General features: G+C 36.0%; 2 protein-coding genes across 2 annotated transcripts; both read right to left on the reverse strand.

The window, feature by feature from the left end:
* Positions 1 to 33,509: 33,509 nt before the first annotated feature.
* On the reverse strand, positions 33,510 to 39,814 carry LOC131146448 (protein NEN1-like). The gene is made up of 6 exons (XM_058096070.1): positions 39,225 to 39,814; positions 38,929 to 39,086; positions 36,699 to 36,745; positions 36,488 to 36,551; positions 34,455 to 35,173; positions 33,510 to 33,964 (listed from the first exon to the last, which is right to left on the reverse strand). The coding sequence occupies exons 1-6, from the start codon at positions 39,502 to 39,504 to the stop codon at positions 33,730 to 33,732; spliced, it is 1,503 nt and encodes a 500-aa protein (XP_057952053.1). The 5' UTR covers positions 39,505 to 39,814; the 3' UTR covers positions 33,510 to 33,729.
* Positions 39,815 to 40,702: 888 nt separating this feature from the next.
* On the reverse strand, positions 40,703 to 42,856 carry LOC131146391 (pentatricopeptide repeat-containing protein At5g66520-like). The gene has a single exon (XM_058095976.1). It carries the CDS (start codon positions 42,806 to 42,808, stop codon positions 41,144 to 41,146), a length of 1,665 nt encoding a protein of 554 aa, XP_057951959.1. The 5' UTR covers positions 42,809 to 42,856; the 3' UTR covers positions 40,703 to 41,143.
* Between the last annotated feature and the right edge of the window lie 29,233 nt (positions 42,857 to 72,089).

The following is a 72,089-nucleotide window of genomic DNA, read 5'->3' on the forward strand; positions in this document are numbered from 1 at the left end:
CCATCACCTGAAATGGCATGTCCCACAAATGACACTTTCTCTAACTAAAATTCACATTTACTAAAATTAGCATACAATTTATTTTCCCTGAGCGTCTGAAGTACCAACCGTAAGTGCACTTCATGCTTCTCAAAATTCATTGAATAGACCAGTATATCATTAATGAAAACTATAACAAATTGGTCTAAATACCGATGAAATACTCTATTCATTAAGTCCATGAATACAGCAGGAGCATTCGTTAGACCAAATGACATAACGAGGAATTCATAATGCCCATATCTGGTCTTGAAAGCTGTCTTCGAGACGTCTTCTGCTTTTACTTTCACCTGATGGTAGCCTAATCTCAGGTCAATCTTGGAATAAACCCACGTACCCTGAAGTTGATCAAATAAATTGTCTATACGGGTAGAGAATACCTGTTCTTGATCGTCACCTTATTAATTTCCTTGTAATCTATACACATCCTCATAGACCCGTCCCTTTTCTTTACAAATAACACTGGAGCTCCCCACGGTGATACACTGAGCTGAATAAATCCTTTATTTAACAAGTCTTGCAACTGATCCTTTTACTCTCCTAACTCTACTGGAGCCATTTTGTAAGGAACTTTAGAAATTGGTGTCGTCCCGGGAAGTAGATCAATAGCGAAATTACCTCGCGGTCCGGAGATAACCCAGGTAGATCTTCTGGAAAAACGTCTGGAAATTCCTTAACCACTAGTGTATTGTCTAGCTTCGATTCATTTTTTGACACCTCCTTTACAAAAGCCATAAACCTCAACAACCATCCAGGAGTAATCTCCTCGCATGTAAAGCTGATACTAACTGTGGCGAGGATTGCACATGCGACCCTATAAACCTAAATTCTAGTCTTCCCGGAGGTCTGAATATTACTTCTTTCAAATGACAGTCTATGCTGGCATAATTGGCTACCAACCAGTCCATACCAAAAATTACATCGAACCCATGCATATCCAATACTATCAAATCAGCTGGCAAGATTTTTCCCTGAATATCAACTGGACAGCCTCGGAGCACTCTACCACACCTCACTACTGATTCTGTTGGTGTAGTTACTAATAGTTCGGTGTCTAACAACTGTGTTCCTGCCCCTCATAATCTAATTCACCCCATAGACACGAACGAATGTGTGGCTCCTGAATCAAACAATACAATAACTTTAAATGAAAACATGTTAATCATACCTATCACCACATCGCCGGTTGTCTCAACATCCCCAGGCGTCAAAGCATAGACCCTCGCTGGAGCTACATTCTTTTGCTGGCCACCATAAGGCACCTGATATCTTCCACTGTACGGTCTAGGAGCAGAAGCGGTATCTGATGGTGTAGGGAAATCTTACACCAGATGTCCCTACCTACCACAGTGACAACAAATAGCTCTCCCCACTTGACACTCTCCCAAGTGTCTCTTCTCACAAGTCTGATAGATAGGAAAATTATGCACCACCTGAACCTCACGACCTCCAGTTTCCTGCCTCTGTCCTCTGCTGTAGTTTCCTCTCCTCCACTAACCCTGCCTAGCTCCCTGTTAGAAGCTTGAAGGCATAAATCTCTTCTTTTTTCCCTACTTCTCTACATCTATGCGCTCACTAGCCTCAGCCAAGGCTGCTCTGTAACTAACTTAGCAAAGTCATGTATCTTCAGTAGTACCACCTACTTGTATATGCCTCGCCTCAATCGTCTTTCAAACTGTTTTGTTTGCTTTACTTTATTAGGAAAAATATATGGAGCAAAGCGAGAAAGCTCTATAAACCACACCACATACTGCTGGACCGACTGCTGTCCCTGCTTCAGATTCAGGAACTCTTCGACTTTAGCTTCCTTGACAGTGGCTGGGAAATATCTGTTAAAGAATAATTCTTTAAATTGGTCCCATTTCATAACTATCGACATCATCCTCTGCTGCTCTAGAAGTTTCACCGTAGTCCACCACCTCTCGGCCTCCCCTGTTAGTTTATAAGTGGCGAAGGGGACTCTCTACTCCTCCATATACTGTAATACTGCCAAAACTTTCTCAATCTCTTGCATCCAATTCTCAGCTACTACATGATCAACTCCTCATGAAAATTCTAGAGGATTCATCCTGGTAAATTTCTCTATCGTGCACCCATGGCCTGCAGACAGGCCTCCCTACTCTCTGGAGCTCTTAGCGATCTCAGCCATAAGCGGCCTAGGGTCATCACCCAAAATCCAAAAGTGGCCTAGGGTCACCATCCAAAATCCGTTGAACCCTAGAAATGACTTACCCTTCAGATAGGGTAGAATAGTCGAACTCTAACGCTGCAGAGCTCTATCCGCTCTTCTATTTGGGGCTCCGAAAATATTTATATAGTTGGGTGAGACACCTCTCGGTAAGGGAAATAAACTAATATCAGTGTGTGACAACATGAGCATTTTCGTGTTATACATATAACAGTGCAAAAATCATACTTGATAAAACTATCTGTATCATATTTGGGAAAAACATATTTTATCATAACATGGTATAACATACTAAATTTCTCTACATATAAATTATCTTATGTAAATGTATATAGAAAACACCCTAGATGGATAGCTGGCTGGTATTATGTCTTACCCCCACATAACTGGGTTGTGCGGTCTGAAGGTGGGACCTAGCAATGGTTGGCCAACCACGCTAGATCAACTTAAGTTTGTAAGTACGATGAGTCTACCCCTCCTAGTTCGGACACCAGAGGGACGCCTACACTACCATAAAATCACATAGACTGCCGATCTCCTACGACCCTTTATAGCAAGCAGTAACACTAACATATACATGATTATGATCATATAGCTATGGTACCGTCCTCCATGAAAGCCTAAACCATACCAATTAGGTTCTAATAACATATAATATGTTTCCAAATAATGATACATGGCTATTTCATAATAATATCTATCATGTTGATATTTTCATAAAGCTCTACATAACATATCATATAAAATTCACGGCCCTTACGCCGGCATTTTGTATCTTGTAAATCACGGCGCTTATGCTGGTATAGCATATCATAAAACCTTTGGCCCTTATGCCTGTATTTCATATAAAACCTCGGCCCTTATGCCGACATGTCACATAAAATCCTTAGTTCGAAAATCCCTGTATCATTTTAATATTTTCCTAAAAGCAGTAATAACATGCTTATGTTGAAAACATAATATTTCATTATCATAATTTTCATGTTAAATGTTACTCATGCCACACATAAGGGGTAATGCTCAGATCATAAAACCTGTTCTAAAATCATATTCATGATATTATACATGAAAATCATATTTCTGATCAATAACATAATTCCCAACATAATTATACAATATACATATTTACCTGAAATTAAATGCTGTAAAATAGTAAATACATTTTCATAAGAAACCTGACTTAGTCTATCCCCTTACCTGACTTTCTAGGAAGTCCACAAAATACCCAAAATCACCCTCGTGTGTTTCCCAGCTTAACACCTTGAAATTGATATTTTCCTAACAAAACTTCAGTATTATCTTACCCTACATATTCTTTTCAGTCCAGAAACACCAAAAACCTAATAAAACTGAAATTAACTAACTTACCCAAAATTTGGGATGGTTCCCAAGTAGGCCTAATCAATGATCCACTCCTGCAGAAATGAAGAGAAACTTCCCAAGAGTAGCGTGACAGCTTTGGATCATTGATCTGATGAAGATTCGGCCCAAAATTCTAGAGAGAACGGGTGGGGGATGAAGAAAGAGAAAGAGGAGGGTTTGCATGCTATTTTCCTTGCTGAAATCCAAATTTGGCATACTTATATACTAACCTTCGTCGACGAGACACGTCACTTGATCGATGAGGTCAATAAGGGATTTCGTCAACGAACTCATAACCTTCGTCGACGAATTTCAGGCCCTAAAATAGCCCTCTCGGTAACTCCTCGTCAACAAGACACGTGTCCCCATCGACGATCCCAGTAAGCCACTTTGTTGACGAACGCTTTGCATTTGTCGACAAGGATCTGCTGTGACCCCCTTTACAATTTATTTTTTCTCCTTCTTTTATTATTTAAATACCATAATTCTTTAGGTCCCTACAACTATAGCTTCCATCTCATAGAAAAGCAAGGAAGCTTGCCCTAGCCTCAATTTTCCAAAAAAAAAAACCCTTCCTTATCCTAAATGGATTTTTTGCAACAAGGATTAACTTTTCCAAGGATAGGAGCTTATCATAATCTAGTAAAACTCCTATATTAACTCAATTAAAGGTTAATTAAGCCTTAAAATTTCAAATAAACACTGAAATTAAAATTACACCAAGAAAGATCTAGGGCAAGAAGTAAGAGACTTCAATTATCCTCTTCTATTCTCCAATCAACTTCAATCCAGAAAGAATTAGATGTCTACAATACTCAACAAGTGTGAGACCATGAAATGGCTTTTTGTTTAAATTTTCCACAAATGGTGCCAAAATATTAATGCATTTTTTTTTGTGAGGCACATCAGTAGTTTAAGGACTTTGCTCACAAGATGTGCTAGTAGGTATGTGAGCTTCCTTGAGGTAAAAATTCCTATATAGAGGAGCATACTAGGTCATAATTAGAATGATGCACAAGGAAACCTATTAATCATCCCATCCCCAGGAGTATATAGTCTCGAGGGGGGTGAATAGACTCTTTTCGCAGAATGCGTATTTCTCTACAAAATAAAACCTCTTGGCAAGATACAATAAATTATATCAAAATATAAGTAAAAATAAATCATGCACAAGAAAAATAAAATGAAGAGAAGGGTAGAAAAAATTAACACTGGTATTTTTACGTGGTTCGGCACCAAACCTACGTCCACGCCTTGGGACCAACCCAAGGATTCCAAAATCCACTAATGAACTCCTTCACTGGCGGAGAAGCATTACAAATCGAGAAAAAAATCCCTACCACACTCACAAAGAGCCTTCACTCGGGAAAAAATCCCTACCCGCTTATAAAGTGCCTCTTCGATTCACAAAGAACCTTCACTAAACTGTTCACAAAGAACCTTTACAAGAAAATGATGGAAATACAATATGATGCTCCTTAAATGAACAAATATTAAATACAAAGAAAACCTCACACTATCTCTCAAGTAATGAACCAAACATTATTAAAGAGCAAGACAGAATGAGCACTTGTGAATGAAGAACTACAATGCAAAGTGCTAGGTGCTTAGGTTTTGGTATAAAAAGATGTTTTTCACTAAGAATTATCAAAAGCCTTGAAAACCATGTTAATACAAGTCTAATAGCTTGTATTGATATCCCAAGAGCCAAAAAAGCCATTAAATAGCCGCTAGGGGGAAGAAAAGATATTTTATTTGGTAAACTAGCCGTTTTCCACCCGTTGGAGTAGTTCTGCCCATTGGACTCGTCGACTGGTCCCTTGTTCTCATCGACTACTCACACACCCCTGCTACTTGTTGACTAATCCCTTGTGTTTATCGACAAGTGCTCTGAATCAGAAAAAGTCATCAACATAAAAGTTGTGGCATTTTGTCTTAACCTTCCAGAGACACCAAGATCATCCTTTTTAGACTTTTCTAGAAAAATTTATGCCACAAACACCGAAAGGTGTTTAGGAAATTTGATAGGTGCATAACATAGGTTTTAAGCCCAACAAAAAAGCCTTTTAATCACTTGAAAAGTTCTTGGACAAAAGAATATGAAAAATATTAAGTCTAATAAAGTTTAATACTTGTCCAAATGAGTTTCCCTTTAAATATAAGATATCTTGTTAATAAAAACACATTTAAAAAACCATTTTGATATCTTATATATTTGTATGTCCTTTATAGAAAATATACTTGACTTCTTTGAAGCTTTAGGACATAAGATTCGTTTTGATAAAACCGAGACTAAGTATGAAGATGTTCAAAATACCAAGATGTTTAAAAACTTATCCTATTAGAAAACGTATTTGAGTTTAGGATTCATTTAACAAACTCTTAAGTTTAACTTTGAAAATCATGAAAGTTGAGTTTGTGATTTTAGTGCAATCCTATAAACTCATGTGTCCTAGTATGCATATGCAATTTGCTCAACTCTTGCTTAGAAATTATGTATGAAACAAAACCTCAAGAGTTACGAGATATAATACCTTAAACACATACTCATTACATAAAATCCAACATTAAGCTCCCTTTGGTTGTGCTTGGGTTCTTCCGAGTATGTGTACATTTGATCTTTCTATTCGAACATCAACTCGGTCCGATCTTTACCTTTTGACCAATACTTTATGTATTCGACACTTGTACCTATACTAAGCATGATCTGCAAAGATAGAAAACACTTGAAACCACATATAGGTTAATGTCATCAAAACACATTAGCTATGATAGTGTAGCCACCAAGGCTAACATTCTCCCCCTTTTTGACAATGTCTAACCTATTAAGAATTTCCTTAATCTTTGTATTTATGATTATACTAACCATAGCTTAATATGCAAAGATAAGCTTACCTAGAATCACTAATGGGTTGTTATCAACAAAACAAGACAATTAAACTCATGTAGCCTCTAATGCTAACAATCTCCCCCTTTTTGACGATGAAAAACCATTGGTATTTTATATAGGGTATGATTTAAAGCTCTCTCTCAATTTATGCATATTCTTAAATAAGACTAAAATATGCTCCCCCTTACTATATGCATATCTAAAGTTTACTCTCCCTTACTTTATGCATATAAGACATAATAAAACATTTAACTAGATATTACATATCCATTGGATCTTCAACATTCAATTCATAAAATAGAAAGTTCATGCAAGATAAAACAAGTAATAAGCAAGATGAACTTTCATACTACCATATGCGTTCTACCGCACATGCGTTTCACTTCTCCCCCACACATAGCAACAAACATCTTGTTCCAAACATATAGGACACCAAGTTTCAAAAAAGCTTCTCCCCCTTTGATAATCATCAAAAAGAGAGGTGCTATTTAAAAAAAAAAAAAAAAAACTCCCCTTTAAGGTTAGTTTCATGGAGGTGAGGTGAGTATATGCTAGACACATATACCAAAATTTTGGGTACTAAACCATAATATTAGAAAAAGGCTAGATTGGCTTCCTTCCAAACCCATGAATAATTCAGAAGTTAAACCATTTGTTGTACATCAATCATTCAAGAATGGACATTTTCAAAATAAGCACCAAATATTCATGCTTGTAATTTAAGCATGGTAAATGTGTCCAAACAACTTGGTAAAGAGCATGTGTATAATTTAGAGTATTCTAGGAAAATTCTAAGGATTATTGAAAATTGTGCATGTTTTTCAATATAGCACACATTATTTAGGATTCAACATGCATCACTACCTATTAAATTATTCAACATGCATTATGAACATATTCATAAAGTTCAACCCACATGCAATGGATTTCAAGCCATGATCATTCAACATGCAAAGACTTATAATTACCATTGAATCGTCATGTGGTAGGCTCATCAAGGCTTGGGTCATTAACTACCAAAGATAAAATTTATATAACCTAACTAATCCCAAGTTTAGTAGAAAGTGGATAAGTCGGGTGTCGATCCAAGGAGACTTAAAGCGCAGTTATGAGACCTCTTCTAAATTAGTTTACTAAAGCCTTGTTATGAAAAGAAGTAAAAGATGAAATTTTTTAAGGTATTTTCTATCCAACCACTGGAAAGCAATTAAACGAAAGCATGTAAATCTAAATTAACTCTACTCCAACAAAGCAGTGTTTAGACATGAATATACTTTAGGATGTTGTTTTGTGTAGTCTAAGTTTAATGAGTTTACCGTACTAAACTGACCGGAACCTGGCTAAACAACCCAAGGAGTCATTCGATGGCATAGAGTAGCAAGGGTGCACCAGCCGTCCGGAGCACGACTGGGAACCGGAGTATACTCTATCACAAACGATAACAAGAACCTCTATGGGAGACAGTAGCCTAATATGTGTACTTGACTAAAGCAATAAAGGTGCTATTCTTGTTACTAAACATCATCACCATCCAAACAATAAATGAAAGCATTAAATGAAAGCAGTAAAGAAAAAGCATGTAAAAAGATCATCCCTTTGCATTCATCATGTCTGTCACTAATGTCAGGAAGTACAAAAAAAGATCCTGTAATATACACGGAAGCACAAGAACTTCGTTGGTTGTCACAAGCCGTCGGACACTTCATGCACAAACCAAAACAAGAATTGAAATCTACTCTACTCCTAATCTAAAGTGGCTCTCAATGACATCTTAAATCTTTCTCTAACCTAAAAGAGGCCAAAGAGGAATCGAGAGCTTGTTTTTGTAGCGAATAATTATAGGCTCTAGGGTTTACATGGTTTGTTTTACAAGTTAGGAAAGTTTGCAGCAAATCTCACGCAGGAGATTGTCGCTGCCGACCAAGTCGCCCCTATATCATTCTTGTGCACGCCCTGATCAAGACTTGTGGGAAATTAGGAATTCAAATCTTCAATTCCTTCAACTGCATCGTGCCTCAAAGTTTTTCTAGTCGAGTTGATGGTCCTGTAGGATCTTGATCTTCAGGAAATCTCAAGAACTTGACATGGTCGCCCCTTAAGGTTTCTTGGTCGAACACTTCATCGAAGCTCTCGATAATTCTATTCTTTCTTCAGTCACAGTATCTTGACGTGGTCGCCTTGGAGAGTCACTTGGTCGAGGACTTGGTCGAACCTTGCAGCATTTTGATCTCAGTATGAACCTTGGAGTCTGCGATGGGAGACTAAGTCGCCTCTGTGTGTTGCTAGTCGTGCCACATGGTCAAGCACCATCCTCTTTTCCCTTGATGATCTGAAGCTTCAAGAGCTTGGCTGAGCATCTAATTTGAGCTTCGAGTCCTCCAAATCCTCCTTGGCTTCTCGTAATACCTAACTCCATGGTTTTAACTTGTTTTTCCTAAAAAGATAATCAAACTTTGCATAGCTCTGAACAATAATAATTCTAGGTAAATACATAGTAAAATGAGGATAAACAAGGATAAATGAGGGTCTAAAATCATGCATTTTAGGGACTCATCACAACCCTCAACTTACACTTTGCTTATCCTCGAGCAAAGCAAAATCTAAGAAAACTACTAAATCCTACCTACATCCTCTTTTGTGGGAAACACAGGTGTATTTACCATATGCAACATGGCTTTAAACCCCTAGGTTGATCCTAGTGGATGAGTTCTAGTCTCGTGAGGGTTTCCAGGGCGATACCCACAAACACTAGTTCGGTGAACAAAAGGTGAGAACACATGCAGCAAAGTCATACCATTTCACATAGAGAGATATAACATTATTATATATAGGTTCGTTTATACATGACTCTACTATACACACACTCCGTAACAATTTAATCATGCAAATCTAAAAAATACATAGCCATCTCAAGACACAACTCATAAAGAATCAACCCATGATTATAATTCAGAGTTAATAGTAGCATGTAAATCGAGGTATGAATAGATTACTTCACAAGACATTTGTAAGGTATATGATTTGTCTCACTTAGAGTGCTCTGGAACACCTACAGAATAGTCATCTTGACTCAGTCTCACTAGTTTATTCCCTCAAAATTCACTCAATAAAATGGGTTCACTCTCATATGTGAGGAAGAGTGTAATGATCAAACATCCCACATATTTTAAGAACTAATGCTAAAAATGTGGAGTGGACTAGTCTTATAGGAAAGGAATCCAGCCCTTATTAAGGTGTCACATCCTTCACTCTAGCATCTTCTCACTTACTCGCCACATTCAATCAAGACCACCCTAGATGAACTTATTCCTGTAATAAACATGAATTCAGCAAGTGTATTGGTCAACAGAAGATTCTTCATACGTGTAGAATTGTGGTGTCGTGTCCTTAGCTCGACCTCTTTATACTTGTTTGGAGTAGATGTATGTTTTTGTTTTCATTTTTCTCTACTCAGGTTTTCTTCTTCTTCTTCTTTTTCATTTTCTTTCTTTGCATGGTCAGCTAAGACAATCATTACACTCCTATATTGTCTTCATATTTCCAATGGGAATGTAGCTCGAACAGGAGTCCATGGAAAAAAATTATGTCTCTAGGGGTGGCTTAACCTTCATTTCTTGAGTAAGTTACATGACCTAGATTTATATCTCCCCACTTGATGTCACCTCTATGCTAGCAAATGCAAGAAATGAAGACTAGTTAGCAAAGGAAATCTAGAAAAAAGAAGGAAGGTTGAGTTTTGTAAACTCAGAGTTTGACGTCAACAACTCAAGAATGAACAAACGACTCAACGGTACCTCACTAGGTGTCATAGTCGCCATGGATGTTCGCTCAGTGCTCTCAAAGAACCCTAAGTGCTACAAATCACGTGTAAGTGTGTTTTTAGCCCCTTGAAGTACCATGTAAATACAAGAGTTTACACATTATAGTATTAACCCAAAAAAATCACTAGTTAACCTTTCTAGAGTAATACCAAGATATTGGCCATGTTATGGGAATTTTACATAACTAATTCACAGCATTGTTAGTAAGCATAATGAAGTTGTGTAAATGAGAAGCCTATGCATTTGAGACTAGGTTATATAGGTGTATGTAGAAGGTACAATATATGTGTTAGCATGGTCTGGACAGATAGAGATCACTGTAAAATGTTCAAAAATTGAAAATTGTCATTTTGGTGCATGAATTGTGCTATGCAATGTGCCAAAACTGTGCCATGCAATGTGCCACCCCCTACCCCCAACTTAGAACTTTAGTGTCCTTACTGAAGTGTAGAAAGAAAGATAGGACCCGAGCATAGGAGATGACAATGCATGGTACCAGTAATAACAAACAGTGTACCTGCGATAAATAAATAGAATTCAGAAATAACATGCATAGAAGGGTACATTATAGCACAAAAGACATGTAGCAGCCAAAAGCACCATATATATTCATTCATATTTAAGGTAATACACTACATAGAAGTAGTTACAAGTACTAAGAGTGCTACAGAAGCATGGTAAGCAAGGACAAGAAAGGAAAGAAAAAAAAAAACAAAATTGTGCCACAGAGGCACAATATAAGACCTAATAGTGAATGACATGGCTACATTGAATTTAGTCAGACTCAGAATCAGAGGCTGAATCGGAAGAAAACATCAGTGGTTTGGCCAACGTTGCAACCTAGGTTGGTGTTGTTTCCCATAGATATTGAAGCCGGTGGGGAGAAAGTGGAGATTCATACTGACGTGGCTCGAGAACTTGGAGTGGCATTAGTTGGTTTGGCATAGTACTCGATTTTAGAGACTGGTACGATTGGAATGGATACGATAATGGTTGTACATTCTGCATGGTCTCTCGATGCCTTGTGGTGGGGTCATCAATGATTTCAAAGGGTGGAAAATATGGCATGGTGGGTCAGAATGTGTGGAATGGAAGTGGATAGGGAAACCGTACCACATGAAGTCCCGTGGAGAGGTGTTGGGGTTGTTCCACGGATGAAAGTGTTGCAAAGTGTGTTGGACACATCTACGAGCCTTCATTGGGTTCCCACGGCATCCTTACGGTTTGTTCCAAACTGCCTAATTGTGGAGCCAAACCCCATCGTGATATCTTCCATAGCTATCTACGTGGTGCTCTCACCACGTATGTAGTTTCACTGTGCATTCCCAAAATTGGCCTACCCATCAATGAGGAGCCCCATTGTGGAAGAACTCGAAGTCGTTGCCACTTGCTAGTAGGGGGAGATAATGCTCCTGATGATTCTGGCGATGAATTAGAAGGAGATGACATATTCAAAGGAGTGGAATGAAGTAATGACTTGATTCAATGGCAAAGGTGAAGAGAAGGCGACTAAGCTTGAGCAGGTGGTAATGAGAAAGCAGGAGGTGAAGAGTTGTGGATGAAACAGGTTTTAAATGAATTTTCTGTGTACTTGACGAGGGCGCATCCTAGCTTAGTGCTGGTCACAGACATAGTTGACCTTCTCGGTATATTCAAAATTCAGTAGAGTTCAGGGACTGGACCTAGTCGCCCGCATATATGATGGTCTCCCTCTTAGTTGCACCCCCAACATATCCTAAGGCATACTTGAGAGATGCTAAAACCCTACTTAACCTACCCTTACAACATGTGAACTCAAAAAGAAAAGAAAAATTATCGGGTTGCCTCCAAGAAGCGCAAAGTTTCCCATCTTTAACTAGATGCATTTTAGCTCATTTCGAACTTATGCTAGTTCGAAGGTGATTTTGGAATTCCCTTCTTTCTTGTCACACCTGATGTTACATACCCCCAACTTATTCTTAGGATGGAAGACCAAATCATGACTTGCAGAAGTGTGATCATCAAAGTCTCCTAGTTTAGTCATTGAGGGGTATTCAAGCTGAAGTGCCTTATCCAAAGGGTCCCTTCATAGAAGTGGGGGAACCTCTTCCCTGGCAATTATATCAATCAGGTCTCCATCCAAAGCTTGTACAATTTTAAGTGCGTTTTAGGGGGAGGTAAATGTGTTAAGCCTAAGTTGCATGTGATCCCATGAAATATCCATAATCCTTGTCCTACGTTGAATGCAAGCATTGGTTGTGGTTAGGAATGGCTGTCCTAGAAGGACAGGTATCAGATTTATGGAAGATTCCATATCTAAAATGATGAAATCGACAGGGTAATGGAATTCTTCCACCTTTACCATCCGGGAACCGGATGCAAGATGGCGTGGTGTATATATTAGGTACAAAGTAGTCCCTAAGAGGCCGAAGGGGTTGCCCTCCTACCACAGATAGGCAGGGAGCTTAGGGTTCTGAGATTTGTTCAGCGGGAACTGGTGGGTTATTTTCGGCCATGGCTTTCAGTTCAGATGACTCACCTTTCTCTAGATTAGAGATAGGTTTCCTAAGGGACCCACAAGATTTTTCAATCTCAAGATCAATGGGAATTATCTCAAGTTCCAAAGAATGCAGAAAAAAAAATACATACTCTTTAAGTACAATATTCAAACCTCAGAAATAGTAAACAAAATAAAAATTAACAAAGAAAGTGAAAATAAAAGGAGATCAAATCAAAGGAACAAGGCAACAATATCCTAAAGTAGAAGTTGGTTCATAACCGTAGCCAAGTCCCCGACCACGATGCCAAAATTTGGTAGGCTCGCCAAGGCTTGGGTCCTTAACTACCAAAGATAAAATTTATAGAACCTAACTAATCCTAAGTTTTTCTAGTCGAGTTGATCGTCGAGACTTGAAGGATCTCGATCTTCAGGAAATACCAAGAACTCAACATAGTCACCCCTTAAGGTCTCTTGGTTGAACACTTTTTTGAAGTTCTCGATAATTTTGTTCTCAGTTCAGTCTCAGTATCTCGACGTGGTCACCCTGGAGGATCACTTGGTTGAGGACTTGGTTGAACCTTGTAGCATTTTGATCTTAGTTTGAACCTTAGAGTCTGCGATGGGAGACTAAGTCGCCCGTGTGTGTTGCTAGTCGTGCCACATGGTCGAGCATCGTCTTCTTGTCCCTTGATGATTCGAAGCTTTAGGACCTTGGCTGAGCATCTAATTTGAGCTTTAAGTCCTCCAAATCCTCCTTTTCTTCTCGTAATACCTAACTCCATGGTTTTTACCTATTTTTCCTAAAAAGACAAACAAACCTTGCATAGCTCAGAACAATAATAACTCTGGGTAAATACATAGTAAGATAAGGATAAACAAGGATAAATGAGGGTCTAAACTCATGCATTTTAGGGACTCGTCATCATGCAAATGATCTTTTTATCATGCATCATTTATAAGTATTCATTAATGACAATGTGCATAAACCAGTCCAAGTCACCACTTAATGTTAAAACACTAAGTTCAACTTGGTCACTATACTGATACTACATAAGACTTTCAAAAGTATTTAGAGTTTAAAAATAAGTCTTATGAAGTCATTATTTTAGTTGACTAGCTAGCATGGATGAAAAAAAAAAATTCAATGAATTCAACATGCAAGACCCTAATCAACCAGCATGCAATACACAAATCTACATCAGCCAAGCAGATGGCATTCAAATCAGGCATGCAGTTGAGTATATCCAATCAATATAAATTATTCATCAAATAATATAACATTTAGAAAGTAATGGATAGTAAGCGTTCAGTTCACACAAAGCATCCAATATAAAAAAATAAGATATTTCTAAAATAAGCACAATACAATGAAGTATTTATTGGATGAACATTAGATTTTCTACTTATTCTTAATTATATAGCCCAAGCACTAAAATTTTATGATCTTCTGAATATATTAATCATTTAAGCTTCAAGATGAGTTTAGGACTATGTGATGCAAAGTCTATAATTAATTCTTTAAAGCTCAATTTTGTATGATGGACAAAATATGCTATATTTTAAGATATTCATACAAAAGTATATGTATATAGCATTTAAAAAATTATTTAACTAGTTAAGATCCTTTGTCTATTTAGGGGGTTTACTTAATTATGCAATAGCCAATATTATCATATAATAACTATTCATAATGATATATTGATATATATATATATATATATATATATATATATATATATATATGTTAAGTGAAATAGATTGGATGTGTCACTGAACTCATATTGGCTTGATTTTCCGAAGGTTCTTAGTATAATAATAATGTATACTAAAATTTAAAATTTTAAGCAGAAAACACTAAACCATTATTACCCCTTATATCCTAACAAGAATCTTATGAGGAAAAAAATTTTCTTTTAAGATATCTCGTAAGATAACATGCAAATATAACCCATGTTAACACAAGATGTAAATCATGAATCATTGCATGAGATAAAGTAGAAGGAGGAAGATATACCTTTTCAATTAACTTGGTTTTATTTGACAATGCTTTTAGAAAATAGGAGATATGTTCTCCTAATTTGCCACTAATGGGGAGATATTCCTCAAACATATGATATCACAAATAAATGCTTCATTTTAGAATGTCACTTGTTGTTATGATTATTTTTACTGAAATTCAATTCATGAATGCTATGTTTAGATATTCTACTATGTATTCAAATAAGAGCATATATCATCAAAACAAATTATGTGACTAAAAAATACATCTCTTTTCTATAAGAGATGGACTTACCTATCATTGCATGCCTTTGAACTTAAATTCAAAACCTTAGTAATTCATATGAGAAAAACAAGGTATTTCCATTTAATAAGCTTGGAGCACATGCTATTTCATCCCATAACTAACAGTCAATATTTAAAAAAAAAAACCAATCAAGTACATAATTAAAGCATCATATTGGTTTAATTTTGAACTTGTCAATATTGGTTTAATTTTCAAAAGTTCCTAGCATAGTGAACAAACAATTTAAAATGCATAAGCTAAGATTTTAAAACTTTAAGCATAATTAGGAAAGTGTTTCTAACATTTAACTTGGTCATATTTATAGTTTAGAGCCTCAAATAACTGTTGCCTGAAAATAGGGTGCGAGTCCTCCTTGTTTGCCTTGAGAACTAGCCGTTAACTGCGCATTATATCTTGCTACTTGAGGCCCCTTGTCGATGAGTCCATGGATTGGTCAATGAGTTACAAACATGCATCCGTCGACGAGTCCCCTGTATTCGTCGATGAATCCTCTCTGCAATCTCAGGGTGGTCTCGGTAAATACTAGTCGACGAATCTCCTGTGTTCGTCGATGAGCCACCTGTTATCCATTATGAAGAACCTCCAAAAACACTATTTCAAGCTAAGGACAAGTCCCAATGAGATGTGTTTATTATAATGATATAATGTGATTGTCCAAGTGAGGTTTAAGTGTGTCTCGTTTGGAAAACCCATTCTAAAGACTCGTTTGATATTTTAAGTGTAAAAAATGATCCGGTATACATGTGTGAACTTAGTTTAGATGAACTTATTTGGTCATCATATTCCCTTTTCTATTTTTACTTTTCACCTATGTAAAAATTTAACCTACCAAACACCTATTTCCTAATCCTAGGTTCTAAGGAATCAAAAATTAAAAAATCACGTGTTTTCTTTGGGTACCCATTCTTCCTTGGGTGCCAATGGGTTTTTCTTCACTACCCATTCTAACTTCTTTTGTTTGCCACTACCTCCTCTAAAAGGGCAAAAATATCTTATGTGACCATTTCTTTCATAATATAAATAAATTTTATTTTTGTGTGAGGGTCTTGACTTATTTCCATTATTTTTGCTTCTTGAGGCATAACCATGTGTGTTGATCTTATAGGTCATATCCCGTTTTCATTATGACAAATAGTTTGATATTTAATGGTTGATGATTTTGTGTGCAAGATCAATTGGAAGTGTCATATGGTGCACACATATGGACTTGAAGAAGATAAAGACCCAGAACATTTATTTATTGTAATTTAATTAATTTTTATTATGGTCTGTAATAGTAAATAGGAAATGGACTGTAATAATCAATGTAGTAGATATATGATAGGGTAGATAAGCTCAAAGGATTATTAAATGACCTTAGGGATGGTCGACCGACACCAGATTTTTGGTGTTAACTCACAAAGACCATAGATTGTCTTGAGGATCTTAAATATTGCATAAAAATTCCCCCATAGTCTTAAAAATAAACATCATATAATTAAGGAGAATTTAATAAAGGAAAAAAGATCGAAATTGTAACGCCCCGAACCCTTAAACTCGAGTCTGGCGTGTTATACCTGATAAAATCTCTGATAATCCATAATCAACATATACGCAACAAAAAATATAAGTATAATCTTCCAACAAATATAATACTAGAGTTTACTAATTCCTATCTATAATCCATAGTAATCATCCATCACCTGCATTTCCATTGATCTACATAACTCCCAAAACATTTCAATATTTTCACAATCATTCCTTACTCAACGGCCTTAAAACATAAAGACATAAAACATAAATATTTATACATCCTAAAATTAACATAAAAATATACCCTTTTCTTTTAATACTTCTCAAAAAGTCTAAAAAACCCTCGAGCTCCCTAAGCTCGATCTCGAGGAAATCCTAAAAAGGATAAATTCATATTCGGGCGGGATACATTTCAGTAAGGGAAGAAACAATATATTAAACACAGCGTGTGGCTAACATGAGGTATATAACAACATAATATTTAACACTTGAAAATCGTTAACAAAATTTTTGAAACCATTCTCTGATCCTAATCAAACACATGCAAAAGATTTAACCCACGAGATTCTCCGAGGATAGGGGTGATTACCCGCCCATACAAGTAGCACCCCTCTGCTCTAATATTTAGGTAACCCTAAGGTCACTAATAAAGCATACCAGGGCACTCACCTTACTCAGTAAGCTCTCAAGTATTAGATTGATCTCGTACTCACACCATTCAACAATAGTTTACCGTTAAAGGCCCTAAGGATAAGGAAATCAACCCGCCCATACAAGTAGGTTCCCTCTACCCTAGTACGTTATACAACTACTGCCACATCTGAAGCTACTAGTGCACTCATCTTACTCAGCAAGCCCTCAGGCGAAGAGTGCGCCCCGCCCAAATGTAACATGTTCTATATACATAAATACTTCTAATATCATGATACATTATTTTTTTTCTATAATTATTCAATCATACACATCCGTTCATGTTCATAGCTTAAACATTGCATTTCGTTTCACTTTAAGTGACTCTTTCCCATTTTACATTGTTCACATTTCACATTTCATTTCCATTCCATTCATTTCCCTTTTCATTTCATTTCATTTCATACCCAGCATCTTTCAACTGTTTTACCCAGCATCTTTCAGCTGTTTTACCCAACATCTTTTAGCTGTTTTACCCAACATTTTTCAGTTGTTACACATTTACCTAACATCTTTCAGCTGTTTTACTCAGCATTTTTCAGCTGTTTACCCAGCATTTTTTAGTTGTTTACATGGTTGTATTAACACACACAAGCAGCATAGTCCATATCATGATTTATTCACAATGCATTACTTACTTAACCTACATCTCATACATTTAACATATATTTGCACAGAATCTCATGTCACACAGTTTAGCAATAAAATTCATTCATTACCTGTAAAATACACCAACCAACGTTTAACATTTATATACTGAAAATATCTTTCATTCCTTGCATAATTACCTTGAAAATATTTTTCCACTTTCATCAATTCATTTTCGCATATACATATCTAATAAACAGCCCTAAACTCGAAAAAATATAATTTAAATGGTTGACATTTTAAACTCATACCGAAACATATACACGTATATATAACACAATTCATTTTTCATTAAATTCATAAAAATTTTGGTTTAATATATATTTTTTTCCTTACCTGATTTCTTGAACTACGCCAACAAGGACCCTAAAAGGATGCCTGCGGCGCTCACCCAGACCCTGAAATTAAAAATTCTAGTTCCATGTAATTAATCATGAATAAAATATTATTTTAATGTTTCCTAAACCCATAAATTCTAAATAAATAAATATATCCTTAAATTTAGCCAAATTACCAAATTTCCCAAATCCCACTCTCGCTTTGGAATGGGGCCTAAAAAACCCAAATTGGAACTTATGTCAAAATGACAACGATCACGACTAGGACACTGTGGTGGTGTCGGATCGTCAATTCAACAATAGATTTAACCAGAAATTGAGAAATTAGGGAAAATATACTTTTCCCTAGGAATGGTACCTATGCCGCTCTCACGATAAATCCGCTCCAGTAGAAATGTCGGTGGCGGAGTTAAGAACCCAATAGCACCTTCCATTTCCTGATCGGTCGAATATTCATCGAGAAATGAGGGGAGAAAGAGGTGGAGACGGAGAGTGGACAAAGAGCAGGAGAGAGCACAGAGAGATGCAAAGAGAGATCTTTGCGATTCAAGGAAGCTTCAGCTTCCTTCTTTTTTCTTTTTTTTTTTTCCTTTTACTTTAACTTAACCTATATATATATATATACCTTATTTCAATATGTTTTTTTTCCTTATCATACTATTTATTTTACTTATTATTTTAATTAATTAATTTAATAATATTTAATTAATTAATTAACTAATTAATAATTACTCTTAATTTTTTTTTCATACTATTTCTTTTTACTTGTTTATTTCATACATTAATTTAATAATGTTTAACTAATTAATTTATCAATAATTTTAATTTATTAATTAATAATTTTTTTTTCGTGTTATTACTGAAATGCCCAAGGATGGCATGTTCAGTCGATTGAACTCAGTTACACTGAGATCTTCGGTCGATTGAACCCCCATCGGATCAATAAGTTAGCCCTTCGGTCGACTGACTAGAAATATATAGGCAACGCCCTGGTTGGCCAAACCCCCACGTGGAAAATTTCAACCCCTTGGTCAACCGAACCCTTAAGTTCAAAATATCTCAGTCAACCGAAGTTCGACCAATTTGGTCAACCAAACTCACTTCGGTCGATCGAACCGTAAAGGTTCTAGAATCACCTTATGAATGGCTAACCGAACTTCTAGTTCAAATTTTCCCCAGTCGACCGAACTTGGCACTTCGGTTGACTGAACTCTCAAGACGATTGACCAACCCTCTCAAATTATCAAAATTTACCGAGGTTAAAAATGTTGTTATTTTTATTAACCTCACTTAAATTTTTACAAAAATGACTCATATGTCCCGAACATTTATAGTTTTGGGGAAGTCTATATATATCCCCTTATTTGCAAAAATTAGTGTAAGATTAGCAAACATAATTAGCAAATATCTGAATTTCAAAAAGCCTATTTCTCATACTCAAGCTTCATACTCCCATTCTTACTCATCTATATTGCAAATACCACTTAGTGAGAGTACTCTTGTGTTCATCTCACCAAGATTAAACTCTCACTTGTTCGTTTTGATTGAGATTAATTTTTCTTTGAGAGTAAGCTTCTAGTTTTTCTAGGGAGCTTCGTAAATAAGCCTTCCATAGGAAAACTTTTTATAGCTTCTGAGTTTTGCATATTCATTGCAATACTCAAGAGTTTATATTGTATTTTGTTTGTGAAATACTATTTTACAAATCGATTTCAAATATCTAGTATGGTTTATTTTGAGAAAAATATTTGTTGAAGGTATTTGAAGTGTGCTTGAAGATACATACTATTTTTCAAACCAATTTCAAATATCTTTTGTGATTTATTTTGAGAAAAATATTTGTTGAGGATATTTGAAGTGTGCTTGAGATCTTTGTTGCTGCATTGTGATTGATACTGTTATTTTGACACAAAGATCTTTTCACATACACTCTCATGAACTGATTGTCATATTTGCATTAATCTTTGAGAGTAGATATTAAGACTACACTGAACTTATCATATCTTATCATTTGGTAGTGTGTTGATTATATTGGTACATATCAACTTGTGTAAGAAGCATTTTTGTCTACGTAAATTTTATAATTTGTTGTATTCCAGGCGTGAGCCTGAAGAGGGATACTAACCCTATTAAATAGTCTTGGATTGGCTTAAACCCGATTAGGAAAGTTAGGTGCACCATCCTGGTAAGGTGTAGGTTGAGGTCAGACCCGCTAATTGACCTGATTGTAATCGGTGCCGCTCTACCCATTAAGTGAGCTTATATTGTAATCCTTGTGCGTGTGTACCAAGGCGGGGACATAGACAGTTTGCGAAACCTCTATAGCATTTCTGGTGTCATCTCTTTTACTGCTTTATTATGCATGTTTTGTTAAATTTCTATTGTAGTTTAAATTTTGTTATATATTTACATTGATTTATTTTATATGCACTAGATTGACCTTAGGCTTATGTAATACTACTGTTAGTAGATTGACCTAGGGGACAAAAAATTTATATACCAATTCTCCCCCCCCCCCCCTTCTTGAAATTATAGTAAAACCAACAATTGGTATCAGAGCCTTGTTACTTAGACTTAAGCGTTATTTTGTAAAAGATCATGATGGATCGAGTTGGTGTATCCCAATCGTGTGAGGGTAGGTTTTCTGCAAGGCTTCCAATGTTTTCTGGTGAAAATTTTTCTGATTGGAAACTTAGAATGACTATTTTTATAAAATCATTGAATTTGAGGACTTGGAAAGTTATTTCTCAAGGGGATATCCTGCCTATGAAAACTGTCAATAATGTTGATATTCCTAAATTTGAAATTAAGATGAATGAGAATGACATGAATTTATTGCAAATAAATTTTTTCGCCATAAATATTCTATTTTATGCCTTAGATACTAATATCTTTTGTTAAGTAAGGGCATGTAAAAACGCTAAAGAGATATGGGAGGAACTCGAAAAGAAATACGCAATCACTAAGTAAGAAAAGGTGATCACTCCTTGTGACTCAAGCTCTACAGATCTTGAAGGAGGTAAACCGTGCTTCATAGCTTTAACCGACGATGAGGTAATCTCATCTCCTTCTACGCTATTAGATAACCTTGGTAATGATTCATGTGATGATTTGAATGATGCATTTGATACTGAATCATGTGATAGTTCTGATAGTGAAAGCATGCCTACTTATGAAGATTTGCAAATTGAATATGTTAGAATTCAGAAGTCACTTGTTAAAGTTAACAAAAGATTTACTGCTTTGAAAAACAAGTATGAGGCATCTGTCAAAGAATGTGAGTCAAAAGTTCTTATTCAAAGGGAAAATGATTTCAAAATCAAAAAATTAATAAACAAGAATGAAAAGTTGGAAGAAGAGTTGAATGTAGTAATATCTCAAACTTCAAGTGATAATAAGAAAGATCTTCTCATTTCATAACTAAAATGTAAAGCAAACAATATGATTAAAGAATTTTTGAGATTATAGGATGTTTGCAAAGGGCTACAAAATTTAAAAATTCAAGATCTAGAAAAGAAAATAGAATACCAAACTAAGATCATCTACACTTTTACTAAAGGAAAAAATAACTTCAATAAGTTGTTAGGTTCACAAAAGATGACCTTAGATAAAAAACGTATATGTTATAATGGAATTGAAAACAAGAAAACAAAGAACCTATACATGGGGTACTTTGTTAGAGAGTCTAAACACTATGCTAGTACCTCCTTTAGTCCATATACTCACACCACCTGCATCTTGTGTAAAAAGAAGGGGCACATAAAATTTGATTGCCTGTTTAAGAAAAGGTGTGAAACCTAAAAGGGCCCGAAGAGTCAAAGAACCATATTATCCTAACACATCAAGAATCAAAGGTAGACAAATGGTATGGGTTGTCAAAAAGGGAAACTCCTTAGGACTTAAGGATGAACGGATTCAAATTGGAATTACATAAATGCTTTCATTAAGTTATAGGTTTTGGGGGAGTTATGTCTATCGGCCTACAAAGTGGTCTGTTCCTAAAATGTCAAATCTTACCATATTCATTCCACCTTTGGTATACTAAGATAATTTGAGAATCAAGCCAATTTGCAAATCCAAGTATATAACCAATTTGAACTTAATGCATATATTCATTGGTTGAAATATGAAATTATTGGCTGATTGAACAAAAAACTTCCAAATGGACAAGGCAATTGTGCCTGGCATATTATTCTTAATGCTTAATTCATACTTGAATATACAAATCTTAAGTTAAGCATATCTTGTCCGTTGTACATATTTGAGCTTTAGGGAATCCATCTTGATATATATTATTTAAACCTAAACTCATTTTTGAAAATAAAAGCCTTAACCATAGCTTAGTCATCACTCTAGGCTTAAGCACTAATGATCATTAGTCCCTATTCTAACTAGTGTTTACTTAAAGACATCCTTCCATAATCAAAAATAGAGGCAACCACTAAGGGATTCTAGTTTCACTGATTAACCAAAATATTCCCTTTTGTGCTTAAAATATAAAAATCATCTAATTTTGGTTCACCATATCCTCCACAGGAAATCCTTACCAAACCACAAACATATTCGGTAAGGTTTCACCCATTCCTTGGTTCGTATCCTTGCTCCTCCGTATTATCATACCTAAAGGATACTTTCCAATCACCAAATAGTAGTATTCCAAAATTCATACTCTTCTAGTTACTCCTTATCTAAATTGTTTGGACAGATTCACTATCATAAAACTATCTTAAAACTATCCACATGTGATCACTTCAAAATACTCTTCAGAACTTAATAAGTAATTAAAACTTTAAGAGTATTTATTCTAACTTGTCTCACAAGCTCTCAATCCTTCAAAGTCAAATCCTTAGAGCTTCATATATTTAGTAAAGTTGAATGGCTAAATTAATTACACTGGGTTTCAAATTTAGAGAAAAGCCATAGTCCAAATGAAACCTGCACACGAGCAGTTTAAATTGAAATCCATTCTAAACTCGTGCTGCTCACACGCATTAAAATTCATATCAATAGAGGCAATATTGGCTTAGCTCACTTAAAGAATATATATTGTGACTTTTTGGTCCTCTAAGCCTATTCATCCAAAGTCAAGCATATATCATTAAAAATCTAGATCTCTTGGCTATATGATTTGAAAAATAAGAAAAAGGCATTAAATGAGTCGAGTGCATAATTGAGGGGGAGCATTCATCTTTCATATCTATATATATTAAAATGCTCTCAATTTTTATTTATGCTTATATGTCTGTATGCTCTTGTGAGAACAATTCTGCATTGATCTCATAACTATCCATTGTTAGTTACTGTTCATGTCATCTGTTGGATAGTTCATTTCTTTTATGAGTTGTTGATTGAACTACTAGAAAGCATGCTTGTATTGAAAGCCTCCTGCATGGTGGATGCAGTGATATAATTTGCATGTTAGTTGTGAATATTAGGTTGTGGCTTGCTTTATATGATTTATCTGTTGAAAACAACTCACTCTCAGGTACAAGTTTTATGGGAAAACGTCCAATTTACAGACGGAATGCTATTGAAATTTCGGTAGATTTTTCCCAAAATAAAACCTTATACAAAGATGATTATGATGAAATAAATGACAAAATATTTTTGGGAAGGATGAGTGAAAATCAATTGATTAATTAAATTTCATCCTCATATAATCATCAAACTAATTAGGGGAGCTAAGCTCTATCCCTATGGAAAGATCATAAAAGGCTCACTTGCATCACTTTGCTTTGTGAATATTAAGGCTCTTCTGAAATCCCTAAACATTATATCTTGCTCTTAAAGCTTTATAATTTGATATGGAATGTTTATAGGTCATTCATTCTAAAGTATGCCTTAATATACATTCTCTGATGCATCTATGGCTTATAGGGACGACTATACTGATTAGAGATGAATATGGTTAATAATTATCCAGTGTAGTTGTTGAAGAATTGTTTGAGTGCTTGCTTATACTTTGGAATATCTAATGAAATCAATTCCTTGTAAAGTATAAGAAATTTATTTCATCTAAGCTATAATTCAAATCGACAAAGGGAGTATCCAAAATAAAATTCCATCTTGATATGCTCTCCAATTTTTGAGGCTTAGATCTAACTGTGGCATGTGCTTAAATGAAATGATCTTTGTGAAAATATTAAGTTGATATATATTGCTTTGCCACAAGTTGTCTGTGTTTCCCATATGATCTTACATGTGATTGTTAAATCTTTAGGATCATCATGGTTACGGTTTTCTGGTTATATTTTAGTTTGTGCGTTTAATTAACAAACCAAAAAAACGTTGCTTGCTTGCATGATCTTTAATTTTTTTTTTTTTTGGCAAGCAACCCTCAGTACTTTAAGCAAACATCATAAGGGGGATATATATTTATATATATACATATATATTTATTTATTTATTTACATAGTTTTTTATTTATGGCAAGAACTAATTTCAAAACTAAAACTCTTTTTCTCTTGCCTTATTATTATTATATACATATATGTTTTAGAGTTGCATAATTGGTTTGGTGGTTTCACATGAAAATGTATACAAACCTATTAGACTAATTTTGTTCGCAAATCCACTCTTTGTTATCATATGCCGCATGTTCTGAACTCCATTCTGTTTGCGGGTTTTATGTAGTACTGCTTGAACTGCAATGGTTTGTGAATAGTTCTAGTTTGACCTAGTTTGTTATGACATTTTGAATTCAAATGACTAGTCATTTCTATGTAGGTATTTTTGGGAAAAAATGTTATGTTTTCAAATGGCATGCTGCCGAAATTTCTAAAATTTTTCCTAACTATATCTTGTACTTAAATGATTCTCACTCCATGTCCTGCCTATGTATTTCAAATTTTTCATGACCCTTTTTTCTGTTGCCAATAGGGGGAGAAGAGGCAAAATTGGGTACTCAGGAAAATATTTGAACTTTTCAAATTTTTGCATTTCTCTTATGCATAGTTTCAGGGGGAGCCTTTCTTGGTTATACCCACTTTTCCATAAAGTATTTGTCATAATCAAAAAGGGAGAGATTGTTCACCTTATAGGTCATATCTCGTTTTGATTATGACAAATACTTTGATATTTAATGGTTAATAAGTTTTTGTATAGGATCAATTAGAAGTATCATATGGTGTACGCATATGGACTTGAAGAAGATAAAGACCCAGAACATTTATTTTTTGTAATTTAATTGAGTTTTATTTGGGTTTGTAATAGTAAATAGGAAATGATCTGTAATAATCAATGCATTACATGCATGATAGGGTAGATAAGCTCAAAGGATTATTGAATGACCTTAGGGATGGTCGACCAATGCTAGATTTTTGGGGTTAACTCACAAAGACCATAGATTGTCTTTAAGATCCTAAATATTGCATAAAAATGTCCCTCATAGTTTTGAAAATAAACATCATATAATTAGGGAGAATTTAATAAAGGGAAAAAGATCGAAATGCGCAAGGATTGCATGTTCGATCGACCGAACTCAATTACACTGAGATCTTTGGTCGACTGAACCCCCACCGGGTCAACAAGTTGACCCTTCGATCGACTGACCAGAAATATATAACAACACCCTGGTCGACAAAACCCCCACGTGGAAAATTCCAACCGTCTGGTCAACCGAACCCTTAAGTTCAAAATATCTTAGTCAACTGAAGTTCAACTAGTTCGGTCAACCGAACTCACTTCGATCAACGGAACTGCGGAAGTTCTAGAATCTCCTTATGAATGGCCGACTGAACTTCTAGTTCAAATTTTCCCTGGTCGACCGAACTTGGCACTTCAGTTGACTAAACTCTCAAGACGGTTGACCGACCCTCTCAGGTTGTCAAAATTTACCGAAGTTAAAAAAGTTGTTATTTTTATTAACCTCACTTAAACATTTGCAAAAATGACTCATATGTCTTGAACAGTTATTATTTTGGGGAAGTCTACATATACCTCCTCATTTGCTAAAAATAGTGAGACATTAGCAAACATAATTAGCAAATACCCTCTGAATGTCAAAAAGCCTATTTCTCATACTCAAGCTTCATACTCCCATTCTTACTCATCCATATTGCAAATACCACTTAGTAAGAGTGCTATTGTGTTCATCTCACTGAGCTAAAACTCTCCCTTGCTCATTTTGATTGAGATTAATTTTTCTTTGAGAGTAAGCTTCTAGTTTTTCTTGGGGATTTTATAAATAAGCCTTCCGTTGGAAAACTTCTTAAAGCTTCTAAGTTTTGCATATTCATTGCAATACTCAAGAGTTCATATTGTGTTTTGTTTGTGAAATACTATTTTAAAAACTGATTTCAAATATCTTGTGTGGTTTATTTTGAGAAAAATACTTGTTGAAGGTATTTGAAGTGTGCTTGAAGACAAATACTATTTTATAAACCAATTTCAAATATCTCTTATGATTTATTTTGAGAAAAATATTTGTTGAGGATATTTGAAGTGTACTTGAGATCTTTGTTGCTGCATTGTGATTGATACTATTATTTTGAATCAAAGATCTTTCCATATATACTCTCACGGACTGATTGTCATATTTGCATTAATCATTGATAGTAGATATTAAGAATACATTGAGCTTATCATATCTTATCATTTGGTAGTGTGTTGATTATATTGGTACATATAAGCTTGTGTAAGAAGCATTTCTGTATACATGAATTTTATTATTCATTGTATTCCAGGCGTGAGTCCGAAGAAGGAGACTAACCTTGTTGAATAGTCTCGGATTGACTTAGATCCGGTTAATAAAGCTGGGTGCACCTTCCTAGTAAGGTGTAGGTTGAGGTCAGCCCTACTAATTGACCTGGTTGTAACTGGTGCCGCTCCACTCGCTCAAAGAATTTTTTGGAGTTTTCTTTTCCTCTTGTAACTTTACCATGAACTTCATTTTTATTTTTCAAGAGAATATTTTCCTTCGAAATATTTTCAATTTGATTTTTCAAATTTCCTACTTCTTTTTGAAAAATTTCATGGTCTTTTTGAGCTTTTTTAATAAGCTCCTTATTTTCCCTTTTAAGGGAAGAATTTTCATCTTTCAAGGAGGAACAAAGAAAAGGTTCTTTTCCTTTACATTTTGACAATTTTTTCTCCAAGTTTTCTATCTCAACTTGCTCCTTTTGAGAAATTAAAACAAGCTCCTCATTATTCTTTTTAAAAGAATTATTTTCTTCTATCAATGAGGATTTCCTATGTTTTGACAAAGTAAGCTCTTTCTCGAAATTTTTGTTCTTTCTTTTTACTAAAACTAATTTATCACACAACTTAGAACAATTTTCAACTACTTCATCATATGAAGGAAGATATTCATCATTATTATCCGAACTAAATTCATCTTCTTGTTCATTAGTCATGAAGCAAGGATGTGCTTCTTTCTCATTTTCATCATTGGTGGCTAAACCATCGATTTCATCCCAAGTAGCACCATTTATGGCATTATGATTCACAATTAAAAAATTTCTTTCATTTGGATTTAGGGGGCAATTTATCATGTCATGCCTAGAGTTATTGCAATCACAACATTCAATGCATGACTCTTCTTTTTCTTTTTATTGTATTCTTTTACTTAAAAGTTTCTTAAGTTCACTTGTGAAGAATGCAACATCATTATCCTCATTTATTTCTTGGTGATTAGCGCAAGGTGTATCTAAGACAAGAACATTTTCTATCTTAGGTTTTCTAGATTTCTTGCATCTTCAATGGTCATAGATGACTCAGGTAAGGATCGGAGAATTTTTTGAATATAATCTTCTAATGAATAAAGTCTACCAAGTGTTTTCAAGTTGTTAATAAGGTGTATGAACCAAGTGAGCATGGAAGAAATTTCTTCACTATCATTTAATTTAAACATCTCAAATTATCTAACTAGCATGCATATTTTTGTTTGTTCATTTTGAGATGGGTTTCTATAGATGTTTTCAAGTACATCCCATATTTCTTTTGCGGTTTTACATTCGCAAATAAGACTATGTACAACATCATTTAAACCACAATAAATAATATGCATTGCTTTGAAATTGAGTTCAACTAACCTTTTTTCGCTTGGTGATTGTTCCCATAAAGCCTTTGAAATATTCTCATTTTTCTTTGTGATTGAGAAGTTTCCTTTGGAGATGATCTCCCATAAATTCAAGTTGTATGCTTGAATGAAGACGGTCATTTGATTTTTCCACGCATGGTAGTTGGAACCGTTGAACATCGGTGGTTGATATACGGATTGTCCATGTGAAGAGGTGCACACCGAATACTCCATTGATCATTTACACTCTAGATATTACTCTGAAAAATATAAGCACCTCGCTCTGATACATCTTATTAATCGTCCCAACCCCGGGAGAATATAGTATAGAGGGGGGTGAATAGACTCTTTTCACGGAATGCATATTTTTCTACAAAATAAAAACTCTTGTCAAGATACAATAAATTATATCACAATATAATAAATGTAAATCATGCGCAAGATAAATAAAATGAAGAGAAGGGTAGAGAAAATTAACACTAGTATTTTTATGTGGTTCGGCACTAGGCCTACATCCATGCCTTAGGACCAACCCAAGGATTCCACAATCCACTAAAGAACTCCTTCACTAATGGAAAAGCCTTACAACTCGGGAACAAATCCCTACCACGCTAACAAAGAGCCTTCACTCGAGAACAAATCCCTACTCGCTCACAAAGAGCCTCTTCAGTTCACAAAGAACTTTCACCAAATGGTTCACAAAGAACCCTTACAAGAAGATGATGGAAATACAATATGATACTCCTCAAATGAACAAATATTAAATACAAAACAAATCTCACACTATCTCTCAAGTAATGAATCAAACACTATTAAAAAGTAAGAGAGAATGAGCACTTGTGAATGAAGAACAACGATGCAAAGTGTTAGGTGCTTAAGTTTTGGTATAAAAAGATGTTTTTCACTAAGAATGATTCAAAGTCTTCAAAACCATGTTAATATAAGTCTAATAGCTTGTATTTATAGCCCAAAAGCCAAAGGAGACGTTAACTAATGGTTGGGGGGAAGAAAAGATATTTTATTTGGTAAACTAGCCGTTTTTTGCCCATTGGAGCAATTCTGCGCGTTGAATTTGTTGACTAGTCTCTTGCTCTCTTCGACTATTCACACATTCCTACTACTCGTCGACGAATCCCCTGTGTTTGTCAATGAGTGCCTTGAATCGAAAAAAGTCATCAACATGAAAGTTGTGGCATTTTGTCTTAACTTTCCAAGGACACCAAGATCGTCCTTTTTGGACTTTTCTAGAAAAAGTTATACTTGAAATACCAAAATATGTTCAGGAAATTTGATAAATGCATAACATAAGTTTTAAATCCAACCAAAAAACCTTTGAATCACTTGAAAAGTTCTTGGACAAAGGTGTATTAAAAATATTAAGTCAATAAAGTTAAATACTTGTCCAAATGAGTTTCCCATTGAATATAAGATATCTTGTTAATAAAAACACATTTAAAAAACCATTTTGATATCTTATATATATTTGTATGTCCTTTATAGAAAATATACTTGACTTCTTTGAAGCTTTAGGACATAAGATTCATTTTGATAAAATCGAGACTAAGTATGAAGATGTTTAAAATTCCAAAATGTTTGCAAACTTGTCCATTTGGAAAACATATTTGAGTTTAGGATTCATTTAACAAACTTTTAAGTTTAACTTTGAAAGCCATGAAAGTTGAGTTTGTGATTTTAGTGCAATCCTATAAACTCATGTATCCTACTATGCATATGCAATTTGCTCAACTTTTGCTCAGAAATTATGTATGAAACAAAACCGCAAGAGTTACAAGATATAATACCTCAAACACACACCCATTACATAAAATCCAACATTAAGCTCCCTTTGGTTGTGTTTGGGTTCTTTCGAGTACGTGTTCATTTGATCTTTCCATTTGAACATCAACTCAGTTAGATCTTTGCCTTTTGACTAATACTTTATGTATTTGACTCTTGTACCTGTACTAAGCATGATCTACAAAGATGGAAAACACTAAAAACCACATATAGGTTAATATCATCAAAATACATAAACCATGATAGTGTAGCCACCAAGGCTAACATTCTCCCCCCTTTTTGATGATGTCTAAACTATTAAAAATTTCCTTAATCTTTACATTTTTTATTATACTAACCATAACTTAATATGCAAAGATAAGCTCACCTAAAACCACTAATGAGTTGTTATCATCAAAATAAGACAATTAAACTCATGTAACCTCTAAGGCTAACAAAACCTTATAATGCTAAAGTTAGTATGGTTATTAGTGTGAGGAAAGGAGAGCATTACCATCAAGGTGTTAGAGTATACCTACTTTGGTATGTTTCCCTTTCCTTTCTTATATTGTAGGGTCACTAATTCCCTCCATGAGACAACTTAGATCTGACCTTAATTGTGACTTAATTAGGCTTTATAGTGAGGTAATAGGCATATCAGCACTTTCCTTATTCCCACTAGTCATAGTAACTTGCCCATAATTGCTCTTGTTAAGTCATGGTTACAAGTGACAAATACATAAAGATGGTCGATAGTCATGTCCGCCACTATATAGTTTTTCTTTTATATAGAGATGGTAAGTAATCATCCCAACCATTTTTATATCTTTTAGTTCAACGTAGACTCAAAATAAATAAATTGATAAGATACTATAAAGTAAGGCTCTAGTAGTATAAAAAGGATTTGCATCATAAGGCTCTAGTAGTATAAAAAGGATTTGCATCATATTAGATCTACAAAAATATATATTTATTGTATTGTGTCAGCCAAGAAAATAAATATTCCTTCTCTTCCAACTTTACTTTGAAGTTATGAAGAAATGCTATTAAGAACAGATGTTCTAAATAAATATCGAAAACAATAAAGTTTACTTTTCAAAAATACCATTAGCAAAAAAAAAGAGAGGGGGGGGGGGGGGGAAGGGGTTAAATTTTTTGAAACATTGAAACATGAATATGTTTTGTTTTATCGTTTACAACCAAATATAGAATTTTAAAAGATAAAATTATTAAGAATTTAATCATACCCTCCCTCGCGAATCATTGTTGATGGTGGGCAATGGCATTCTTTTTCCTTCACACAGAAATGGAAAATTGCCATCTCAGCCATAATATCATTTGTTGTTTCTTTTATATAGTGTTGGTAAGCAATAATCCTACTTATATGTTTTTTCCTTCATATAGAGATGGTAACTAGTTCATTGTGTCTTTGTTCCTTCTAATAGGGCTAAAATAATGAGGGTCCTTCATAAGGACTCCCACCACCATCCAGGAGAGATGATTCAAATGTACATAAAGGAAAATGAAGATATACTGGTTGGGATTACTGCTTAGCATCTTTTCATAAAAGGAAAAATAGAAAAAAATATATATATGTGAATATGCAGGGCGTGGAATGACAACCTACCATCTTTACATAAAGGAAAAAGAAAAGAGACAAAAACAAATTGCAATGCAATGGCTAGGACAACCACCTACCATCTAATGTAATGGCTCCAAGCAAAATGAATGGGGAGGTATTGAGAGGTAACATAAACACGTAATGCCCAAACAAAACCTAAGGAAATGACAAGGAATGGTTAAATAAGTCCACACAACTCAAATACAAGTAATGGAACAATATAATGAGCAAACAACCCCTAATTTGGATAATGAGAATGACACCACGTTAGTTTATCTTTTCCTATGTTTTATATAGCCTTATTAACATAACTTGCTATCATGTTGGTCATTATTGCATACTTTGACTTGGAGACTTGTGGTATTTATCATTCCTAGGCCAAAATTACCATGGTTTTGTCCCATGCAAGGTTTGGCAACATGCTCCTCATGGTTCAAATTTCTTTGACCATTTTTTGCCAATAGAGTTTTTATTTCCTACCTTGGAAAATTTATTTGGGCCTTGAGATATACCACATAAGCTGAAAAATACTGACACTTGTCTCTCACTAAGAGAGGCTTAAGATAAGGGCTTTTGTTCAACGGTATAGGAGGTACTTGCCAACAAGTTATTCCTTGAATTCACAATCACATTCTGAAAAAGTTGTCATAGATTTTACTTAGACGTTCTCACAACAATGGTAAATGATGACTCTAATTTTGATCTCAAAAGCTCGAAGGGATTAAGAAACCTTATTATGATACTTTGAACTGGGAAGTTATAAAAAAACACAACTATAAAGTGCTTTAGGAATGACCCTCTAACGTCAAAGTTAGTAAAAGGTGCAATAGTATCAATAGGAGTGTAACTCCGTCTCTTTTGTATATCTATAGGTAGGTTATACATCATCATATTTATGTTTGTGAGGGATTGAATCAAATATTGATCCTAGAAAAACATTCACTGCTACTTTCTTGTTCAATTGAATGACTGTGGCTAGTTAGCATTTACAGGTCGATGATTATGCAGCTAACATTATGGCTGCTATTATTGCATTTGTTACAAGAGTGTGGTCAGTGGTAGGCTACATATGCAACAATCCTTCACATGAACAATCGACTTGACGTAAGCAAAATGATTGACTTGACCCTTGACAGACTTGCTGATCCTCCTTGGGTCTACAAGAGCAGAAACTAGAGCACTAGATTGTTAGGGTAAGATAACAAGGTTATTGGACAAGAATTTACCCCAAGGCAATGGGCTCATTGGTCGTGGCACAGGTTTTGAGTCCTTCCAATGGGGGAGTATTAGGGAGGTGATAGGATTTGGGAGAATTAGCTGCCTGATCTTTTGCTTTGCATACAATCTATCCTGAACAATCAAATAGTACCTCATAGAATCAATGCTCAATAGTCGGAAAGCTAGCCCTTGTGTTTGTTGGCTAATTGATCTCTCAAGGAAACATCTAGACAGTCATCAATCAAAAAACTAGTAATTTCTATGCGAATGTGCTTCCTGTTTATTCATCAATCCTTGGTTGCCTCCTAGCATTCTGTAGATTTCCCTAACATGGCTTTGGGGCAGGGGGCAGGGGACAGCAAAAACAAACTGGAAAAAAAAAATTAAGGGAAAACAAAAAACAAGCAAACAAACAAAACAGCATTTTGGGTGAAATTGTTAAATAAGGAGAATTAAGGTGCACGGCAAAAGTCTCTTGCCAAATAGTATCCTGAGTATTTAAAATTGTATCTGGGGAAGTGTCTTCGCCTGCTCAAATGCACGAGAAGTCCACTTTTATGCTGGATTTCAACACCAAATGAAAGAGGAAAAGAAACACAGAAAATAGAAGAAATATGTCGTGCACTTAAATTTAAATCAACGTTCTGATAAAAATATTAACAGATAAAACAATACATGTATTCAAATTATCTATCATGATTCACTGCTTTACTGGTTTTTTTTTTTTTTTTTTCCTTTCAAATTTTGACAAAGAATGTTAAATTAGCAGCATGGTGTCCTACAAAGCATCTTGAGGAATTTGGGTATCTTTTGACCGGTTCCCATCACGTGGAGTTGATAACTAACTTTTTTGCTACCAGTCGAATGCCAGCATTTTGCTGATAGTCATATGGATCCAAGGTCAAGTATGCATCTATGAAAGTTCCTGGAACAAGGAAGGAATTGAGTTCTGCAGCATCAAACCTACTAAACACAAGCTTTTGCAAACACCCAGAAGATTCTTTCTGCAATATCTCTGTGCTGTAAGTAGCAGTATCCTGGTTGACCACAGTCGGTATGCTGTACAAAATGCAATCACGTTAGATTTCAAAGGAGAGGGTCTGGTAGGAATTAAATTTAACAGTTTATGTTCTCTTTCAGAACTAAAAAGTTTGAAATAGTGAAAATGTGCAAGACCTCATAATTTCCTTTCCATTCGGATCTCAGTAACCAAACAAAGCTTAAGAACACTGGAATGAACAAGTTCCATATGTAAACAGCAAAGGATAAAATGTAAATAGCACAAAAGGATAAAGCAAATTAAACCATGAGCTTTTGAGTCAATGAGCATGACCACCCTAACTTCTAAGGACAAGTCTCCTACTAATTACGTTCATTTCATAATGCTTCGCTCTAGAAAGAACAGAAACAAATCATACAATAGGCAGATACTGTTGCAGCACAGTAATTCAATAGGTGACCAAGCATGCCAACAAGATTAACATTTCATTCCATTCAAAAACTATTTCAGTTACCCTATCTCCTGTGAAAAGGATCAATAGAAACTTACACCAGTCTCACTGTAGGAGAGTTGAAGAAGCCATTTTTCCTCATCACTGTACGCCTCCATTCAGAGGTGCTACCAGAATCCACAGACATCTTCTGAGCAATATCATCGCATGCATCCAGAATCCTACATAAGTTTGGGCATGCTTCCACCCCAAATTTTAACTGTGGCCGGCCAGAATGATCAAGAAACTTCATGTTTATGCCAAACCTCACCTTCAGATGAGCACAAAAAAGCTGCAAGACGCAATCTTTGTGCACTATCTTTATTTTCTGGCTCCCATGGTAAAATGGGACAAGAAATGCACTAATTGAAGGAATAGAAATTTTATCAGGCTCTAAAAAGTCAGCATTGCAATCCACAGAGATAGCTATTGTGGACGACATCCCAGAAGAGTCTGCCACAGGTATTTCCACCATAGTGATTTCATTGCCAAGTATGCCCATGTCAAAAGGATCCAGTGAAGAAGTATTGGTTTCAGCCAAATTCTGAACTCCTTCCCCTGTGCCACTGGATGTGGGAGATGATAACATGCTATTTTCTTCAGTTCTTCGATTTGTAGGAGACAATGCAGCACAAGTTTCCAACTTGAGACTCCCTGTGGGGCTGTTCACTTTTAATCTCGTCCCCTTTGGAGATAACTTTTCATTGCTACGACTTCTTGTAGTAGCGTTTGGAGAAACCCAACTATTTTCTGTGAATATGTCTGGGAGGCTTGACTCCTGCAAGAATGACAAACAACTTTATAAACAATCCAAACCTGCAACCAACTCCACTTAATCTTCATTCAGGCATGAAGAAATATGCATTCTTGGCCTACCAGGCAATGAAGGATTCCAAGGTCTGATCTAAAATAAAGTCTATAAAGTATAGTTTCCAGCAATTAGCTTATGTTTGGTTTGTGGAATTTCTATTCCCTAGAATAGAATGGAAATATTATAGGGATTTTCAAGCTAATATAAGAAAAAGTGTTGTCATCACAAAGCAAATGACAATGCAAAAATCTTATTAATCCATAACATGTAATAAGTTATTCCCAAATTTAACCACAGGATTGTCTATTCTATCCTATTCCACATTGGATAGAATTACACAAACTTTTGGATGGTGACCTTATTGTAAATTATTATATCGCCTTACAACTCCTATTGTATTCTCACTTTATTCCATTCTATTCTTAGCAATAGACACCCTGCAAACCAAATGCAACCATAGCTTGCAGTCAAAAAGGCTTACCCACACAGTAATCATAAAATTTACACACCAAGAGAATTTAGTCATTTCAGAACCTGACTAATAGTGTAGGTTTAAAATTATTGACAAACACTAATTCTTTCCAGTGGTGCACACTCAATTCTAGGGTTCTGTGCCTACCGAAGAAATAAAAGCCATCAGTAATGGTAAATGAGGAACAAAAATAAATGAAAACCAAATTTCTTGCACAAATAATGATAGCAGGCATGCAAGAATCATCAAATGTGAACAATTTAAGCATATTGTTGACAGAATGCACCAGAACATGAAAAGTAATTAACTTTGGAAGCGCTAATAGCAGTGGGACAGATTTCTCGGGACAACTATCTGTCATCAAAGTTGAGAAAAGCTCATCTTCATTCCAAGGGCATGCAATATTGTGAAATCACTGTTTCATGTGGTTCAACAAAATAAACAGGGAATACTGAAATTGGCAATGCTAGGAAGAGTCATGAGTCATGACTGTACAGATTGTTCCATCTCAGGGGCCCATTTTAGTGGAGCCGTGTAAACTTTGCAGACCCCACAGCAATGAAGGGATGAGATGGGGCAGTTGCCACATGTGCGATAATCCCCAGCATCCCTCAGAGTGCAACAAAGCATGTTAGACTGGAAATTAGCAGTTTGATAAAATTAATGAAATACTTAAATAGAGCATCTCAAAGTGAGCAGATTGGTAAGTTGTCAAATCTAAGAAATAAAGTAATTATGATAACTGCAAATATAGTGTGGATCAATATTCAAGAAGCCAAAATTTTTAGGTTTTAAAATTATTTAATTACCAAGAACAAAACCGTTGCACAATATTTGAGCACCTCAAGATTCATCCGAACATCATCTAAGCTCCTGAGAAGTCATTGTGGTGGAACATTAGTTCAAGTAAACCAAAACATCCGGTTGATACCAAAGAATGAATTCATGAGATTATCTCTTTAGCTCATATTAAAGCATGAATTTGTGAGATTATTATCTCCTGCAAGCCTGCACAATTACCTATGTATCTGCCGTCCAAGACCAAAATAGGAAGCAAGACTAGCCATCTGCAGGAAGTATAAAGATATCAAGATTAAAAGGTTCACATCAGCTGCAAAACCACAATAGTACAATACTAAAAACTAAAGGTTTTTTTTCAAAAACAAAATAAAAAAAATCAATGCAATCTTTTTGTGCTCACTTAGCAAGGTCATTGGGTCTATTACATATTAAGTTTCCACCTGCAATATCTATTCAATTCGATGGTGCTTGAGGCAACTCAATCTTGCCAAGTTTTCACAGCTAAAATGTAACTTCGCCATATTTCAAAACCTTTTACAGTTGATTATACTATTTTTTTGCTATGAAGACATTTCTTTTGTTCAAATATGAAAGATCAATACCATAATGTGAAGAAAACTAATTATCTAATTGACTTTTCATATTCCTCTCCCATCTCACTTTTAGTACATAACCAGACATTAACAGCATTAGAAAGGCCAAAAATCAAACCAAAAGAAATTCTAGCACAACTGAAAGGCAGTCCCTTAAACAGTAAACCATAATCCACTGTGAATAGAGTAAGGCTGTCGCACCAAGCAAATGCACATTAACAGCTACCGATGGGAGGTTCAAAAAGACAGCAAAGCTGCAGGAAAATTTGAACTGACACAAAATTCAGTTAATACTGCAGATAGGAACCATCAAGACCATATGGTTTGGAAGTTGTGATAAACCAGTCAACATTGAAAAGCAGATTGGGTTCATGGTGCAAGTTCTAGGCATTTAATGATCTAAAAGGAGCACAAAGTCTATTGGTATAAAACCAAAATGAGGATGAGTGAAATGGAGGAAGCACTATATAACCTCCAAACGCCCAACCTTGTTAACAGAGATGCTTTAACAGTCACAGACTTCTTTTCGATAATAATAATAATAATAATAATAATAATAATAATAATAAGTCAGAGACATCTTTCTAATGAGCAAAAAATTCATTTAAGGCCACCAAAAGGGAGCCAAGTTCCAACCTGAGTACAATTGTACAAACAAAGAGAAAATAACATACATGATATGAAATCCAAAAAAATCTAAAGCAGCGCATAAATCCAGGAAGTATAATCCATAAAGCAGACAAATATGCTCAGACAATCTATCTTTCAGAATAAAGAACTTCCTAAAAGCTTTTCTATTTCTTTTCCCCCACGCAACCCAAAAGCTGGTGTGAGGGGTCAGGAATAAAGTTTTTCCCCTCACCACAGGTATTTACACCTCTCCAGGCTCAAAGTTCCTCCCTAACAGAACCACTTAATACCCTAGTGAAGCTAAGGGACAAAGCCAATTCCCACAAATTTCTAGTCCAAGAGCAGTGCAATAAAATTTTGTTCCTCTTTGTGAATTCTTCCGCAACAAAGTCTCTCACTGATTGGTAGCTGAAGAAAGAAAAAAATTGAAATTTTGAATGGTGTAAGCAATGAAAGGACCAACTCTCTCGCAGTTTGGTAGCATTTGAAAATTTGAATGGTGCAGACAATGAAAGGACCAATGGTTTGATTGGGTCATCAAAAGGCCGGGAAGATTGCTCAATAAATGACTACCCCTATTTAAGAAGGAAGGCATAAAAAGCAAGAGCAAATGTTTGAAAGTTAAGGCCATGAGAGGAAACAAGAAGCAAAATAAGGACCAAGAGAAAGGGAGAATGCAAGAAGCAGAATGCACAAGAAAAGACAATATATACGACAGAAAACATGAATCAATGAGCCGCCAAAAATAACTAAAGCAGCAAATTTTATCTAAAGAATATCACTGCCTACTGAAGGACTTAAAAAGATGCAGATAAGAAGATGAAACATGATGTGCATGGAAAATAACAGTAAGAACATCCACACCTACGTTATAATTTAAAAGGAAAAACCATAAAGGAGGTCTGAGAGAGAGAAAGATAGAGAGAGATAAGTTCAAATTTCTTTTGGCAAGTCGATGGCCAAATTTTATAGGGCAAAAATCTTTTAGGCTGTGTCTGATAGCATAGAAATTTTGAGTCTTGATAGAAATTCCAATTCCAGAGTCTAATTGTCATACATACCAATTGATTTTGCACTTGAATGGAATTCCATAAAATAAGAAGGCCAAACTGCATACAATTCCCCAAACCGGGCAGTTGGGGTCCTAAATTAGCCCAAAATTTCAAAATAGAAACAGTTTTGCATTTCCAAAGATGCAATTGTACATCTATTGATATAGTAACTACCTTCATATCGCCAGCTCTCCTTCCGAACTTCTGAGTCAACAGAGCTAAAGAGTCAATGGTGCCCTTGGGCTCCGGCGCCGGCAGCCCAATGTCCGCAAATGCCTCCCGTATCCGGGCACAATCAAACCTCAATATATTATGACCCGCCCAAATCCTCCCTGCTCAAAAGGCGGCTCACAACATTCAACCGATTCGCAAACGCAAACACATATACACAAACAAACCGCATAAATAAGAGAGAGAGAGAGAGAGAGAGAGAGAGAGAGAGAGAGAGAGAGAGAGAGAGAGAGAAGAACCGTGAAGAAGGTCATAAACCCTGGGGCCGATGTCGGTGAAGGTTGGGGCGGAAATGACGGCGTCTCGGGTAATGCCGTTGCAGCGAACGGACAAGGAGCTGAGGAGGGAGAGGTCGGAGGGCCGGACGAGGGTGGAGTAGCTCTCCAGCTCCACTAGCTTCCTAGGGCACACTAGGATTGATCCGAACTCCAAAATGGCAAAACGCTGTCCCGAGCGGGTGGGCACCGTCGTCTCCACATCGAAGAACACAATCTCTGATCGGTAATTTCCCGAGTCCATCGATTACCAGAAAGAGCGAGTCAGAAAGATGCGTCCTGGGGTTGAAGACGATGATGTTGGCGTGCTTGACACTATAAATAACGGGTAATAATGGTTTGGGTTTGCGTTTGCGTTTGCGTTTGCGTTCATGTTCGGGTTTGAGTTCGAGTTCGGGTTGCTTCGAGGCTGGGGCTTCCAAACAAGGGATCCAGGTGATCCATTTGGGGAGTAACAAGTAACTTTACTTATATTGAATATACTAATAATTATAACAATAAAATTAGGTTTAGTTAATTGAAGGAACAAATAAAACTACGATTTTTGAATGTATGAAGAAAATTAAAATATAATATGGCTTATTATTAGGTTGTTGAAGTACGATGAGAACATTTTTAGTGCTCTTGGAAAATTGGACATTAAGCGTTATATTATCTTTTTATGCCTCTTATCAAGAATCAAAATAAAAACAGTGGGGCCCAAAGGAGAATCTCAATCCCCAGCCACAAAGAAAAGCAACTACTGTACACTAGGTATTATTCCTTGCCTTCCCTCTCATGCCCTCCCAACAAAGCTTCGACCCAGTTTCACGTCTCCTTTCTCGTCTCGTTCAAACAAGCATTGCTTTCCTTTGACGACTAACTACCAAACTTCATGCCTATTTCAAACAGTGCTGGGTATTTTTGTTCAAATGCAGGGGAAGTATGCTTGAAAGCACCCTTGTGCTGCGTAGAAACTCTAAACCAATCTGCATTTATCCACGTACGATAGGATAGGTTTATTTTATGGGTATAGCACCCACCCTCACCTGTGTGAGACTGTGTCTTCTTAAGTTTTATGTTCTGCAATAATTTCAACATTACAGGATTTGAAATGAAACTTTTAAAGCATGAAGTATAATTTGATTTGAGTGTTTTTCCAAAAAATATGTATATATATCAATTATGTGTATTCTTCACTCGAGGGTCGTTAATTCAAATGTACAACATGGACATATAAATGTATGACTGAAGTGATACACCTATTGCCATGTATATTCACAATCAATTTCAGCTTCTCTGTTCTCTTTTGTTTGATGCTCCCTGCAAGCAGATAGGACATGACGTTATTGAACTCTCGTACTTTATAATCTGAAGGCTATCCGTGCACTTTGTGTTGTGCACAGCATGTATCTCAGAGAGAGAGAGAGAGGCATAGTCCATGGTCTATTATACTGCAAATGTAGTTGAAAGAACTATTTTGGTAATTAATTTAAAACAATTATAGTTTATTGGTACACAAAATTGGAGCCAACTAACTAGCCAAAACAAATACAGTCAAATAAAATAAATGAGCCAATCCTGGGCATGATTTTGTTCAACAAGCCTCCAAGAGCTAAGAATGCTTCCTAAGGATCTATGGATTTTACAGAATAAATCAATGAACATGATTAGGGAGATGGCACAAAAGAATACATTGGCTGCTAAGTGCAGATGATTACAAGCATGTGTTACTTTAGCCCTTCCCTGAGAGCGAGCTAATGCTAATACCGCCCAAAAAATAAAAACAAAATCTTGCAAGGTGTCTTGCAGGAATGACCCCAGCGGCCTTACTAATTAGAACAAGTTCCCTTGGGATGCTTATCAAGCCGAGAACACAAACCAACCACCTTTCACTGCCCAACTTATTGATCAACATCTAAAATTATCTCTGTAGTGTCTCTCTTACAACTTTCCTGTTTGACTTGCCTCAAGATCTCACCAAGCATATCATATATTGAAGACGCATGCTTGTGCGTCCTATCACCCGCCATGAAGTCATGAACAACTCCATTTATTTGTATCCAGCTTCGTCCTGGAGTCTTCCTCACACCCATTTCAACCATCTTCTGTCTCACACCAGCAACATCATTCCACCTTTTGGCAGATGCATATATATTTTTTAAGAGCACAAGATAGCCTGCAGCTTGGTCAGGGTTAAGTTCAACAGCCAAATTTTGAGCTACACGAGAGGCGAGCTCAGCATTCTTATAAATTCTGCAACCACCAAGAACAGCACCCCATACAGCATCATTAGGCCTCATGGGCATAGTCCCAATGAGTCTATGTGCCTCATCCAAGAAACCTGCACGGCTCAATAGATCTACCATGCATCCATAGTGCTCAATCCTTGGCTCAATACACCAATGTTGAATCATGTGCTGAAAATAATGATGACCCATGTCAACAAGCCCGGCATGGCTGCAGGCACAGAGAACCCCAATGAAGGTTATCTCATCGGGTCTCACTTGGTTTCCCCCTAGACTCTGCATCAGTTGAAATACATTGAGGGCTTCACCCGCACGACCCTGTTTTGCAAATCCAGTGATCATGCTCGTCCAAGAAACAGTGCTTCTCTGTGGCATCTTTTTAAATACATTATAAGCTTCTTCAATAACACCACAGCTTGCATACATATGTATAAGTGCATTTTGCAAAGACACCAGCAGTGGCTGCTTTTGAACTCGTAATGTTTCGTCAATGTATGAGTGAATCCACCTCCCCAATTTCAAGTCTCCTAATTCTGCACAGGCTGATAGAACTGCCACCAAGGCAACCTGGTCCAATGCCACACGGCCCCTCTGCATTTCACTGAACAAGGACAGTGCTTGTCTACATTTCCCATGTTGGGCACATCCTGAAACCATAGTTGTCCATGAGATGACATTCCTTTCCGGCATCTCATCAAAAGTTCTCCATGCCCCATCAATATCCCCACAGCGCATATATGCTGCAAGCAACGAATTCCAACTCACAATGCTTCTCTCGGTCATTTCATCAAACACACAACGAGCCTTCCCAAAACCAGTACCCCTTTCAGCTACCGCATACAAATTAACCAAATTCGTCTGAACAAACACATTGGCACATAACCCATTTGAGATAACCCTCCCGTGCACCTGTTGGCCTTCTCTCAACAACCCAGACTTCGCACAGGCACTGAGAACAAATGAGTAAGTAAACCCATCAGGCTCTGCTTCGGCCACTACCATCCGATTGTAGAGCTCAAAAGATCTACGCGGCGCCTCGCTGCTAGCGTGGCCTCTAATTATCTGATTCCAAACAGCGGTACATGGGTTTTTTGAATGTTCAAAAACTCTGCAGGCATGTAGGAGATTGCCAGAAGCTATATACAAAGATAAGAACTTGACAAGAATGAAACTTTTCTGGTAAAAGCCATTAACAACTATTTGGGTATGAATCTGAGCGAGCTTTTTGACGGAGTTGCAGCTCTGCAACAGTGAGAAGAGGCTTTGTTGCAGGGCTCTGGAGCTTGTTTGATTGGCGGGAAGGGCTTCTTCAATTAACATTCGAAAATTTGAGAGGAGCAAACCCCAAAGCAAGAACCAAATTACAAAAGTGACGGCAATCTATTTAATTATGGCTCATTTATAAAAGCTCCCCATTGTTGAACTTGAGGTTCCCATGAAAGTCTTCGATGGTGGGCTAATTTTAAATGATACATAAGTGTATGAGTTTAGTATGTAAAAGATATGATCTTTGAAAAATAAAGAATTTTTTACTAATCAAGTATGCTAATTTCTATTAATTTTTATAAATGAACTCATATATATAGAAAATGTCAAAATTATGATCGTTGGGGATACATAAGATATTATTAAATTTGTTTTAAAACTTAATTGCAGTTAAAAAAAAAATAGTCAACCTAAGAGTTTCGGGCGCCTGACCCATGGTTTAGTCGCCTGAACAAGCACAACAGAAAAAGTGATTTTTGAAGTTCGGGTGTCTAAATTTAAGTTCAGTTTGCTAATCAAAGGCGATTTCCATTCTTCCCGAAGTTTGGTCATTTGAATCAAAGTTCAACTTATCGAACGGCCATGTTCAGTCGCCCGAGGGTAAAATGAACTATAAGTTTGGGCGTTTGGGGACGATGGAAAAGTACAAGGTACAAGTTCGATTGACCGTGGATGCTTAAGTCATTTAAGTTCGGTCGCTCGAGTCCAAGTCAACTTTTTGACCGGTCCACGGTTCGATCGACCAGGGCAATTTGACTTGCCAAGTTTAGTCGCCCGAAGTCCTTATGAATTTATCCTAAGGTCCATTTCTTGATTTAAAAATACCCCTAATAATATGAGAACTATATTAGGGCTTTCTGCACTAAGTGTGGGAACCTAAGGTTTATCTAAGGCCATTCTGAGCATATTGTCCTACCATACATAATGCAGATTATTACAGGCCATATAGTGTTACAGTCTATAGTTAATTACAACCCAGAATGAAGAATATAAAAACACAAGTACAAATAGGGTACAATATTTTTCAATCTTCTATAATATAATCACACGCCATCATGATATAACATTCTTTTCAATTTCATGCATAACTTGCATGCAAGTCTCAGTGCAAACATCATTACTAAGTGAATTTGTCATTATCAAAATGGGATATGACCAACTATGCCAATAATCTCCTACTTTTTTATGATGACAAATGTTTTATGCAAAAGTGGGTACAGCCAAGAGAGGATCCCCCTAACAATATGCATAAAGAGATATAAAGCTCAATTGATGTTATTAATGTACCCAATTTTGCCTCGTCTCCCCCTTTTGGCAACAATAAAAAGGACCAAGAATAAAAAAATAATAAGTAATTTGGGCAAACAATGAGTAACAATCATTTAGATACAAGAAATAATTTGAAAATTTTTCTGAAAAAATTTGGCAGCATGCCATTGAAAATAGAGCATTTCCCAAACTAAATATGTTCCTAAGTGACCTATTTGAATTCAATAAAATAATGTTCAACAATTTACATCCAACAACTCAAACAATTCAGTATTGAACCACTCAAATCATCAAGTCAAAGAGATAGTATGATCATGCATCACAAGATGATTGAAGGATACCAATTGTTAAAGATTTATGTATTCCCACAAGATATATATATGATAACAATGATTGATGTGAAATTTAATATTTCGGAGTCGTATATTTCCAAGTGAAGTGGTTCCCCCTTAGATTGTGCATTCTCTTTAATCTTATAATGTGAGCATATGACCCAAGGTATTTAAAACTTAAAAATACACCGCATGACAAAAGATTATCTTTTGAGATTAGTTCATGCATATATGATGTGAATTACGATGTTATCCCAAGAGGGGGTGAATTGGGTATTTCAAAAATATTTAAGTTTATTTTACCACTTAATCCCTATTCAATATTTAACAAAATAATTGTAGGGGCTTGAAATTAATTTGTAAGAACCCAAACCGTGATATATGGGTTTAAATTAATAAGAGAGGGGCAAATTTGGAATTTAGCAAGATTTGTCGACGAAGTCAGAGTTTGTCGACAAAGTCCATGTATCTCTTGTCGACGAAGTTCAGAGGCTCGTCAACGAGGAGAAGTTGAGGGGTTTCGGAAAATCGGAGATCCCAGACTCGTCGACGAGGTCTTGGTCTCGTCGACGAGAATACCATAGAGCCTCATCGACTAGGATGCAATTCGTCGACGAGAAGTGGTCGAGTCAAAGGGTTATAAATAGAAGTTTCATTACTTCCAAGTTAAGAAAACTCAAATATCTTCTCTCTCTCTCTCTCTCCCTACTCTTCATCTCTCTAGATGTCTTCACTATTCATCCTGAGAAACATGAATTTGAAGTTACCACGAGCATCATGGAAGGATTCTCTACAAGTTCTATGGATCGGAATCACGTTTCGGATATTTTTGGGTTTTGACGTAAAATCGAGGTAAGGCTCGATTTTCAATTATGATCTGGTAGTTTTGTAGAGAACAGTGTTGTGAGTATCTTCTGTACTGTTGATTGTAGGTTTTGGAACTCGGTTCACTGTTTAGGGACCATAGAGTTCTGGATTTGCTATTTAGGGAAAGGTAAGGAGAATTATGTTTATATCGAATATTTTTGAAATCGAACTTAGTAAAACTGTGGTTCACGATCTTGTGTGTATTTTTGCTACTCATTTGAGGGGATCTTACAGGGAAAACTATGGGTTTTTCATGATTACAATTTTGGGAAAAAAGGGGGTGACAGGCTGCATCCCTAGTTTTGTTGAAAACCGAATGTATATGTTGATTTATACTGTGTTATAGGGATGGTCGTGCCTTGACTTGTTTAAAATGTATGTGTTTGGAAAACCATGATTTAGATTACCATATGAATGTGGTTTGTTTTATTATATGAGCATGCATGTGTGTGTGTATGATTGATTGAAATGCTAGTAGGAACGCGGTTTTGAATTGTTTCAGGTAGTGAGAGTGTCCGGCTCTATATCCGAGGGCGTATGAAATCTCTGGCCATAGATTGACAAGGTGTCTGACTCTATATCTGAGGGTGTGTGCCTATTTTGGTAGATCAGTCTGAAGGGTGTGGATCCACCAGTTTAGCACTGGTACGATGCCATGGAGTCGGGGACTAGCCATGTGTCAGTGACGCCGTGTTCGTGGGTTGGCTACGGGCTAATGTCGTATGTCACTAGCCGGCTTCGTGCTGATAGGTGTGACGACACCGAGATTGCTGATCATGTGTGTTTGTGCGTGTATGCACTGTTGTGAAATTAGTACTGGAACTGCATTTAACTGCGTGTATGTTGAATCATGATAACACTCAAATGCCACACACCGATATAACTTGTGTTCTTCCTTACTAAGAGGTGTCTCACCCCTACTGTACGTACATTTTTACAGGTCCTTCAACTAACCGGAACTAGCGTCCTGGTGTAGAGAGCGTAATGGCTGGTGTACTGCGGGTAGCGCTTGGGTAAGTGTTAGGACTTGTATTTTGTGAGTTGCCATTTTGAGATGTGTTGGGCACCCAGTTGTACGTTATTTGATGGAGCCTTGTTCTGTCCTTGTGTAGACTCTAGTATGGTACTGTTTGTATATAGCATGACCATATTTCAGTTGCGTATATTCTGTTATGTTTGGATATGTATAGGGTGCCTAGGAACCCTACAGGGTCGAACCCTTATTTGTTGCCCCGTATCTTGAATGTTTTGTATGATACAAGGACTGATTGGTTTACATTTTCACCCCTGGGTCCCATTTCTGGGTTCGAGGCATGACAGCTTGGTATCAGAGCTAACCTGGTTGTTAGGTCTTGTAGACTTTGTTAGGCTTAGCTGTGAGTACATACCAGAGTATAGGATGTTGTATATGGGTAGAGTTGGTTGAGGGTTGTTCGGTTGCTAGACCGGGATTTGTCGACAACATTCTATGTTATTCTTGGGATGACGATTCTAGTAAAAGCAGGGCAGATCATTGATAACTTTCGTGTTAGTGCAATATGACAGACCTAGACCTGGCAGGGAGTAGTTAACATGATTAGTATAGATCATTGTGTTAACTGTATGTGTTGTAGGGATACTGATAGATTCCTATTGTGCTGCAGAATGGAACCCAAGGATAATGACTTGGGAAGTGGTTCCGAGGAGACTGCGAGTGATAAGTCCCCTTCTGTGCCTCAAGGTTTGACGAGGCAGGTGTTACGGAAGATTGGCCGGAGTGTGAGGAGACGCGAGCACTCTCCTATTGCTGCGGGGTGCACCATTGAGAGGTTTGCACGCATGCATCCTCCGACGTTCTTTGGAGGACCTGACCCAACGATAGTAGAGGATTGGGTGGAGAAAACTGAGAGAATCTTGGAGGTCCTGCACTGCATGAATAGGCAGCGAGTCCTTTATGCCACCTTCCAGCTATCTGGGGAGACGGGTCGATGGTGGACTGCAGTGAGTCTACTGGAGAAGCAGAGAGCCAGTCCTGAGGAGATGATGTGGAGCCGTTTCAAGGAGGTGTTCTTTGATAGATACTTCTCGGATTCTTTACGTGATGTGAAGGAAGATGAGTTTTCTGCTCTAACTCAGGGGAGTTTGACGGTGCAGGGGTATATAGCTTGATACATAGAGTTGTCCCGCTTTGTGCAATGTTTGATCTCGAGTGAGTATGAGAAGACTCAGAGGTTTGAAAAGGGTCTGAGGAAAGATATTCATAGATTGGTGGGTATGCTTTAGATCCATGAGTTCTCGGTGTTGGTAGATAAAGCTATGGTGATTGAGACCGGTATCTAAGAGGACGAGGTGGATCAGGAATCGAGGAAGAGGACAGTACCTTCTGGTTCTCAGTCAGGGTCTCATCAGGGATTGTGGAAGAAGAGGAACAAGGGCTTGGGTTACCGCAAGAATACTGAGTGCCAGGATTCTTAGATAAGCCAGACTAGTGGTCATTGTACTAGATGCCACAGATGGCATGAGGGCGAGTGCCGGTCATTTGGGGGTAACTGTTACAACTATGGCCAGCTAGGTCACATGTTTGTGACTGTTGTGCACTGAAGTGAGATGTGTCTGTATCTAGTGTGAATTAAGGGGGTAACCAGATATCTTGAGGAACCGTTTAGATGAATACAGCTCTAGTTAGAGTATACTCTCTTACTCTAGCGGACATTGAGCATGTAGGGAATGTAGTGACAAGTACCTTATTATTGCTTTCAAATAAGACTTCCGTTTTGTTTGATTTAGGTGCAACCCATTTGTTTATATCTATGAATTTTGTGGGACGGTGTGGAGTTGAGATCCAAGACATGAATGGATTGTTATTTATTACTACGCCATCTGGGAGTGTATCTTTCTATGGAAAGATGTTGGTAGATTGCCTAGTGGTAATTCAGGGGAAGCTGCTACCGGTGAATCTTGTGGTATACGACATGTCGGGGTTCGATGTTATTCTAGGGATGAATTGGTTGTTCTCCAGTTATGTTGTGATCGACTATCGTAGGAAGGTAGTGGTGTTCAAACCTTTGGGGGAGTAAGAGTATGAATTTGTGGGATTATATGTGTGTCCAGTGCCACAGATTTTATCAACATTGTAGGCGAGGAGGCTACTCTTGGACGGATGTCAAGGGTACCTAGCTTGTGTGGAGGAACCACCATGGGATGAGTTGAGACTCGAGGATATTCAGGAAGTCAGCGAGTTCCTAGATGTGTTTCCAGATGCTTTACCCGGTTTACCTTCGGATTGTGAGGTGGAGTTTATGATAGAGTTGTTGCCTGGTAAGGCACCAATCTCTAAAGCTCCGTACCAGATGGCTCCAGCAGAACTTCGAGAGTTGAAGGAGCAGTTGCAGGAATTACTGGACAGGGGATTCATTCGACCTAGTGTTTCGCCCTGGGCAACTCCAATGTTGTTTGTGAAGAAGAAGGACAAGTTGATGCGGATGTGCATTGATTACCATGAGATTAACAAGGTAATTGTGAAGAATCATTATCCTTTACCTCATATCGATGATCTCTTTGACCAGTTGCAGGGGACGCGAGTCTTTTCAAAGATCGACTTGCGGTCAGGATATCATCAGGTGAGGGTTAGAGTTAAGGATGTAGAGAAGATGACTTTCTTAACTAAATATGACCACTATGAGTTCTTAGTCATGCCTTTTGGGTTGACGAATGCTCTGACAGTGTTTGTGGATTTGATGAACAGGGTTTTCCATGAGTACCTGGACTGGGTCGTGGTGGTGTTCATTGACGATATTTTGGTATACTTGAGGAGTTCGGAATAGCCTGAGGATCATTTGAGGTTAGTATTACAGATTCTATAGGAGAAGAAGTTGTATGCTAAACTAAAGAAGTGTGAATTCTGGTTGAGTCATATTGCATTCTTAGGCCATGTGGTTACTAGTGATGGTATATTAGTTGATCCTAGCAAGATTGAAGCTGTGGTTAACTAGGCGAGGCCAAAGAATATGCAAGAGGTTCGAAGTTTTCTAGGACTGGTAGGTTATTATCGTCGGTTCATAGAGGGGTTCTCTAAACTTTCTGGGCCTTTAACTCGATTGACCAGGAAGGAAGTGCAGTTTGAGTGGACCAGTGATTGCGAGCAGTGCTTTCAAGAGTTGAAGCACCAGCTGGTTAGTACTTCGGTTTTGACCATTCCTTCGGGGGATGATGGGTTTGTGATTTATAGGGACGCGTCTCTAAAAGGTCTGGGATGTGTTCTTATGCAGCAAGGTAAAGTAGTAGTGTATGCTTCTCGGCAATTGAAAGAATATGAGAAGAATTACCCTACGCATAATCTGGAATTGGCTGCTGTTGTATATGCACTGAAGATCTGGTGACACTATTTGTATGGTGTGTAGTGTTAGATCTTCACTGACCATAAGAGCCTCAGGTATTTCTTCACGCAGAAGGAGTTGAATATGAGGCAGAGGCGGTGGCTAGAGTCGATTAAGGACTACGGTTGCACGATCAGCTATCACTCGGGAAAAGCTAATGTGGTGGCTGATGCGTTGAGTCAGAAGTCAGGACTTGCGGTTGTATCTGCTGTTGTAACTCAGTGTCACATCAAATGGGATTTGGAGAGATCAGGTATAGATTTGGTATCCGAGGATCATCAGGCTTTCTTTGCTATTTTGGTGATCCAGCCGACTTTGTTTGAGCTTATAAAGGCCACGCAGGCTAGTGATGTAGAGTTGGCAGAGGTTATGGGAAAGGTATAGCAGGGACTAGCTACAAAGTTTAACATCTCTGACAGAGGTGTGTTGAGGTTTGAGACTAGGCTATATGTTCTAAACGATGATTAGATTAGAAGGACGATTCTGGAGGAAGTGCATCGTTCTTTGTATACGGTACATCTAGGTAGTAAAAAGATGTATCGAGACTTACGCGAGACCTTCTGGTGGTCTGGTATGAAGAGGCAGATTACTCAGTTCGTGGAGCAATGTCTAATGTGTCAGTAGGTGAAAGCTGAACATCAGAGGTCGGCAGGGCCATTGCAACCTTTGCCTATTCCAGTGTGGAAATGGAAGCATATTTCCATGAATTTTGTGACTGGATTGTCGCTAGCACTTCACGGGCAGAATGCTATCTGGGTGATCGTAGATAGATTGACGAAATCTGCTCATTTCATACCAATGAAGGTTGATTATCCTTTGAATAGGTTAGCTGATATGTATGTGCATGAGATTGTGAGAATGCATGGAGTATCGGTATCCATTGTGTCAGATCGAGACCCGAGATTTACTTCTCAGTCTTGGACAAGCTTGTAGGAGGCATTGGGGATGAAGCTTACTTTTAGTATAGCGTTCCACCCCCAGACTAATGGATAGTCGGAGAGGACTATATAGATCTTGGAAGATATGTTGCGAGCTTGTGTGTTAGACTTTGGTGGTAGCTGGATACAGTTTATACCACTCATAGAGTTCACTTATAACAACAGCTTTCAGGCTAGTATCGGGATGGCACCATTCAGGGCTTTGTATGGTCGAAGGTGTCGATCTCCTTTGTGTTGGGATGAGGTTGGTGAACGTCAGGTGTTAGGAACAGAACTTGTGTAGCAGGCGTCGGAGAAGGTGGGTTTGATCCGAGAGAGGATTAGATCGGCTTAGAGTTGGCAGAAGAGTTATGCAGATGTTCGCCGCCGTGAGTTAGAGTTCGAGGTGGGGGATAAGGTATTTCTGCATATCGCTCCGATGAAAGGGGTGATGAGATTTGGAAGGAAGGGCAAGCTGAGCCCGAGGTATATCAAACCATTCTAGATTCTTAAGCGAATGGGTCCGGTAGCCTACAGGATTGCACTTCTCCCAACACTCTCGAGGGTCTATGATGTGTTTCACGTATCTAAGTTGAGGAGGTACATGCTAGATCCATCACATGTTATCAGCTATAATGAGTTGGAAATTGGGGATACTTTAGCATATGAGAAGATACCTGTTTAGGTTCTGGACCATAAAATTCAGAAGCTTCGCACTAAAGAGATACTGTTAGTGAAGGTATTGTGGCGAAACCACGAGATTGAGGAAGCTTCTTGGGAACTGGAAACGAAAATACGCCAGAAGTATCCATAGTTGTTTTGAGCACTTGTATGTTATCCTACTTTAGATTGGGATAGGTTGTTAGTTGTCGGGAGTGTGTGTATTGTGAACTCTTGAGACAGTTGTATATGTAACCATGGTATTCCTCCGTCATAAGTAAGGGTGTATATGTATGCGTATGATGGGGCTGTGTTGTTGTAGTTGCTAGTTTTCTTCCTAGAGTTGCGTCTATGTATTCAATTGTATGTACAAGTTTGTGGATGAGAGATGGCAAATTTCGAGGACAAAATTTTTGTAAGGAGGGGAGATTGTAAGAACCCGAATCGTGATATATGGGTTTAAATTAATAAAAGAGGGGCAAATTGGGAATTTATCAAGATTCGTTGACGACGCCAGATTTTGTTGACGAAGTGCATGTATCTCTCGTCGATGAAATTTTGAGGCTCGTCAATAAGGAGAAGCCGAGGGATTTTGAAAAACCAGAGATCCCAGACTCATTGACGAGGTCTTGGTCTCGTCGACGAGAAGACCATAGAGCCTCATCGACGAGAAGTGGCCAGGTCAAAGGGCTATAAATAGAAGTTTCATTACTTCCAAGCTAAGAAAACTAAAATATCTTCTCTCTCTCTCTCTAGAACTCTCCCTACTCTTCATCTCTTTAGATTTCTTTGCTATTCGTTGCAAGAATCGTGAATCTGAAGTTACCACGAGGATCATGGAAGGATTCTCTACAAGTTCTAAGGATCGGAATCCCGTTTAAGAGATTTTTGGGTTTTTACGTAAAATTGGGGAAAGGCTCGATTTTTAATTCTGATCCAGTAGTTTTGTAGAAAACAATGTTGTGAGCATCTTCTGTACTGTTGATTGTAGGTTTTGGAACTCAGTTCACTATTTAGGGAAGAGTTTGGGATTTACTATTTGGGGAAAGGTAAGGGGAATTGTGTTTATATCGGTTATTTTTGAAATCGGACTCGGTAGAACTGTGATTCATGGTCTGTGTGTGTTTTGGCAACTCATTTGGGGGGATCTAATGGGGAAAACTATAAGTTTTTCATGAATACAGTTTTGGGAAAAAGGGGGCGACGGGCTGCATCCCTGGTTTTGTTGAAAACCGAACGTATATGTTGATTTATACTTTGTTATAGGGATGGTCGTGCCTTGACTTGTTTAAACTATATGTGTTTAGAAAACCATGATTTAGATTACCAAATGGGTGTGGTTTGTTTGGTTATATGAGCATGCATGTGTGTGTGTAATTGGTTGAAATGCTAGTAGGAATGCAGTTCCGAATTGTTCTAGGTACTGAGAGTGTTTGGCACTATATCCGAGGGTGTATAAAATCGTTGTCCATGGATTGGTAGAGTGTCCGACTCTATATCCAAGGGTGTGAGCCTATTTTGGCAGATCAGGCCAAAGGGTGTGGATCCACCAGTTTAGCACTGTTACGATGCCATGGGAGTTGGGGACTAGCCATGTGCCAGTGGCGCCGTGTTCGCGGGTTGGCTACTCGCCAACGTCGTATGTCGCAGGCCCGCTTCGGGCTAATGGGTGTGACGACACCGGGATTGCTAATCATGTGTGTGTGTGCGTGTATGCATTGTTGTGAAATTAGTACTATAACTGCATTTAACTGCGTGTATTTTGAATCATGATAACACTCAAATGCCACACACCAATATAACTAGTGTTCTTCCTTACTGAGAGGTGTCTCACCCTTACTGTACGTACATTTTTACAGATCCTTCGAGTAATCAGAACTAGAGTCTTAGTGTAGGGAGCGTAGTGGCCGGTGTACTGCGGGTAGCGCTTGTCTAAGTGCTAGGACTTGTATTTTGTGGGTTGCCATTTTGAGATGTGTTGGGCACCCAATTGTACGTTATTTGATGGAACCTTGATTCTGTCCTTGTGTAGACTCTGGTATGGTACTGTATGTATATAGCATGACCGTATTTCCACTGCGTATATTTTGTTATGTTTGGAAGTGTATAGGGTGCCTAGGAACCCCACAGGGTCGGACCCTCATCCGTTGCTCTGTATCTTGGATGTTTTGTATGATACAGGGACAAATTAGTTTACATTTTCACTCTTGGGTCCTATTTCCAGGTTTGGGGCTAATTCAAATTATTATTTCAATAAATTCAATTATACCCAATTAATTATCAAGTGCATGTAATATTAATCAACATACAAACATGCAAAAACTGATAATGAAATGCAAGCATAAATTAAAAAGTTAAGGGAAGAGAGAAGGAAAACACGATTTTACGAGGTTCATCCAACCTGACCTACGTCCTCGCCTTGAGCAACGCACTCAAAGATTCCACTAAATCCCTACTCTTTTAACCAGGACGGAACTTCCCTTATAATCCGCTGCTTAGAAGAGGCACAACTTCCTCCTACTTCGTTGCTTACAAGAGGCACAACTTCCTCCTCACCTGGTTCACAACCCGAATCGTGATTACAATATGGAATTTCAATTCCGCAAAACTCAATGTTGCTTCTAAGTAAGCTAGTGAGTACAATGGAAATCCTAACATATATTCATATGATAAAACTTGAAGCTCAATATGAATGTAACGATGAAATCGTTATATGAATGATATGCTTCACAAATCTTTCATTTAAATCGATATCTCCCAAAAATGATTTTATAAATAAATACTTTGGAGAAACGTAAGGTTTGATTTCAGAATGCTTTATGCAAGATTAGAAAATAAGATCCTTTCAAAAATCATCTTTGGTAATGCGCTAATCTATATTCTTGCTATCAATAATCTGAAAAGTTGAATCTTTGAATAAATATATGACGTTAAATATTGTAAAGATTTAAACACTATGATTTCTAGAAATAATATCCTTCAAGAATATGTACTTAGAGGCTCTTAAGATTTACAATCAAATACTTCTTACACTAATCAAATAGCAAATCTTTGAATGAAGATATATTTAAAACTTTCTTCAAGATTTTAGTTTTAAACAAAAACTTTTCTCAAGTAGTGATCTTTCACAAAATGTATATATAAATAATAACTCAAGATCAATTTCTCAAAATGAATATTCAAGAATAAGTTTGTGAGATGAAAAAATCTTTGAGAAGAAGCAAACAATTAGTTTGATCACTAAACCTCAATACCCAAGTTGTGTGCACAATATTTAATGGAACTTCTTTTGATAATCAGCGTAGTCCAAGCTTAGATATGTAGTAAATGCTTTGAAATCACAGACAAGAGCTTAGCAATGAGTTCAACGATTTTCATAATTGTGTATATGTTCAAAGCTCCCAATCATATGCCAAAAGTGAGGCACTAGGGTTTAAAGGTTGTTTATATAAGTAATATCGACATTAGGATAAGTCCTAACCATTGGATCAATTTGATTAAGTGAATAACTTGCATTTTTCTTGCTAAAATTCAGATTTTTAAAGTTTCCGTAGGTTCATACTACTGAGCAGTCGGGTTTAGAAGCCTGTTGTTCCTTAAAGCACTGAAAATTATAGTCTAGACACAGGGTCAGACGACTGAACTATGGGTTTAGTCTTTTGAAGTCTTAGCTCAGATGACTAAACTGAGGGTTCGAACATTTGAAGGTGTTCTACCCGTTCTGTATTTCAGTAATTAAATCTTCAGATGACTAAACTAATTATTCAGTCTTCTAAGAAAATTCTTCAGACGTCTGAAGTAAAACTTCAGTCGTCTGAGGTTGCATCTTCAGACTTTTGAGGGTACTCCTCAGTCGTCTGGGCAGACCAACTTTAGAATTTTCGGTTTAGTTTTCAACATCATTTGAGCTCTCTTGCTTTAATATCTTATGAAACATTTTTCAAGGGTTCAAAATAAGTTCTCTAAGTCCATGTTTAACCCTAGAAGGTTTTCATAAGATGCATGCGTAGGGTAAATTTTGAGTTTCTAGCTATATCATATAAAATATGCACATACATCAATTCTAAATACCCATTCCCATGACGATCTTGAACTTGACGCTTGCATCTTCATTCTTCTACTCTTTTAGTTTCATGGATTATGCTAGGTTATGTATGCTTCAATCCTTGTGGCTTCTATGATTTCATCACCTTCCGTGCATGCTAAGTGATGTTCCTGCTCACATTCTCAATGCACAGATCAAATATCAAGTGAATTGTCATTATCAAAGTAGGATTGGACTCATAGAGTCAACAATCTCCCACTTTTTGATGATGACAAATACACAAACAAAAATAGAAAATAGGTTACGCCTAACAAGACTCCTCGTCAAATAATGCACAATATAAAATTCAGCACAATGCAAAATAGGCAATAGTTTTGCACGTATAACTCATGTACTTATGTACTTTTCTCCCATTGCATTAAAAAAAAAAAAAACTTTTGTAAGCTAATTTTCAAATTTTGCTAACTATTTTTGCTCTAACCTTATATTCTTCTCCCCCTTTTGACATCAAGAAAAAAGTATATAACAAAAATGTTCTGACATAATTATATCTCATCTTTAAAAAATATGTAACTTGTTGACCTTATAGTTGACACCCAGTTTTGATAATGACAAATACTCTAGTATTTGATAGCTTTCAAGTTTGTGTGCAGGTTTCTATTAGCAAATCAATTGATGACACTTGAAGCAAAACATGAAGACGCTGAAGATTTTAATTCATATTGTAAATTCAGTTAATGTAATATAGGTCTGTAATAGTAACCAGGGATATGGTCTGTATTAATTACCTGCATATCATGCATATAGGATATATGGTAAGCTCAGTAAAACCCTAGTATGACTCTAGGTCTTAACACACATGCACATATATCTTACAAAATATAGGAGTGCTAAAATGCACTTAATTGAATATTTTTAGGGAATTTAAGAGAGCTCGAGCGACCGAACCCCAGGAGTTCAAAACTCATTGAGCGCCTGAACTATTGCGAAGTCAATAGTTGACTTAGGCTCTCAGGTGACTGAACAAATTTGTGTACACCTTCCGCGGGTGCCTGAACCATCTGAAAAGGATCTCTCACCAACTCGAGCTACCAAGGAATTTAGTTCGAATTAAGCCCTAGGCGACCGAACACATGAGTTCGGGCTACTGAATCTATGACCAGGCACCCGAAAATCCGAAGAAATGTTTATGACTTTGGTTTGGGCCATCGAATGAGAACTCGAGCTGTTGAACTGATTTAAAGACCTTTTATTATTGTGTCTGTTCGGGCGACTTCAGCCACCCGAACCTCGCCGGGTTAAAAATATTTTAACTGAGGTAAATACGGGTTAATATGGGTTAATTGTGTTTAAACATTTTAGAACTTTTCTAAGAATACCCAACAAGTCCCAAACGGTTATAATTTTACCCTAACCTATAAATATGAGTTCATTTGTAAGGATTAGCATGAGATCAACCAAAATTATTAGCAAAAATCCTCTCTGTCTCAAAATCTCATTTTGCCTAAAATATTCCCAAATATTCATTCCCTTGATACATCTTGATGTTGTGAGAGTTTATTAATTATCCTTGTGTTTATTAGATAGTGCTAATACTCTCATTTGTTTAGTTGATTGTTTGATATTATTTTTGGGGAGTTAAGTAAGAGTTTTTTAATAAATTTTTATTTGATAAATCTAGTGTTGGGAAAATCTCATTTGTTTAAGGATCTTTGCATTGTCATTGCAAAGATTCCTATATCTTGATTTTGTTGTGCAAAAACATTTTTCTACAAGCTATATTATTCTTTCAAACAACTCTTGAGCATATTACATTGAAGAAAATATTTTGAGTTGTTCTGAATATTTGCAACATCTTTGAAAACCTGGTTTATTATTGAGATTTTATATATACTGTTTCAAAAAAATAGTTTGATTAGAACACTCTTGAGCATATTAGTGATAATACCTTGTTGAGTGTTGCTTGCACAAAATCACATCACTGAGCTTACATTTTCCTATATTGTTGATGTGTGGTTGATTAATTATACTGTGCGTATTATAGTACATAGTCTGCTTAGTTGAGAAGCACATTTTCGTGTACGTTAATTCATATTGATTGTATTCCAGACGCGGACCTAAAGAGGGAGACTAGCCCTGTTGGATAGTCCTAGACTAATTTAGACCCGGTTAGGAAAGCTAGGTGTGCCATCCTAGTAAGGCGTGTTGGTTGAGGTCAACTCCTTGAATTGACCTGGTTGTAATCGGTGCTGCTCCACCCGTTAAATGAGTCATAGTGGAATCCTTGTGCTGGTGTAGCCAAGGCGGGGACATAGGCGTAGTTGGCCAAACCTCGATAACATATTGTGCGTGTTCTTTACACTTACGCAATTTATTTACTACATTAGTATGTTTTATTGTGAATGATTGGGTTTATTTCTACATAGACAGACCTTAGGTTATGTAATACTGTTGATCTAGTTTAACATAATCAAAAGTTTTTAAATACCCAATTCACCCCCCCTCTTGGGAATACACCAAAGCTAACAATTGGTATCAGAGCCTCGTTGCATTAGACTTAAATGTTTTTGCAAAAAAAGCGCAATGGCTTGATTTGGTGTATCCCTATTTGGAGAGGGACAGTCACCTACTAGCCCTCCATTATTTTGTGGTGTTGATTACACCACTTGGAAAATTAGAATGATTGTATTTATAAAATCTATGAGTTGGAGGGCCTGGTAGGTGATTATTAAAAGAATTTGTATGCTTGTGAATGAAAGTGATATTATTTTGATGCATGCAAATTCATATGTCATGGATTTATTGTACTGTGATTTAGATACTGATATTTTTCATGAGATTATGGCATGTAGTAGTGCACAGGAGATCTGGGTTGAATTGGAAAAAATATATGGAGAGATCCAAGAAAATGAGATTGCCACTCTAAAAGCTCCAAGATCAGATGATCTGGTAGTGGCGAATCATGAGCTAGCAACGAGGAGGTATATGATTCACCTTTTGTTTTAGTTTGTTATGCAGTTGGTGATTCTTATGTTGATTGTTGCAAATTTCATGTGGAGAATCATCTATTAATCTTTGTGAAAATACTATTGTTGTTGCATGCAATGATTCATGTAATAATTATGATATATCTTATGATGAATCATGTATTGAATTTACCGTTGAAAGCATGCCTTCCTCCGTAAAACTAGAAAAGACCTTATTTAAAATGCACAAATTTCTAGTTAGGGTGTCTAATCAGAAGACATTCTTGAAAAAAGGAAAACAAAAGGTTGGCTAAACAACTAGGAGATTTAAAAGAATAATATGTCATCCTAGAAAAGAGAAAAATTAGGAAGGTCCTGAAAATCACTTGCTTAGAAGAAAAAATGGAAAATGATTTTGAATCAACATCCAAGGTTGCAAGTGAGAAGATTAGTTCAATTAAACCCATAGGAGTCAAAATAAATAAATTTTTCAAAAAGGGTTCATATCATAAGTCCCACAGTCATAAGTTGTCAAATAAAAATAAAACAAGTAAGCATAATCTGTCACATACATATAAATTTTACTTATCTTGTAAAATGAAAGGGCATCTCCGACTTAGAAATTATAGAAGTATAGACAAAGAAATGATGTGATTTATCATGAAGGAAAACCCTGCGAGACGTAAGGAAAAATGGATTCCAACTGGAATTACATAATCACTTAATTCATCCTTGGTTCCTAGGTTTAGGGGTTGTGATGGTTGTAAGCTTAGGGAGTGGTTCGGGGTTAAAATATACAAACCTAGTGTCTACATCCACTTCCAAATGGACTAGGCATAATTGCTAAGTAAATATTTCCAAATGCTTAACCCATGCTTAAATATAATACTTTAAGTTAAGCCACTTTTGTCCATTGCACAAAATTGAGTGTTAGTGTTCCATCTTATATCATATATCACTACATCCTAAATTCACTTTTGAATATGAAAAGCCTAAATCAAAATTGAGTCATCACTCTAGGTATAAGCACTGATCTTCATAGATTCCTATTCTACCCAATGCTTAATTTAGAAGACATTTTTCATAATCAAAATTATAGGCAACCACTAAGGGATTCAAGTTTCACTATTAAATCAAAATGATCCCTTTGAAGCCTTAAATATAAAATTCTCTAACTTTGATTCATGCAAATGCCTTTATCCTCCTAGGAACTTTTTACCACACCACGATTATATCTGGTAAAGGCTTTCCAATTCCTTGGTTTGTATTCTTGTTCCAAATCATAATCATATCTTAAGGATACTCTCCAATCACCAAAGAGAACTGTTCAAGAAAGATCATATATCTCATGATGCTCTTTGCCTAAGCAGTTGAACATATTCACTTGCACGAAAATATTTTGTATATTGTCCTACTTATCTAAATACTCTTTTGAAATAAAAATAATTTAATTGTTAAGAGTATTTACTCTTTCTCACTTCATAAGCTCTCAAAATGTTAAGTCATATCCTTTAGAGCTTCATATCCTTAGAAATAAGTTAAATGGCTAATGTGATGGCCATAGGCTTCAACATATATGAAAACACAATAACTAAAAAACTTATGCATGGATGTTAAGAAAGAAAAGCCATTTGGACTTGGGCCTCTATCATATATTGAAATTCATAAGTAAAGAGGCATACGTTGGCCTATGACCCTAAAGAAGTATTGTATGTGAATTTTTGGTCTTCTAAGCCTAAGCATGTTTAGCCAAGATTAAATCATGAAAAATCTAAACACTTGGCTAAGTAATTAGAAAATGAAAAGGGCATAAAATGAATAACTCTACAACCCACTATCCATTGTTTGTCTAATGCTTATATCATTGTTGGATAGCATATATTTGAACTATTGGATTGCATGCTTGTGTTGAAAGCCTCTTGCATGGAAGATGCAGTTGATGAGAATTGCATGCTGGTCGTAGATTATAGGTTCTCGCATGCTTAAACTGAATTATTTTGAATTGATTGCTTGAATCTATTAGGATTTGGTGCATGAAAATTTGGGAAATGTCCGATTTACAGAGGACATGGTGCTGAAATTTCTATAGGATTTTTTCCAAACCAAAACCTTGTGTTAAAGATGATTATGATAAAATTAACATTAAAATATTTTTGAAAGGATGAGTGAAAAATATTTGAAAATTAAGTTTCATCCTTGCATAATCATCGGGTAGTTAGGAGAGCTGAGCACCTTTCCTATAGAAAGAACTTGTAGGACTCACATGCATCACTATCATTTATTGAAATATTGAAACTCTTCTGATATCCTTGAACATTATATCCTACACGTAAAGTTCTATGATTTGTTATGAAATGTTCTTGGGTCATGAATTGCATAGAATGCCTTAATATTTATTTCTGATGCAATTGTTGTCTATAGGGATGACTATATTGATTAAAGATAAATATTGTTAATAAATATTCAGTATAGTTGATTTTAAAGATTTGGATTGATGACTTATACTACTGAGCAAAATGAAATTAATCTTTGGTTAATATAAGTAGTTAAAGAATCTAAGCACATACTCAAATTGATAGGGGCGGGGGGGGGGGGGGGGGGGGGCATCTAAAATTAAAATGCCTATCATATTATGCTGACAAACTTTTTAGCTTAGATATGTTGTTGAATCAAATGTGGCATATGCTTGAATAAAATGATCATAATGAAAATTTTAAAGTTGAAATATGTTGTTTTGCCACAGTCAGTTGTGTAGCCATACGATCCTTGTTTTGAATTGCCTGATATCTTTAGGATCTTTATGGTTGATTTTTCTAGTTATATTCTTGTATGTGCTTAATTGACAAACTAGAAAATGTTGCTTACTTGTTTTAAAGGTTTCTTTTTCAGCAAGCACCCCTAACACTTTTTGCAAATATCAAGGGGGATATATACTTATATCACTACAAAAAATAAGGTTATTAGTGTCGGTTTTCAATTAGTCGCCATGTCAGCCGTTCCTAATACTTATTAGTGACGAATTTTTCAAATTGTTACTAATAATAGAGTATTAGTGACGGATTAAAACCGTCACAAAAAACCTAAGCCCGTCACTATAGATTCTACGCTGGATTGACCAAAAAATCATCACTAAAGCCATAGTATTAGTGACGATTTAAAACCGTCACTAATGCTCTATTATTAGTGATGGTTTAAAAATCGTCACTAATGCTCTATTATTAGTGATGGTTTTAAAACCGTCACTATTGCTCTATTATTAGTGACGGTTTTAAAACCATCATTAATACTTTATTATTAGTGACGGTTTTAGAACCTTCACTATTGCTCTGCAAAACTGTCACTAATATTATGGATTTAGTGATGATTTTAAAACTGTCACTAAATCCATAATATTAGTGACGGTTCTGCAGAACAAAACCGTCACTAAAGCCATAGTATTAGTGACGATTTGAGAACCTTCACTAAAACTTTTTAAAAAGGCTATTAATGACGATTTTGAAATCGTCACTAATACTTAAATTGGACAATTAGTAGTAAAGTTATTTTTTTTCCAATTATTAATTCCTGTAAAAATCTATAATTAAATTATATTTTCTTATACATAACATTAAATCATAATTGTAATAAAATTCATAAATTATTTAAAATTCTAATTCAAATTTAAATACAAATATATTATACAAATTCAAATTCAAATACAAATATATTATATAAATTCAAATTTAAATACAAATACATTATACAAATTCACATTCAAATACATTTCGTCTGTTCAGATAATAAAAAAAGTGAAAAGCTACATCTGTAGTGCATGACATCGTTCTGACGTTGTCATAGTTGCAAACCCTACAAATTAAGAAAGTTTAAAAAATTAGTATATGTTTTTTGAAAAATTTTGGTAGCATTTCTCCTGTAAATATGACATTTTCCATAGAGATATGCTCCAAACTTGGGTATTTACAATAAACAGTTCACAATAATCCAACTAGTAATGAATTTTGCGACTGCACAAAAGCTTCATATAATAAGCATTAAAAAATGTAACGTGTTCATGCATCCCATAAAACACATATATTAGAATTTAGTGGATTATCCCATAAACAACATATTTCATAGAGTAGACACAGTTGGTATGAGATTCACTATAAAATGAAAATTCCAAGACAGAGAGCTCCTCTCCAAAGAAAAGAAAGAGATGATACTTGCATTGTGAAGAGTGGAAATCTTAAAAAGATGAAGCATCATCTACTCCAACGACTGTAACCAGGCCAAGCATCCTCCCAAAATCAAACCCTATTGCCATTAGCTACTCTAAAATGAGTGGGAGGAAGGAATAAACAAGCAAAATGGGAAACAAATTTCTACAGACTTACATGGGAAACAATGCCACTTCCTCTAGTGTTCCATCCATTCTGATGGACCCTATATTACTTTTAATCTCTTTTTTTGGCAATTAACAATTAATTTTTGGTTGCACATAAATTAAACTTAAACCTTCAAACATAAATAACAGACTCCAACCAAAATTGGCATAACCACCAAGCAAGCAAAAAATCAAAGAAAAATTATATCACATAGTATAAAATTGGTCTCTTTTGAATTTTTATTTCCTTTCCCTAAAATTTTCAACAAAATGCTGTCTATAAATGAAACATTTCCCAAACCTGTAAATCACAAAAGCATGCAATTCACAATATTTTTGCATCATACAAATGTCATTTAGATTAAGACATGCAACAACCTAAAAGTATCTACCACCAGGCAATACACATCACTGCATTAGCTATGCAGGTGGCGTTCTAATCAAGCATGTAGTCCTAATGTCCACCACCAGCATGCAGTTCACAAGATATATCAATCCAAACATTTAATCCAGAAGTTAAATCATTTATTCAATTGAAGTTCGAACTTTATGACTTAATATATAATTTTCCTATATAAGACAAGCTCGATCTAATATTACATGCAGCTGATTCCCAAGTTTTGTTTAACCACCCACACAGAAAAAAAGGATTTAAAATTAAGAGACTCAATAAGAAGAAAAATAGTTTGATTCACTCATTCTCTTGTCAATTATCATCAAAGAAAGTGAATTGAGTAAGTATTCTATTTCTAACTTTGATTTAAAAAAAGAAAAAAAAAAGCTTGTTGGATACGGGATTTTGACAATATTATGGATTTGGTTCTTTTTCTCAGATTCATGGATTTCCAATCATAGGAGTTTTCAAAATTTTCATTACTTGTAAGTATTTCTTGTTTTTTTATTTATTTATATTCTTTTGCTTCTGTGTAAAACAACAGCCCAATAACTTTACCAATGCAATGAATGTGGCCACAGGGAAAGTCATTTTTGTTTCTGAATTCGATTCAACAGATCTAGTCACTTGGCAGTCTAGATCAAGGGGAAAATCACATCTTTTTATCAATGATAAACTCGATCAACCCAGTGTAAACCAAATCAATAAGAAGAATAAGAAGAAGCAGTAGCAACTTACCATGGAAGAAAAGAGAGGAGAGGCGGTTGTGCGTAGACGCTATGGGCGGTGGCGAAAGGCAGAAACGCTCTCCACTATGGGCGACGGCTTGAGGAGCGAGAAGGGAGGGGCAGGAGTGAGGAGTAAGGAGAGAGGAGGAGGGAGGGGCAGGAAGGAGGAGGGATTATGAAATTTGGAGATTTTAGATTTTGAGCTAAATAAAAGGACAATTAGTGACATTTTTAAAAACCGTCACTAATAAAGGGCTAGTAGTGATGAAAATAAAAAACCGTCACTACTACTCTGCTCTAATTTTTTTTTTTAAATAAAAAGACTATTGGTGACGGCTCTGAAAACCGTCACTAATAAGGACCCATTAGTGATGAAAATAAAAAACTGTCACTACTACTCTGAATTTTTTTTGTTTATTTTTTTAAATAAAAAAGACTATTGGTGACGGTTCTAAAAACCGTCACTACTAAGGACCATTAGTGACGAAAATACAAAACCATCACTACTACTCTGATTTTTTTTTTTTTCAAATAAACAACTTTTGGTGACGGCTCTGAAAATCGTCACTAATAAGGACCCATTAGTGACGAAAATACAAAATCGTCACTAGTACTTGAAAATTATTTTTTCTTCATATAAAAGACTATTAGTGATGGTTCTAAAAACCACCACTAATAAGGAACCTGTAGTGACGAAAATAAAAACCGTCACTAATAGTATGAAATAATACTTTTTTTATTTTTTTAATAAGATGACCAATAGTGACAGTGGCAAAACCGTCACTAATACACCCTTAGTAGTGATGAATTTTCCAAACTATCACTAATACCCTTAAATAAATTTTAGTAGTGACGGTTAGTTAATCGTCACTAATAAGCCACTTTAGTGATGAATTTAAACCGTGACTAATACCCTAGAATCATCGCTAATATTTTCCTGGAAAAATTTTCCCGTAAAAATTGTTTACCACGCACTTTTAGTGACGAAAGTATTAGTGACGATTTGAAAACCGTCACTAATAGTGTTGTATTAGTGACGACTGCTAAAACCGTCACTAATTTTGACACTACTACCAACTTTTAGTGACAAAATTGAATTCGTCACTAATACTTTTGTCACTAAAAACCAGTTTTTTTGTAGTGTATATATACACATATCTATTTACATATAATTTTTGGCAAGATTAACTTTCAAAACTGAACTCTTTATTTCTTACCTTATCATCATTATGCATATATATATAGTAATTGCATAACTAGTTTGATAACTTCACATAAAAATGCATGCGAACTAGTTAGACTATGTTTATGCTCAAACCTTCTTTTTGGTATAATATGTAGTGTGATTTTAACTTAAATATTCCATGGGTCTTATGATATGTTTCAATTGTAATATTTTGTGTATGCTTATGGTCTAAACTTGTTTTCATGTCATTTAAATCATTTAAATGACCAGTTATATTGTTTGTGTGCTTAATTGCCGAGACTATCTTTGTCATTCTTTTTGCATTGTATGACTATTATATTTCTTGAATGACTGAAAGTTATACCTCTGTTTTATATGTTGAGAATACTGGACTGTTTGAGTAAGTAGTTATGGATATATTGTCTATATATTACTTAATTAGGTCGCTTGTATACAGGTATTTTTAGGATATGTTCTGCTTTCAAACGGCATCCTGCCGAAATTTTAAAAAAAATTCCCAAACTTATCTTGTATACAAATGATTCATACCCATTGCCTAAGGCTATTACTTTTATAGCCCTTTTTGTTGTTACCAAAAGGGGGAGATGAATAAGGGGCAAAAATTGGGATGCACTTAAGGAAAATACTTTTATATTATGCATATTGTCAGGGGGAGCCTTTCAAGGCTATACCCACTTTTTGCATGGTGTATTTGTCATCATAAAAAAGGGGGAGAATGTTGACCTTATAGGTCACACCCAGTTTTGATAATGACAAATACTCTAGTATTTGATAGCTTTCAAGTTTGTGTGAAGATTTATATTAACAAATCAATTGATGACACTTGAAGCAAGACATGAAGACCCTGAAGATTTTAATTCATATTGTAAATTCAATTAATGTAATATGGGTCTGTAATAGTAACTAGGGATATTGTCTGTATTAATTACTTGCATATCATGCATATACGATATATGGTAAGCTCAGTAAGGCCCTAGTATGACTCTAGGTCCCAACTTATGCACATATATCATACAAAATACATGAGTGTTAAAAATGCACTTAATTGAATATTTTTAGGGAATTTGAGAGAGCTCGGGCAACTAAACCCCAGGAGTTCAAAACTCCTCGAGCGCCCAAACTGTTGAGAAGTCAACATTTGACTTAGGCTCTTGGGCGACCGAAGAAATTTGCGCACACCTTCCACGAGCGCCTGAACCACCTGGAAAGGACCTCTCACTTACTCGGACTACCGAGGGATTTAGTTCAAATTAAGCCCCGGGTGACCGAACACATGAGTTCAGGCTACCGAACCTATGACCAGGCACCCAAAAATTCGAAGAAATGTTTCTAACTTTGGTTTGGGCCACCAAACGGGAACTCGAGCTGCCGAACTGATTTAAAAACCTTTTATCATTATGTCTGTTCGGGCAACCGAACCAAGATTCAGCCACTCGAATCTCGCCAGGTTAAAAATATTTTAACTGAGGTAAATACGGGTTAATATGGGTTAATTGTGTTTAAACATTTTAAAACTTTTCTAAGAATACCCAACAAGTCCCAAATGGTTATAATTTACCCTAGCCTATAAGTATGGGTTCATTTGTGAGGATTAGCATGAGATTAGCCAAAATCATTAGCAAAAAACTTCTCTATCTAAAAATCTCATTTTGCCCAAAATACTCTCAAATATTCATTCCCTTGATACATTTTGATATTGTGAGAGTTTATTGATTGTCCTTGTGTTTATTAGATAGTGCTAATACTCCCATTTTTTTAATTGATTGTTTGATATTATTTTTGGGGAGTCAAGCAAGAGTTTTCCCACAAATTTTTATTTGATAAATCTAGTGTTGGGAAAATCTCATTAGTTTAAGTATCTTTGCATTGTCATTGCAAATATTCCTATAGCTTGATTTTTTTTTTTTTTTGTGCAAAAACATTTTTCTACAAGCTATATTATTCTTTCAAACAACTCTTAAGATAACATTGAAGAAAATATTTTGAGTTGTTCTGAATATTTGCAGCATCTTTGAAATCCTGGTTTATTATTGAGATTTGATATATATATATAGTTTCAAAGAAATAGCTTGAATAGAACACTCTTGAGCATATTAGTGATAATACCTTATTGAGTGTTGCTTGCACAAAATCACATCACGAAGCTTACATTTCCTATATTGTTGATGTGTGGTTGATTGGTTATACTATACGTATTGTAGTACATAGTCTGCTTAGTTGAGAAGCACATTTCCGTGTATGTAAATTCATATTGATTGTATTCCAAGTGCAGGCCTGAAGAGGGATACTAGCCCTATTGAATAGTCTCGAACTGACTTAGACCCAGTTAGGAAAGCTAGGTGTATTATCCTAGTAAGGCGTGTTGGTTGAGGTCAACCCTTTGAATTGACTTGGTTGTAATCGGTGCCGCTCCACTCATCAAGTGAGCCGTAGTGAAATCCTTGTGCTGGTGTAGCAAAGGCGGGGATGTAGGCATAATTGGCCGAACCCCAATAATATATCGTACGTGTTCTTTACACTTTTGCAATTTATTTACTACACGTGTATGTTTTATTATGAATGATTGGATTTATTTTTGCATAGACAGACCCTAGGTTACGCAATACTATTGATTTGGTTTAACCTAGGCAAAAGTTTTTAAATACCAAATTCACCCCCCTCTTGGGAATACACCAAAGCTAACATAACCTTTAGATTTCAAAATTGTACCTTGAAATTTGTCTCCCTGTGTTATTCAATTTACTTCTCCCCCTTGCTAATGTAAAACTGTGTTGTGGAATTAAATTTCAATGTGAACATACAAAATGTGTCAATTTACATAGACATGGATAAGCAAAGCAGTCATTAAAGTTCAGGGGTTTATATGAGGATCAACATGTGTCATTTAACATGCAATCATCATGCTATGAGTTTAATACCAAATGTGAACAAATGAGCCAAATTTGAAAATTTTAACCAATTGTGAATATTAAGTGATGTCGCTCCCCCTAAATTATGTAATATAATATAATTCTAGGCAACTTGTTAACTATGCATTGGGCCTAATTCACATCTAATTTGGATAAACCGATCCTTCGCAAGTGGTTTTATGAATATGTCTGCCTATTGTTCATCTATGCATACAAACTGAAGTGTCACATCTCCTTTTTGCACAGGATCACGAAGAAAATAATGTCTAATTTCTATATATTTAGTTCGTGAATGTGATATAGGATTCTTTGAGGTGTTTATTGCACTAGTATTGTCGCACCTTATAGGAACTGTATCATAACTTAATCTAAAATCCATAAGTTGTTGCTTCATGTATAGCGTTTGAGCACAACAACTTCCAGTCGCTATGTATTTAGCCTCGGTTGTGTATAGAGCAACTGAATTTTGCTTCTTTGAACACCAAGATACTAACGAATGTCCTAGGAAATGACATGTGCCGCTAGTATTTTTTCTATCTACTTTACTTCTGGCAAAATTAGCATTTGAATAACTAACAATCTCAAAGGATATATACTTACAATACCATAATCCAAGTTCGATTGTTCCTATCAGGTATCTAAGTATTCGTTTGACAACTAATAAATGTGACTCTTTAGGTGCAGCCTGAAATCTTGTGCACAAGCATACACTAAACATTATATCAGGCCTGCTGGTAGTCAAATATAGTAAACTACCAATCATCCCACAATAGAGCTTAACATCTATTGGTATACCTTATTCGTCTTTGTCTAATTTCAAAGAAGTGCTCATAGGTGTTCCTAGTATTTTTCCATCTTCCATATTAAACCTTTTGAAGAAGTATCTAATGTACTTCGATTGATTTATAAAAATTCCATGTTTTGTTTGTTTTATTTGAAGTCTAAGGAAGAAATTTAGTTCACCTATCATGCTCATCTCAAATTCATTTTGCATAGTACTTGCAAACTCATTGCACAATTCTTCATTTGTTGCTCCATCATCTACATATAATTGAACTACGAGCATGTTTTTATTCTTCGATTTTATGAATAGTGTTGTGTCTATCTTTCCTTTGGTAAATCCATTATCCAGTAGAAAATTGCTTAGCCTTTCATACCAAGTTGTAGGAGCTTGCTTTAAACCGTATAAGGCTTTAATTAGTCTATAAACATGTTTTGGATACTTAGGGTTTTCAAAATATGGAGGTTGTTCTACATATACCTCTTCACTTATGTAGCCATTTAAAAATGCGCTTTTGACATCCATTTGATATAGTTTGAAGTCCTTAAAGCAACATAAGCTAACAACATACGAATGACTTCCATTCTAGCTACAAGTGCAAAGGTTTCCTCAAAGTCTATACCTTCTTCCTGGTTATATCCCTGAGCTACTAGTTTTACCTTATTTCTAACAACTATCCCATGTTCATCTTTCTTGTTCTTATATTTCCATTTTGTTACAATAACTGTCTTATCCTCAAGTCTAGGAACTAATGTTCATACTTTAATTCTCTCAAACTGGTTTAACTCTTCTTGCATGGACATCACTCAAGATTTATCCTCAATTGCTTCACTCACATTCTTAGGTCCTTCTTAAGATAGAAATGCACAATTCAATCGTATTTATAAGTGAGGATCGTGTGGCTACTCCACCAGATGGTTCACCTATTATTTAATCAACGAGGTGATTCTTTATGTACTTCCATTATTTAGGTTGTTCATTAACTTCACTTTCAAATTGATTATTTTCAATAGATGGTTCCTTAATTTCATTTCTCTTATCTGAATCATTTTCAATAGACAATTTTTCAAATTCCTTTTTAATCTGAATTTCATCCTCATCACTCTTTTGAGTAGATGGATTGGATTCATCGAATACAACATGAATGGATTCTACAACCGTTAATGTTCGTTTATTATATACCCGATAGACTTTACTATCTAAGGTATATCTTAGAAAAATACCTTCATTTGATTTCACATCAAACATTCTTAAGTGTTCATTGTCTCTAATCACAAAGCATTTACAGTAAAAGACATGAAAATACGAGATGTTTGGTCTATGACCATTCCATAATTCATATGGAATCTTATTTAGAGATGGTCTAATCAAAACTCTATTTAGAACATAGCATGCAGTATTCACTGCCTCAACCCAAAAGTACTTAGGTAACTTATGTTCATTAAGCATAGTTTTGGCCATTTCTTGTATAGACCTATTCTTTCTTTCAACTACTTCATTTTGTTGGGGTGTTCTAGGAGCTGAAAAGTTATGAGATATTCCTAATGAATCACAATATTCTTCCATATCTTGATTTTAAAATTCTCTACCCCTATCACTCCGGATATTTTTTATTGAATATCCTTTTGCATTTTGATTTTTCTTGCATAGTTTAATGAATTGTTCACACGTTTCATCATTGTGACCTAAAAATAACACCCATGTATATCTAGAATAATCATCAACTATAACGAATGTGTATGATTTTCCTCCAAAACTCTGAATTGGGTTTGGACCAAATAAATCTAAATGTAACATTTGAAGTGGCCTAGTAGTTGAGATTACTTTCTTCTTCATAAACCTGGATCTTGCTTGTTTTCCTAGTTGACATGCATCACAAATTTTGCCTTTCACGAATTTTGTCTTAAGCAATCCCTTAACTAAGTCTTCCTTAACTAGTTTAGATATTAAGTCCATGCTTGTGTGTCCTAGTCTCCTATGCCAAATCCAACTAATCCCATTCATAGTAGAAAAACAAGTTATGTGTTGAGAAGTAAGATTGTCAAAGCTAGTGGTAAACAGTGAATAGAATTTTTTTATCAGTATTATGTTCAACAATGCACTTGTCTTGCTCAAAAGATACTTTATAACTTTTTTCGCATAATTGGCTTATACTTAATAAATTATGTTTTAAACCATCAACTAGTAAAACATCTTCTATAATAAGTGATGAATCATTACCAACTTTACCTACACCTGTGATCATTCCTTTTACATTGTCCCTAAAAGTGCCAAATCCTCCATCCTTTGGAGTGATGGATGCGAATTTAGCTTTATCCTCAGTCATATGAAGTGAACATACGCTGTCCATATACCATCTATCTTTCGAAGTGGACAGTCTCAAGCACATCTGCAAGACATAATCAAATAACTACTTTTGGTACCAAATTTTCTTGGGTCCACAGGGGCTAGTGCTTGACTCTCCTTTAACTCTCCATACCTTTTTCATCTTAACATCACTGTTCTTAAAAGGATAATCAAATTTTATATGAATCATCCTTTTACATTTAAAGCATGTGATATATTTATAAGAATCTTTTTATGGAACATAAGTCTTTGATTCTTTTACAAAATAACCTATGTAAAGATGTTTTTGTTTCAAATTTTCTTTTTCCATTAAAATCAAGTCTTTCTTTATCTATGGAATTTCTTTGAGCTACAAGGAGTTTTTCAAAATTAGTTTGACCTTCTGTAAATTTATAGATAATCTTAGATTTATCTTTTAAATTCTTTTCTAATTCCTCAATTTTCAAATCCTTATCTCTCATTAAGGATGCATGAGATTCATTTTGACTTTCTACTGACTTTGAAAGTTCCTTCAATTTTAACTTCAAAGCAGAATTTTTCTTATTCATTTTCTTAAGCATTTTAAGTGTATATAAATATTCCTGTTGTAGTTTATCATAAGAGAGCATGCCATTTTCATTTTCTGAATTGCAAGAATAATAAGATGAAGCAGAACAAAAGGATTGTACCCCATTGTCTTCTTGAGCCATCAGACACATATTTGCAATCTCGTCATCATTGGATTCTAATTCTGAACTACTGGTACTATGAATATCCCAACCAACTTTTAGTGCATTCTTCTTCTTCTTAGATGCTTTCTTCAGCTGGGGGTAGTCTAGCTTGATATGCCCAACTTCTCTACGGTTATAACATATAGGAAGATCCTTCTTTTGCTTCTTTATGCTTGTCTCTTCCTTTTCTATTTTTGAGCCTTTGAATTTTCTAGTGTATTTCTTGTTCTTTCTCATGAACTTTCCAAATTTCTTAGGGAGAAGAGTCATGTTATCATCCGATTCTGAATCACTTCCTTCACTAGAACTATTAGATGATGCCTTAAGTGCTGTAACTTTCCCTACTTTACTTTGCTCATTCTTCCTCTCAATTATCGCCAGCTCATAAGTGATGAGCGATTCGATCAGTTCATCAACTGACATCTCCTTCAGATTCCTTCTTTTAGCTATTGTAGTAGCCTTAGCTTCCCAAACTGGCAGTAGTCC

This window comes from Malania oleifera, chromosome 13 (assembly GCF_029873635.1).
Source record: "Malania oleifera isolate guangnan ecotype guangnan chromosome 13, ASM2987363v1, whole genome shotgun sequence".
Taxonomy (NCBI): domain Eukaryota; kingdom Viridiplantae; phylum Streptophyta; class Magnoliopsida; order Santalales; family Ximeniaceae; genus Malania; species Malania oleifera.

Excerpts from the sequence above, each read along its gene's own strand:
- LOC131146391 (XM_058095976.1), bottom strand. The coding sequence starts at position 42,808 with ATGTTAATTGAAGAAGCCCTTCCCGCCAATCAAACAAGCTCCAGAGCC.
- LOC131146448 (XM_058096070.1), bottom strand. The coding sequence starts at position 39,504 with ATGGACTCGGGAAATTACCGATCAGAGATTGTGTTCTTCGATGTGGAG. Across the intron at positions 35,174-36,487 it reads GTGCAACGGTTTTGTTCTTG|GAGTCAAGCCTCCCAGACAT; the intron begins GTAATTAAATAA and ends TCATTCTTGCAG. Across the intron at positions 33,965-34,454 it reads TCTCCTACAGTGAGACTGGT|CATACCGACTGTGGTCAACC; the intron begins GTAAGTTTCTAT and ends CATTTTGTACAG.